The 66737-nt window shown below is 60.1% G+C and overlaps 5 protein-coding genes across 7 annotated transcripts in view; 2 read left to right on the top strand and 3 right to left on the bottom strand.

The window, feature by feature from the left end:
• The window catches only part of LOC111161063 (calmodulin binding transcription activator 2), a 14475-nt gene extending 14297 nt beyond the window's left edge, over positions 1–178 (bottom strand). The window contains exon 1 of the mRNA XM_022524527.1: positions 142–178. Coding sequence (XP_022380235.1) covers positions 142–178 — 37 coding nt within the window. The remainder of the gene's footprint in view (positions 1–141) is intronic.
• Positions 179–550: 372 nt separating this feature from the next.
• On the bottom strand, positions 551–5354 carry LOC111161180 (inhibitor of CDK, cyclin A1 interacting protein 1). Of its 2 annotated transcripts, none has more exons than XM_022524733.1 (6): positions 4731–5354; positions 2381–2494; positions 2129–2168; positions 1678–1871; positions 1100–1265; positions 551–904 (listed from the first exon to the last, which is right to left on the bottom strand). In XM_022524733.1, the coding sequence occupies exons 1-6, from the start codon at positions 4814–4816 to the stop codon at positions 758–760; spliced, it is 747 nt and encodes a 248-aa protein (XP_022380441.1). In that variant the 5' UTR covers positions 4817–5354; the 3' UTR covers positions 551–757. The 2 variants fall into 2 exon arrangements, with proteins under 2 accessions (XP_022380441.1, XP_022380442.1); XM_022524734.1 differs by having other exon boundaries at positions 1678–1829.
• A 779-nt stretch (positions 5355–6133) lies between these two features.
• Positions 6134–26507, top strand: LOC111161162 (kinesin family member 1C). Of its 2 annotated transcripts, XM_022524698.1 has the most exons (23): positions 6134–6213; positions 7783–7903; positions 8152–8284; positions 8717–8793; positions 9178–9357; positions 9916–9981; positions 10416–10594; positions 10681–10792; positions 10910–10987; positions 11115–11180; positions 11267–11342; positions 11742–11820; positions 12013–12158; positions 13022–13191; positions 13354–13433; positions 13548–13623; positions 17276–17355; positions 18117–18211; positions 20883–20966; positions 21297–21483; positions 21594–21666; positions 23045–23647; positions 25268–26507. In XM_022524698.1, the coding sequence occupies exons 3-23, from the start codon at positions 8179–8181 to the stop codon at positions 25955–25957; spliced, it is 3303 nt and encodes a 1100-aa protein (XP_022380406.1). In that variant the 5' UTR covers positions 6134–6213; positions 7783–7903; positions 8152–8178; the 3' UTR covers positions 25958–26507. The 2 variants fall into 2 exon arrangements, with proteins under 2 accessions (XP_022380406.1, XP_022380407.1); XM_022524699.1 differs by lacking the exon at positions 6134–6213 and having other exon boundaries at positions 6440–7903.
• A 3750-nt stretch (positions 26508–30257) lies between these two features.
• On the bottom strand, positions 30258–51502 carry LOC111161083 (basic proline-rich protein-like). Its single transcript, XM_022524566.1, has 6 exons — positions 51387–51502; positions 48118–48181; positions 43915–45299; positions 43260–43402; positions 30788–31021; positions 30258–30529 (listed from the first exon to the last, which is right to left on the bottom strand). Exons 1-6 carry the CDS (start codon positions 51500–51502, stop codon positions 30258–30260), a joined length of 2214 nt encoding a protein of 737 aa, XP_022380274.1.
• On the top strand, positions 48789–53179 carry LOC111161142 (ZFP3 zinc finger protein). The gene is made up of 2 exons (XM_022524660.1): positions 48789–48892; positions 51627–53179. Exon 2 carries the CDS (start codon positions 51635–51637, stop codon positions 53111–53113), a length of 1479 nt encoding a protein of 492 aa, XP_022380368.1. The 5' UTR covers positions 48789–48892; positions 51627–51634; the 3' UTR covers positions 53114–53179.
• Positions 53180–66737: the final 13558 nt, after the last annotated feature.

The following is a 66737-nucleotide window of genomic DNA, read 5'->3' as shown; positions in this document are numbered from 1 at the left end:
TGGGGGCGAGCCCCGAGGAGGGGCGTGGGGGCGAGCCCCGAGGAGGGGCGGGGGTCCTCGCGCCGCGCGCCCGCGGCCGAGCCCGGAGCGGCGCCCCCTGGCGCGGGGGCGGAGAGGCGGGCGAGAGGCCCCGGCTCTTACCTCCCGGGGTCCCGCGGGTGACGGCGGCAGCGGCCATTCTACCCCACACCGACCCCCCCCCGCGCGCCGGCTGACAGCAGCGTCCGACGTCACTGCGCACGGGGCGGGGCCTCCCCGTTAAGGGGATTGCGGGGGGGCGGGTGCAGCCGGGCAGCCCGGGGCGGCGGCCGCGTGGGGGGTGGGGGCGGGGCGGCGCGCCGGGGCAGGCTTCCGGGGTCCCGGGGTGTCAGGGACCCCGGGGCTCGGCGGGACCCAGCCCGACTTCACTTTAGCTGCGTCCTGGAGGAGCGGACGGCGGCCTCCCTCCCCGCGAGCCTCTCCATCACTGCTCCCCGGGCAGAGAGACACTCCGGGCTCGACTCGCTTGCTTTTTAATGCCAGAACAGAGGAGGCGGCACAGGGCCCGGGATCCGGCCTGGGGGCTGGGGGCGGGCAGTCGGCCCCGGGAAGACCCGCGAGGGGCGGGTCGACCAGAGAGGCCGAGGGGGCTGGGGGTGGGGGCAGCTGGGAGACGCTAAGGAGGGGGAACGCTTCGCTGTCACAAGTCGGGAGCTCCAGGGCCGCCAGCCAGCCTGGGGCCCGCGGGGCGGGGGCAGCGGGGGCACGGCGTCCGTCCTCACTCTTCAGACCGCACCTCCATCCCCCAGGGCTTGCAGAGGAGCGTCCTGCTAGCCCGGACAGCGCTGTAGGAGGCCAGGGAGCCCAGCCGCCTGGGGAGGCAAGACCCGCCCTGGGCCAGAGGGCTCCAGGGAGACCAGAGCAGCTGTAAGGTTGAGAATGGGAAAAGCTGTCTCTCCGGGTTTTCTAGCCCCCAAGCCCAGGCACCCCGGCCCCTCTGTGCTTTGTTCCTCTCCAGGCCAGCCACCTAGCCTGGGGCTCCTGGCTCCCGCTGTCCCTCCACGCAAGACCAGACAGCCCCCTCCCCCCTCCTCCACCCCACCAGGTCCCTCCACCAGACCTGGGGCTGGCCACTGGTGAGAGGGTGGCCGTCTTCCTGTGGATAGGCAGCCCTCTCCTCTTCTAGACCCCGGTATTGGGTGGCTCTGGGGACTCCACCACCGTCATGGGCAAGAGCCAGGGGCTCAGATGCAGCCCCAGAGCTGCCCCACTGGGCATTTTTCCGTCTGTGGGGACATGAGGCTTAGGAACGAGGTGCCTGGAGGCCAGGCTTCCTGTGTCTCTACTCTTCAGCCCTCTGCCCTAGAATACTTCCTGCTGGGACCCAGGGATGTTACCACTGGACATCCCCTCCTCCACCCCCAGCTTCCTGCTCCCCTCAGATGGGAGCACCCTGCGTCCAGGGCCTCACAGGTGACCTGCAGCTGCCCACTACCATCCAGTTACGTGGACGGCTTTCCTGTCTTTGGTGACCCATTTCCACTCCTTGGGGCTCCTGTGGCTTATCCTCCTCCCCCAGGTCCCTCCCTGTCTGTACAACTTCCAATTCCTTAAGGCTCTCAACTCCTTCCTCAGTTCAAACCCTCCTGCCCCCAAGCCCTGCTGGGCTCCCAGAGCCCCAGATGTCTCTCTCCTTACTCATTGATGAGTCTCTGTCGCCTCCTTAGATCCTCCAGGTGATAAGCGACTGCCCTCACCCGGGCTGGGATGCCCCCAGGTCCCTGCTGCATTCCTGCCAAAGGGGGCCTCCTTCTCTTTCTTCTGCAAAGCAGCTCCGGTGGTGGGAGTCCCTCAGGGGGGTACAGGCCAGGCTGGGAGCATCCAGTGGCTCTCTGTGCCCAAGAATGGGGGGAAAGGGGCTAGAGGGCAGAACTGGGCCTCTCAAGGGAGGGCTTGGACTGAAACAGGGAGTCAGGGTCTTGGGAAGCCCAGACTGTGGAAACGGGGACTAATGCAAAGAAAGGAAGGCGTGGTCCATGCACTGGTTGGGGGACAGCAGAGAGAAGAGGTGGTAAGGTCAGCTGAGGATAGGATGGCAGTGGGTACAATTTTAATCAAGGATTGTTTAAGGGCACGACGTTTGTCATACCTGCAGGGGTGGGGTGTACTGTTCTTCCATCCAGCTGGGGCTGAAAACCACAAAAGGGGAGCTATGTGCAGAGGACACCCCCATCTGTATTGTTTCTCTGACCGCTTTCCCAACCACGTGTCCACCTGGCAGTAGGAGCTACAGTGGCCATCGGCCAGTGGGCCAGTCGTCCCCAGACAAGGGCTCATTGCTGTAAGGCTTAGTGCAAAACTCTACAGCCTTACTTCCTCCTTTTCTTTTGTGTCTGCCCACCTGGGCTTTTGGCTAAGGTTCTCCCAGAAGAGGTCTCCGTATTGCTGGGGCATCAGTCTGGGGCTCTGGGAAGACAAGCCGGGGGGTGCTGATCGGCGGACCACCCTGGAACACCTGAAAGGAGGACAAGGGAGGCTCGGGGCTGGCTCAGCTCACCCCTCACAGCGTCCACTCACTCCGGGGATTCAGGGGTCCCGCCTTTCCATGGGGCCGCACGGCTGCCCGGGCCCCTCCGGCCACATGCTCTCCTAGCCACTGCAGCAGAGGAGGTGGTGAGATCTGATTTGCGAGACGAGACTGGCAGTCTTGGAGCCTGGATCTCGCCCGATCTCAAACATCTAAGCACCCCAACCAGAGAACACCACGTTTTGCTATTAAAGAGGAAGGCCCCATCCGCTCAGCGGACGTGACGGGGCAGGTTCCCTCCAGTAGAACCCTTGTTCACTTCTGCTTTGTGTCCCCTAACTCACAGAAACTGCTCTCCTTCTGGGTAGCAAGGGGTGTGAGAACAGGGGTCAGCACTTCTGAAGTCCCCAGACTGGATGCCAGCTGGTCTCCTGCTCCCCAGGGGAGTGTTCTAGGGCTTGGCCTGGACCCTCTGTCTTCTCATCTCCATCTCTCCTTATGGGACCTCACCCAGGCCCATGACTTTACGTACTACCGATGTGCTAACAATACCCCAAGTCCATGTCCTCCCCTGGACTCCAGACGTGCACGCACATCTCCCCCCAGCCTGCCCCACCTCCCGGGAAGGAACCCCAGATGGCCAGATGCTGGAGCCCACAAACCTGGTTTGCCTCACTTTCCCTCAGCTCCCATATTCAGTTCATCAGCAAGTCGTGTCAGTTCTACATCTAAAATGCACCCAGATTTTAATTAAAAATAAAAAAATTTAGGGCACCTGGGTGGCTTGGTCAGTGAAGCCTCTGCCTTCAGCCTGTGTCATGATCCCAGGGTCCCAGGACTGAGTCCCACATTGGGCTCCTTGTTCAGCAGGGAGCCTGCTTTTCTCCCTCTCCCTCCACCTGCCACTCCCCCTGCTTGTGCTCTCTGTCAAATAAATAAATAAAATCTTCAATAAAATAAAATAATTAAAAAGTAAAGTTTCATTTAAATAGAAAAAAGGAGGGGGAGCTCGGCTGGCTCAGTAGGTACAGCATGTGATGCATGATGTCAGGGTTGTGAGTTCAAGCCCCGTGTTGGGCGTGGAGCTACTCAAAGTAAAAAATAAATGAATAAATAAAAATTTAAAAAAGTCTCACTTAAATTTCAGAAAGATGAAATATACAATAAAGTAAAGTAAAATACATTCGATTTGAGCGCTCCTCGCCCGTTCCGCTTCCTCCACCGCTGTTCTGGCTCATCTGCTCCAGCCCGGACTATTAGGGCAAGGGGCTCCCCCTGCTCCCATCCTCACCCCGCAATCATGTCTGCTGCCCGTAGCAGTGTGAGTAACCCTTTAACCATGGTCGTGTGAAATGACGGACGGGTGGAGGTTTACTTCAAAGTAAGCCGAGTGGGAGGCGGCTAGATGGTGGCACAGATGAGCAGATCGTGCCCGGAACCGTGATGTCGGAAGCTCCCAGAACTTGGACGCTGGCTCCAGGATGAGTGTTTCTCTACTTTGCTTTTTGACATTTTTCACAACAAAGAAATCGGGGAGGAAGGAAAAAGCTCTGCTCCTGTCGCCTCTGTGCTGAGACCCTTCCACTGACTTCCACTGTCCTTAGGATGAAACCTGGACCTTTCCTGGTGGCCTGGGAGGTCCTGCAGACGCTGGCCCCGAATACCACGCTGTCTACTCTTCCCTGGGTCACCCAGTTTCAGTCTCGCTGGCGGGCTTCCCGGTCCTACAAGATCCCGCGCCTTTCTTTTTCGTGCCCCCCCCTTCCTTCTTCTCCCCTCGCCCCGGTCTGGGCTCTTGTCAGACCCGCTGATTCTCATCTTCAGATCCGAGTTCAGGCTCCGGTCACCAGAGCCACCTTCCACAGCCGCCCTGTCCAAGTGTCTGCAGAGCAACCCGGTTTCCAGCACAGGTCACTACTTCGTCTCTCCTGACACTCTAAGGGAAGTCACACTCGTGTTGGGACGTGCTGTCTCCTCCCCCCGAAGGCCAGCTCCGTCCGTCCGTCCGTCCGTCCCGCGTCTTTCTAATCCGGGGGCCGGGCTTGACGTCGCAGCCGGGACACCACCGTTCGGGATGGGACCCGTCGGCGGGACAGCCGAGCGCGTCGTGCGCCTGCGGAAACCAGGCTTCGAGCCCCGAGTCCCTCGTCGGGCACTGCCATCGGGGGGGACGCCGGGTGTGCACCTCCCTCCGTCCCCTCCCCACGGGGTGGGGACGACTCACTTGGCAAAGGGGATGAGCTTGTGTCCGTCGTCCCGCACGGCCGGACGCGTGGCCGGGTCAGGTCTCCTCGCCGGTGCCGGCAGCATCGCGGGAAACGAGTCGTCGCGCACAGCCCGGCGGGGCGGAGGCGGCCGTGAAGCCGTCGAGGGCGGGAGGAGGGTCTGCGGCAGGAGGAGAGGGGGAGGGTCCTGGGGCGTCTGGGGCGCCGCGCGCGATCGGAGGCAGAGCGTGCACGCGGCGCGGAGAGCGCGGAAGGGGTCGGACGCCCAGAGATGGCCGGGCCACGGGCTCTCCCGAGCGAGCGAGGTCCGGGGACGGCGGGGACGGACGGACGGACAGAAGGGGCCGGGCGTCGGCGCGGAACCGGCCGTGCGGCAGCGAGGCGACCTAGGGCGGCCGGCACGTCAGGTGCGAGGCTCGCGCCGCGGGGGACCGGGCAGAGTGGGGGCGAGCGCGCACCGGGAAGGGCGGGCAGGGGGGCGGCGCGCAGAAAGAGCAAAGCAGGGCGCCGCGGAGGGGTCCGAGCGGGCGTCCGCGCCCCAGCGGGAAGCTGAGCTCAGGGGTCTCAGCGGGCGCCGCCGCTCTCCGGGGCGCGTGCAGCCAAAGGGAGTGGGACAGCACCCAGCAGCGGGCCTGAGCGACCAGGGCGGGCCGGGGGAGGGGCGGGGTGGGAGGGGATGCGCGGCGGTGAGCGGACGCCCGGACTGTGGGGAGGGAGGCCCGGGCCCGAGACGGCACCCAGGCTGAGGCGGCGGCCGGCCTACCGGGCAGGGGACCGGGCAGTGGACCGGCCGGCGCCGCCGCCCGCTCTAGGCCCCGGCACCTGAGGCGGCGCCGCGGCCGGTTCTAGAACGCCCGGCGGGCGCTGAGGAGAGACGCGCCTACTGGAGCCGGGGGCGGAGCCGGCGCGCCGCGCACGCGGGGGCGGGGCCTGGGCGGGGACTCCCCTGGGCGGGGCGCGACGGGCGGCTCCGCCCCTGGGCGCGCCTCCGACGGCGGCGACGTGCGCGGGTCCGGGGCCTGGGTCCCCTCCAGGGCCCGCCCCCCGTCCCCCACCTCCTCCCACCCGGCCAGGTTCCTCGCGCGCCGTAACCCTCCCGCCAGCCAGCGTCCAGCGAGCTTTTCTGCGGCCGCACCCGAGGCTCCCCACAGTGCGAGGGCATTGCCCCTTTAACAGTTGTTCCCGGGGCGCTCCCGGGCCCCAGTCGGGACGGCGCGCGCCCGCCCCCCGCGTGCGCGTGCCCGCCGGTTCCCCGCCCCTCGCTCCCGCCCCAGCTCGCGCTGCCCGGGCGGGCGCCGGCCGCTGGCGCCGCTGCTGCTGCCGCCCCCGGCGCGCGAGTCCGCCGCCCGGGGACCCGGCGAGGGGCGGGGGCAGCCCCGAGCCCGCTCCCGATCGCCGGCCGCCGTCTCACGCCCCCCCCGCCCCGGGAAGGTCGCCCCCGTGCCCTCCGCCGAGCCGCCCGGGGAGCCCCGCCGCGACGAGGTGAGCGCTGGGCGGGGGAGAGCGGGGGAGGGAGGGGACGCCCGCCGAGGAATGTGCCGGGCTGGGGGGGCGGGGAGCCGGGGTCCCGGCCGGCCGCGGGAGCCGGGTCATGTGCTGTTTGTCCCGCGGAGGCGCAGAGAGGTGCCAGGCCCGGGGCGGCCGTCGGGCGGCCGGCCTGGAGGGAGCACCGCGTCCGCATGGCCGCCCGCGCAGGCCGGGACCGGGGTCGGCGCGGGGATCACCGGCGGGCTGGGGGCAGGTACCCCCGGCCGACTCTCGGCCGTGCCACCCTCTTCCCTGCCCCATGAGCCGCGACGGCCTGTCCACGCCGCGACCCCGTCGTCGTCCCTGCCCTGGGCAGGGTCTCGGGGGTCAGGGCTGCGCTTCCCGACACGGCCTCTGGGATCTGAGCTCCTCCCTTCCTGTCCTGGGACACACCAGCCCTGTCCCCCTTCCCGTGCCCTGCCCGGGAAGGCTGCCGAGGTGAGGCCCAGCGGCCGGGCGTTTAGTCCGTGGGGCCGCAGAAGGGGCCCCGGCATCCCCGTCTGTCTTGCCGGCCTCCACCCTCCTGCCCGTGGGCGTGGGCTGCTCAGCCTCTCCTCCCAGGGTGTGAGCACTGGAGCTCCCACATTCCTGGGCTCTTGCCTGGCACCTTCCCCAGGGCAGTGGAAGCCATAGGGCTGGCCTCAGGCTGGGGCTGGGACCTGCCTGCCTCCTTTTGGGGACACCGCAGTGCTTCCCCGTGCCCCAGTAAAGGCACAGGTGTTTTGCAGGGATCCCCCAACAGAGGAGCCCTGGGGGTTGGTGTGGATGCAGGATGTCCCCACCCTCCCCTGCCCATTGTCCAGGATCCTGAGGAGGAAGTGCTGGGGGCTGGGTGAGGGGTTTGGGGCCCACAGCCACGGTGGATCCCAGGCCTGGGCTGTACCTGCAGCCCTTGAACTTTGCCCACTGGCAGTTCCTCCCGGTGTGGAGGCTGTGGGTTCCCGGTGGGAGCTGGTTTCTACTTCTTGGCTGGCACTGTGGAGGAATTTCAGGGCAGATTTTATGTCTGGAGTTTCCTTTTATGTCTTTCCTGGGTTCCCACTTTGTGGTGTTGCCCCAGAGCTGCTCTTCCTGTCTAAGATTTCTGTCTTTGCCATTTTCTGGGGCTCTTTCCTTTTGTCCTTCTCTCGTTTTGTCTATAGTATTACCTGGATCTTGTTTCTTTCTGTCTTGTCTTCCTTTTTTGCTGTCTGTGATTTTCTGTTACTCTGCTTCCTTTGCCCCTCCTCCAGCCACTGCCAGTGTTTCTGCCTCGGCTTCCCTCTCTCTGGACTGCCCTCTGTCCAGCCTCTCTCTCTCCCCTCTCTCTGGGTGTCCAGTGCACTTGTGAGTGACGAGGAATAAAAATATCGCCGTCCCTGCCCTTGGGTTCACATTGCCTTCAGCCACTCGGGAGGGATCGCCGTCCTCCCCTTTCCTAACCTTGCCCCCTGTCCCTGCCCCTGCCCTTGCCCTCCAGCCCTGGAACCCCGACCCATATCTGGAGCCACAGGTGCCTCCTAACCACTCTTCCCCCACAACCAGGGTTTCCCCCACAGCCCCAGCTGGTGTGGCCAGGCCCCAAAGGTAGGATGGGGCTTCCCCTACAAGGGCCGGTGGCAGCCAGAGCTGATACAGCCCCCCTGGTCTGGGGCCAGGACGCCAGGTAACTGGGGGATGATGGCCCAGGTCCCGGAGAGCTGGGGTATGGCCGGGGAGAAAGGCGGGAACACCGTTGGGAGTCCCTGAGGAGAGTGACATTTGGGAGGAAGTCCAGAGGGCCAGGAGCTAGGTCCTGGAGGGGCCGGGGAGCCGGGGAAGGGGGTGGAGATGCCGGATCCCGGGAGAAGATGCGAGGCGATGTCTGGGTGCCCCCGGTGGGCTCTGACCACTTCTCCTGTCTCTGTCCTTCAGCTGAGGAGGGTGAGAGTCTCGGGAAGCATGGCTGGGGCCTCTGTGAAAGTGGCGGTGAGGGTTCGGCCCTTCAACGCCAGGGAGACCAGCCAGGACGCCAAGTGTGTGGTCAGCATGCAGGGCTGTACTACCTGTGAGCGAGTCCCCGGGGCCGGCTGGGCACGGGCGGGGCGGGTGGGCCCACCACGCTGGCTGGCTGGGCCAGACCGGGAGGAGGACTGCCCTGGGTGTGGAGCAGGTGCCAGTGCAGAGGGCGGGGGCAGGGCCGGGGCAGGGTCAGGGCAGGCTGGCCTTTCCATGCTGCCAGTCCCCGGCGGGGGGGATGTTGGCCTGGAGCCTTCCATTGCCCAATCAGGGGAGACAGCCCCGTGAGGGGCGGGTCCTGGGAGCCAAAATTAGCCTTGGTGGCTAGAGGGGGGCGGGGAGTATTAAAGGGGAGAGATGAACTAGCACAGAGGTGAGGGGCGGGATGCCTGGACTCCCACGACGGGAGGCAGGGGAAATGGGCGGAGGTCGGGAGTACCTGACCTTGGCATTCTTGCTTTTTCTTCTGCTGCCCCGTCAGCCATCACCAATCCCAAACAGAGCAAGGATGCCCCCAAAAGCTTCACCTTCGACTACTCGTACTGGTCACACACCTCGGTGAGGTTGCTGGGGTGAGAGGAGAGCTCCGCGGCGAGGAATGGGGGTTTAGGTCCCGGGGAGGGGGCCTTGCTGGGAGATAGGACCTCCGTGGGGTGCGTTGGCGGTGGGATGGGAGGACTGGAACCCTAGGGTGGCGGCGAGAAGGACCCTTAGGATGTGACTGGGACCAGGATGGGGCAGGAAGATCCCTCAGGGTGGTCAGGTCCGGCAGGAGGCTGCACAGGGTCCCGTTGTGGGCGATTGGAACCGTGCGTGGGGTTTGCTCGGGGCACATAGGACCTTTGGGTGGTCAGCAGCGATGGGGCCGAGACTCTCAGGAGCCAGACCCCGAGGACCGAGTCATGTAGGGCTACTGCTGAGTCTCTGCCCCCACCTCCCTAGGCCGAGGACCCCCAGTTTGCGTCTCAGCAGCAGGTGTACCGGGACATCGGAGAAGAGATGTTGCTTCACGCCTTCGAAGGCTACAACGTGTGCATCTTTGCATACGGGCAGACCGGGGCTGGGAAGTCGTACACTATGATGGGGCGGCAGGAACCGGGGCAGCAAGGGATTGTGCCCCAGGTACACACCCCTGGCCTGGCAGGGCGGTGGGGCTGGGCAGCTTCCCCTGCCCCCTCTGGACTGTGGAGCCGAGACCTGGGCCTCGGAGGCTGTTCCGATAGGGGGTGTGCTGGGGGCGAGGGGTGGGTGGCTATATGGACTTCCCGGCCCTTGGGGAGGGGTCTTTGCCCCCATCGGAAGCAGCAAAGCTTCCTGAGAAGAGCCCAGCCCTTGTTGCCAGAGAATCCTGGGTTTGGAGCCCGGTTTTGCCACTTGCGGCCGTTTTATGTCGTGTCAGACTTCTCTGTGAGCGCGGTCCTCCCGCAGACACGTGTACGATGTAGAAAAAGCAGATGTGGATAACTAACTGGGGGCTGACCATCATGCTCCCCGCCCCTGCAGCACAGCGGTCTTGCCGTCTGATGTTGGGGTGTGCTTTCTGCCTCACCACATAGTAGCTGGTGACTCTGGGCAGGCATGAACTCCTCTGAGATGGCTTTCCCACCTGTATGGTGGGAACACCTGCCCCCTCAGCGCCGTGGTGGGGTTAAACAGCAGCTTCTCTGTGTCCCCTTCCAGCTCTGCGAGGATCTCTTCTCTCGCGTTAATAAGAACGAAAGTGCTCAGCTCTCCTATTCTGTGGAGGTGAGCCGGGGTCTCGAAGGGGCCCCGGGCAGGGGAGGGGCAGCAGGGACAAGGCTCCCCACAGTCTGAGGACTCAGGCAGCCTTGGGACTCCCCCGGCCCTTCCTATCACTCATGGAGGCTTGGGCAGGTGATTTCGTCTCCCCTCTCCTGAATGTGTTCACCCCTGCAACCCACTCCTGCAATGACAGTGACCCCCCCCTGCAATGACAGTGACCCCCCACCCCCGCAATGATAGCGACAACCCCCCACCCCAACCTTGGGCTGTCGGGTCAGTGAGCCTGTGTGTGCCGAGTGCTTGGTACCGCGCCCGGGCGTGCGGAGTGCTGGTGTCCGCTAAACGCCAGCAGCCGCGTGCCGTCCCAGGAGCCGGGCGCGGGTGTCCTTCCCGCTTTGCTTACCAGCCCTGCCGCTCATTCGCCTCCCCTTGCTCAGGTGAGCTACATGGAGATCTACTGTGAGCGGGTGCGAGACCTCCTGAACCCCAAGAGTCGGGGCTCTCTGCGGGTCCGGGAGCACCCCATCCTGGGCCCCTACGTGCAGGACCTGTCCAAGCTGGCCGTGACCTCCTACGCGGACATTGCTGACCTCATGGACTGTGGAAACAAGGCTCGGTGAGGCCAGCGGCTGGAGCGTGGGGAGAGGGAGTCAGGCCAGGCAGGTGAGAGGCCGGGTGCAGTGACCACTCCCTTTCCCCCAGGACGGTGGCCGCCACCAACATGAACGAGACCAGCAGCCGCTCCCACGCCGTCTTCACCATCGTCTTCACGCAGCGCTGCCACGACCAGCTCACTGGGCTGGACTCTGAGAAGGTGGGGCTCCTCCAGCACAGGCTGCCTGCCCTATCCCCTTGCTGGGCATCCCCCTGATCTGCCCGCCCTGCCCACCGCCCACACCCTGTCACCTCCTGCCCTTCCCTCCACCCCCAGGTCAGCAAGATCAGCTTGGTGGACCTTGCTGGCAGCGAGCGGGCCGATTCCTCCGGGGCCCGGGGCATGCGCCTGAAGGTGAGGGGGCTTAGGAGGGACGGCTGATGTCAGTGCTGGGTGCTGCGGGTAGTGCTTCTGGCTGGGGGGAGGCAGAGCGGAACTGGGGAGGGGGCCTCCGTTGCCCACATTCCTCATTCCTCTCTAGGAAGGTGCAAACATCAATAAGTCCTTGACGACCCTCGGGAAGGTGATCTCGGCCCTGGCGGATCTGGTGAGAAGGCAGCTGGGCAGGGAGCGGCTCTGGGACGGGCGGGGGGTGCAGGTGGGTGGCTCATGCTGATGCCCCCCCCCCACCAGCAATCGAAGAAGCGGAAGTCGGATTTTATCCCCTACAGGGACTCTGTGCTCACCTGGCTGCTCAAGGAGAATCTGGGTGAGGAGCCCCTCGTCTCGCTCTTTACGTCCCCACCCCTCTCCCAGCTTTGATACGTCTGACAGGCCCTACACCACCCCTAGAATCTCAAATCCCACAGTCGTCCCCTGCGGGGGACATTCCTTGACAGATGTCCCAGTACTGAGGCAAGCCACGGTCCTCTCTGACCCCGTGCCCACCGCTGGCTTCATCCTCCTCCCCCTGATGTATCCCGAAGATGTTGGAGGTGTCCTTGACCTCACCCCTCCCCACATCTGACTGCCTGCGTCCGTGGGAAAGTTCCATGACTCCTAGCTTCACCCCATCTCGGATGGTGACCCCGTCAGACCCCTGACCCCAAGACCCAGCCCCCCTATCCTTAGGCCGGACCAGCCTGAACTTTCCGCGTCCCTCTTGCAGGTGGGAACTCACGCACGGCCATGATCGCGGCGCTCAGCCCCGCAGACATCAACTACGAGGAGACGCTCAGCACCCTCAGGTGGGGCTTGGGCGGGAGCGGGGTGGCCGGGAAGGGGCCCGGAGCTTGGAGGCCGGCAGCTCGGAACCCGGGCCAGGAGATAGGTTGGTCCTCAGCTGGACCCAGTGTTTACCAGTCTGGTAGAGGGAGGGAGATGGACCGCTGACCCAGGGGTGTCTGGGCCTCACCCAGCCTGCCCGCCTCTTTCCCCAGGTATGCCGATCGCACCAAGCAGATCCGCTGTAACGCGGTCATCAACGAGGACCCCAATGCACGGCTGATCCGAGAGCTGCAGGAGGAGGTGGCCCGGCTGCGGGAGCTGCTGCTGGCCCAGGGGCTGTCGGCCTCGGCTCTGGGAGGTAGGGGTCCGGGGAGGGCCACTCAGGGATGCCCTTGCGGGGGGCTCAGGCTGGAGAGGGCCCGCCGAGCCCGGGGCTCTTCGTACACCCAGCGGTGTGGGTGTGGATACGCAGAGGGGCCGTCGCAGGCCTTCAGCTGTTCCAGAGCCGGGGGGACGGACTCTCCTGGGGCCTCTAGGACTGCTGTGGTGACGAGTGGGGATAGATGGCAAGCCCTGTGTCTGTGGCTTAAGCAGTAAATCAGGCGAGGGAGGCCTTGGGGGCCCTGCCTGTACAGAGGGTCTTGTGGATCATCAGAGGTTCCGCCGGCTGTAAGCGTGACGACAGTCCGTGTCACGGACGCCGGGTGGTGTCCTGGTGAGGGAGTGCCTGACCCATGCCAGCCACGTCCCATGTGGACTCTGCATCCAGTCCCGGGGGCCTTCCCACCGCGGACAGTTGGCGCCAGAGGGGCATGGTGGGGCAGGGGGCGGTCTGCTCTTGGGAGGAGCAGGGTAAGGTAGATGTGACGTTTCCCTCCTGCACCTGGAGGGGATGCTTGCAGAAGGGAGGGCAGTAGAGTCTTTCTTAACCAGAAAGCACCTGTGACGCGGGCAGATCGCGGCTCCCTGCAGCCGAGAACATTCTGATGGTGGGAGTTGCCTTGCGGCCATGTTCAGTAATGAGCTCTTCGTGCCTGGAGGAGAACAAGCAGACACCGGGTGCCCGTGTGTCAAGGCCGCAGTAGTGGAGGGCCCCGCTTGGCTGGGGTTGACCAGATATCTTTCGGAGTCCATAGGGGCGGGGCCCCACGGACAGCTTCTGTGCGTCTCAGATGAGCTCCATGTCTTTTCTGCCTCCTCTGACTTGTTTCTTCCCGGCAGGCCTGAAGGCAGACGAGGGGGTTTCCGGAGGTGCCCTGCCGGCTGTATCGTCCCCTCCCGCCCCAGCTTCCCCCTCACATCCCCCTGTGCACAACGGCGAGCTGGAGCCATCGTTCTCCCCCAGTGCTGAGCCCCAGATTGGGCCCGAGGAGGCAATGGAGAGGCTGCAGGTGGGCGGGCGGGGCTGGCAAGGTGGGGAGCCGGGGGCTGCTGGGGTTCTCGTTCCCCGAGGCTAGAGTCGAGGAGGAAGGAGGAATCCCGGTGGCAGGATGGCCCCTGTGGCGGGTCCCTGTCCCCAACTGCCCCAAGCCCCATGCGTTGTGTGCCCCCAGGAGACGGAGAAGATCATCGCAGAGCTCAATGAGACGTGGGAGGAGAAGCTACGCAAGACTGAGGCCCTGAGGATGGAGAGGTGCGGGGGGTGGGCGGCTTGGGCTCTGGAGGGGGGCGCCGGGGAGCGGAGGTTGGGCCCTGCGGGGAAGGAGTTCACGGGCCCTCGTAAGACCATTTGTTTCTCTGCCTCCAGAGAAGCGTTACTGGCCGAGATGGGGGTGGCCGTCAGGGAGGACGGGGGAACCGTGGGCGTCTTCTCTCCGAAGAAGGTGAGTGAGGGTCTGCTGAGGCCCAGGAGACGCTGGAAGGGTTGGTACAGAGGCTCGGGGGGCATGGGGTGAGCCCCAGCACTGATCTCAGTGTTTGTCCCACACCCGCTACCTCCTGCGCATGGTCCGGCCTCCCCGCCGGCGACCCGGGGTCAGTCTTGTTAGGCCCCTGCGGCGGGAGCTCTAGGGACCGCGGACGGATGTTGGGACCGTGCCGTCCCTGCCCTACGGGGGCAGGGGTTCCAGAGCTGGTTAGAATTTGTGTTCATGGATCGATGTGCGCTCACGTGGAATTCATTTCTGATTCACAAGAAACGGGCTGTAGGGGTTACCCCAGGGGCAAGGGGAGGATGTGGGAAGCTAGGGCGTGGGCTGGGATGGCCGTGTGTGCGCTGCCACTCTGCTGTGTCACATTTTGTTCTCTGTGCGTGTGTCACGTGCTCCGATGTGCAGTCAGACATGTGCTCGTGAGAGGGTGACAGGAAGACGATGCTGTAAGGGGACAGGCAGGGACGCAGGCACTGAGCTCCAGGATGCGAGGGTCCATGCCGCTGGAGACATGTGGAAACTGGCATCTTGGGGACACAGTTTGGCACGTGGGCCCTGGGGGCCGCACAGGACGTGGGTGACAGGCAACCGCCGGGGTGAACATCACGGCCGTGTCAGCTGAGCAGGGCACCTCTGTCTCCAGCCTGCCGTGGGGTGGGTGCCCAGGGGAAGGAAGGAGGCAGGGTGGGCGCAGTCAGCCTCGCTGGAGGCAGGAGGGGCCCTTGGTCTTCACCGGCCAGCATGGCACAGGGATGGTCTGTAGACCCCCGGCTCAGCGGAGGGTGCCACGGAGCCCAGCGTGGAGGCCTGCTGGAGCAGAGCGGGAACGTCCAGTCCTTCCAGGGAGCCGGCCTCGCCCATCTGGTCCATGGCCCGAGGCTCGCGGGATCAGGCCATTACCCATTCCTGACGCGTTCATCCAGGGGTGGTCTGTGTACAGACAGGCGTGAGCCACACGTGTTCCCACATCCACGCATGCCTCCTCTCTCTGGACCGGCAGTGGGTCCCTCCCCGCCACACGCTTCTCTGAGGACAGGATGTTGGCGTCCTGTCTGTACTTTCTCTCCGCGTCTGAACACTGGAGTAGACGGGGGCCGCGTTCACCCAGCCTCCTCCCCATGGGCGGTCGGGTTGTCTCACGGTCTCGAACCCTGTAAGCCACGTGCTGGTGCGTGGCCTCATGGGTAGGTTCATCGTCTCGAGAACAAAGTCCCTGAAGTCGGGGTTTGGGGTCAAGCGGTCGCCGTGTAAATTTTGGTGTATTTTGTTAAAGTGCCCTCCAGAGATCATAACCGTGCCCCCTTCCTCTGCCCGGAGCACCGCAGGGGAGCCCACGCTTCCTCCCTGCGTTCGGAGTTCTGGGGTTCGCAGGCCACGCCGGTGCAGGAGGTGCGTTAGGGCAACTCACTGTCGCGCCACTCAGGTGGCAAGGCTGCACGCGTTTGCCCGTGAAGTGGCGTGCATACAGCAGGAGGGGAGCTGCTAGGCTCACCTTGGGGGGGGCCGGCTCCAGCCTGGAAGGCTCTGGCGGGGATTGGGTCTTGTGGGAAAAGCTAGTTTGTCTCCGAGAGAGTGGAAGGTCTTCCTGGGATTCCCACCGCTGGCCCCGAGGATCTGATTTTCCAACCTGGCTCGGGACCTCCTTCCTGGGGGCCGCGGGGGATGGACAGGGCCAGACTCTGGGTCCCCTGTCCCCAGCCGTGGCCCTGGCATCTCCCTGCTTATCTGCTTGACGTATTAGGCTCCCAGGTACGGTTTCATCTGAACAAAGGGTTCCAGGGCCGAGCAAAGATGGAAAAGCGCTGCCCTAAATCATGTCTCCTCTCCCAAGGGATAGATCGCTTTCTGCTTCCAGGGCCTGTCCGTGTCTGCTGTTCCCAGAGCAGGCCTGAGGATGTGGTGAGGACGTGAGCGTCTTCGAGCCGGGGGGAGGGTGGTGGTGACGGTGGGGTGCCTGGTTGGAGCAGGCGCATTGACACGCATCGTATCCACCATGGACAACGCCGGGGGCTTGCTGTTTGCGGCGCTCCTGGAGAGCCGTGGGCCAGGAGCCTGGCCATTTCCCTGCCATCCCAGCACGCTGTGCTCTCCTGCCTCAGGGCTGTTGTCCTGAGCCTGTCTTCCACTGTCTTCGTACCCTTTGTCCTCAAGGATGAGCTGCCACGCTGTCCTTACTGCTCTCTGCTGTGAGCACCGCCTCAGCACCCTGGGGACAGGGACGATGAATGAGGGAGCTGAGGGAGGGCGTGAAAAGGTCAGAAACTTCCACGGGGCGTCCATTTCCCATGTGTGTGGGTTCCACCCCACACTGACTCTGTTTCCCCGGCCGAGGGGCCAGCAGCATCGAGCTGGGGCTCGTGTGTGGGTCCCCAGCACCTCCTGGGGTCGGGCAGGTAGAAAGTCCGCAGCAAGTCCTCGCAGAGCACGGGCAGGGTGTCTTGTGTTGTGGTGGAAGGCTCTGGAAGCTCCGCGGAGGAAGTGGCGTGTCAACTTGAGACAGACCTGGGGGGACAGGTAGTGATGATTCTGACAGGTGGGGCCGTGACAGAGGCTGCTCCCTTCCAGGGAACCCGGGAGCAGCTCCCGGGGGCGCTCAGGGATGCAGGAGCCTGCTTCTGGAGCGGATATGCCACAGTCCGCAGGGCAGGAGCACAGAAGGCGAGGGGCGCCCTGGGACGGGGCTGCGATGCGTGGGCTGGGGCCCTGACTTGGGGGCTCTGGCCTGGAGGCCAGGGGTACTGCATCCAAAGCAGGCTCGAGTCAGGTGGCCAGGGGTGCCCCTGGAGCCAATGGAGGGGTAGACAAGGACCCCACTCGGTTGTGGTGTGTGCAGGCAAGGGGCCGGCCCAGGGCGGGGAGGGCTGAAGGAGGCCGTGGGCGCGAGGGGAGGGAGGGAGACTTCCCGGGGCTGGGTGGTCAGGGCCGTGGGGGTTGTGGAGGGACGAGGCTGGCTGTCTGGGCTGCCCTGAGTGCGTGCCTGGGGAGGACGGGGGTGTCGGCAGAGAGACTGTGGTTGGGAAAGGTGCTTCTGGGGAGAGGGCACGGGCTGGGTGTTGGTGCAGGACAGCGTCCTGCTCGGGCAGCCGGGAGTGCGGGATGGGTCAGGCAGGGAGGCCCTGGGTGAGGCAGCCTGGGCTGGCAGTGGCCGGGGGAGCGGGGACTCTGCTGTGGGCTGCGGGCCCGATGGTCTCACTTGTTCTTGCATCAAACTGGTACTTAGTGCTCTTTGGTCGTAAGAGTCGTCTGTGTGCGTAAGAAACTCGACTGGGGAAGCATGGTTCCCTTACCCAGCGCGCACTTGCACTCTCCATGAGGGGCGAGAGGCTGAAGGGGACCAAGGTGGGGTGGGAGGGGATGGGGAGAGCAGAGGCGAGGGCTGGGGGGTCTTGAGGTCTCTGATGGGGGCGCAGGTGGGTTGGCCTGTGCGGAGGACTGGGAGCTGTTGGGGGGCCGGACGGGTGGGGCGGGTCTGTGGACCCTGTGTGTGTGTGTGTGTGTGTGTGTGTGTGTGGAGGGTGGTGTTTTGTGGGGGTCAGAGGGTGGGAGAGCCCCCAGGGTGGGGTGCAGCAGGCAAGCAGGGCCTGACCCTTTCCTCCATCCTCAGACCCCCCACCTGGTGAACCTGAACGAGGACCCTCTCATGTCTGAGTGTCTGCTCTACCACATCAAAGACGGCATCACCAGGTAGCGCGTCCCCCTGTCACACCCACGTCAGTGACTCCCTTTTCCGATGACCTTCCCGGAGACACTCCAGAGCTCAGGACGGCCGCCCGCCAGGCCCAGCTCGCCCTCCAGGCTTCCCGAGAAGTTGTGAGCCCGGCTGCACAGTGGCCATCCCCTCCGTCGTCACTTTGGGATGGCTGAGCCACTCCCGGGGCCTGGCTTGGAGGGCGCGCTCCCTGATTTATGGGGTGGGAGAGTGGGCGGGAAACTCAGACCACCACGTTCTTGGCCCTTGGCCTCCCTTGGTACAATGAAACCCCAGTTTCACGGTGGGGAGCCAGTGCCTGCAGGGCAGGGGGCTTTGGTGGCAAAGGCCAACGATCCCCTGGGGCCCGGGGCCTCTGAGGTCACGTTCCGGAGCCAAAGGGGTGGGGGTGCCCCTTCTCCCACCAGAAGCATGACAGCTGTCCTGGGTGATGACCCTGGACAGGGAGTGAGCCCTCAGAGTGGTCAGCCCTCGGGATAGGGGGGGACCCCATGCGCTCCAGGCTCCCTCTCCCCTCGTGTAAGACGGTGAGTCGGACACGGGCTCCCGAGTTGGGCAGGTTGGGGGTCGGACCCCAGCGTCACTGCTGCAGGGCTGTGTGACCTTGGGCCTCTGCTTCCCGATCTGTGAAGCGGGAACGCCGGCATGGCCGACGGAGTTGGGTGAACTCGCGTTCTGAAGGGGCATGGTGAACGTCTGGCCTGTGGTCAGGAAACGTCGGCCGTTGCTTCCCCAGGGTCGGCCAGGTGGACGTGGACATCAAGCTGACCGGGCAGTTCATCCGGGAGCAGCACTGTGTGTTCCAGAGCAGCCCTCAGCCGGACGGAGAAGGTAATGTTGGTGCAGGGAGAGTGGCGTGGCCGCCACACGCGGTCCTGTCCTACACTGGATACAGACTCCGGGGAAGGTCCGCAACCTGGGAGTGTGGCCGTGTGACAGGGGCCTTGTGCCTGTCCTCAGAGGGGCTTCAAGCTCGGGTGAAGCTCTGGCTGTGGGCACCGGCCCCGGGAAGGTGGTCTGCACGGGGGCCGGGGGGCGGCGGTGTCCCCGAGGCTGACCCAGAGCTCCGTGCCATGTGTGGGGGAGAGTTTTGGTGAGGAGGACCTCCTGGCCTCTTCTAGTTTTTTTAGCCTCAAATAGTGCTCTGGTTACCTCCCAGGAAAAGTTGTATTTGTTTCCGTGGGAATCTGAGTTGATCTGTGCAAAAGCCTCTTCTGTCCAGGCCACAGAGCCTCTGGCCTGCATATCCCTCTGGCCCTAAGACTCGAGATTTCTAGCCCTAACCTGGTCGTAGCAGTGAAGGCGTTTAGGAATCATGAGACCTACGGGTGAAGGCAGTGACGATACTCGTGCAGTTTCGAGTGATTTTTGGTTTTTCTGTTTAACGGTTTAGTTTTGAGAGAGTGTGCGTCTGCACACGTGCGTGACTGGGGGAGGGGCAGAGGGCGAGGGCCTCAAGCAGGCTTCGCACCGAGCGTGGGGGCCGACGTGGGGCTCGAGCCCGTGACCCTGAGATCCTGACCTGAGCAGAAATCAAGAGTCCCGCGCTCAGCCAACTACTCCACCTGGCAGCCCGGGCTGTGTGCTGAGGTCACTGTCTTGTCCTGGTTCAGTGACTGTTTTAAGAAATGGAACGATTTGGGTTTACTCTGGCCCCTGTAGACTCGAGCTCCAGGAAGCGCTCAGGGCAGGGAGGCAGGACGCCCAACAGGGGAGCACTCCCTTGGCTAAGCCTTGGTGGGGGCCCCTGAGGCTGAAGGAGGGGACGAGGAGATGGGGCACCCGTGGTCGGTGCACTCCTGAGATCAGGAAGGGCTCCGTGTGGGGCTGGTAGCTGAGGCGGGACCCGTGCCCATCGGGCCTTGGCAGGGCTCGGAGGCGGCAGCTGAACGCAGCGGGCTGTGAGCTCACATCAGGACGGCCCCAAGGGCTTCTGCCGAGTTCCTGTTCTGGGGTCACCTCAAGCCACGTGCTAGGTGATAGTCCAGACCACACAGGGCATGTGGAGTGAGCACAGAGCGTGTCTGGGGAGACAGGAGGTGGGCCTGGCCTGGTGGCTCATCTGCGAGTACAGCTGCTGATTTGGGGGTCCAGGGGGTGCAAGGAGTGTCAAGGTTTGGTCGCATGCAATGGATCAGAGACGGGATCCAGGCAGAGTGGACTGGGCGGCCCAGTGGGGTGGTGGCCAGGGAAGAATAGTGACCATTCGGCTCGTGTTGCTGCCCCCGGCTGGGGGGACCCAGGCTCGTGGGGGGTGGGGCACTCGCCAGAGTGCCACCAGAACTGGATCGCACGTGCCGTGGCCAGCTCGGGGGCACAGGCGGCTGTGGGCTCATGGACGTGGATGGTGCCTCCCTGTGCCGCCAGACTGTCTGCTGGTGGATTTGCTCTCTGTCTGACCAGCTGAGGGAGCCCTGTGAGCTCCGGGTACTTCCTGGGTATTTCTAGGACCTAAACTAGCACTTGGCACATGGTGGGGGGCAAAGCGCTTGCAGAGTGAGTGAATGAATTGGGGGTGTGACGGGACAGACCGGTACCTCCATGGCCACTCCTGCCCTGTCCTCTGCCACCACCTTCCTCCTCGAGGTGACAAGGTGACAGATGTGGGTCTGCTTCCGAGCTTGTGCCCCGAGATTGCCCCATCCTGACAGCAGCCCTCCTCTGCCCAGAGCTGCGTGCTCTGCTCGCTTTCCTCTCCCCCCGGCCTTGAGGTACAGTCATCCAGCTTGCTTTACTGCCCGCCTAGGAACTCGGGCTCATGTGGCACTTGCTTTGCGCCTTTCAGGCACCCTGTAGGGAAGGACTTGCTCGTCCCGGCTGATAGACGCCTCACAGGTCGGTCAGCCTGCCCGTGGGCCTCTGCTCAGGCTGTGGAGGCTCTAAGGTGGGGCGACGCGCCTGGAGGACGGGGAGCTACCCGGTCTCTGCGTCCCAGCGAGCAGCAGGCTCCGGGGCGGGTGCAGCCCGAGGCACACCTCCATAGACGTCTGAACCGGCTTGGCTCTGTCTTGTCTGTGGACACGGTGCTCTGCTGGCTGCCGCTTGGGGAGGGCAGGCAGGGGGCCGTCCGGAAGGTGCGGCAGACAGTAGTGGGCTGGGGGCTGCGGCAGGAGCCTGGGCTGGGCCAGGGAGAGCGTTTGTGGGAAAGGAAGGAGTGTGCATCTTGGGGGACAGAAGTCATAGGCTTCCAGCTGCTGGACACGGAAGACCCAGCCCTCGGGGAGTGACTGCTTTGTGGAGCCCCTGCTGGGGAGGATGGGTGGGGGGCACCAGGGATCCCCTGCACAGGCTTCTGGAATTGTAGCTGGGGCTCTAACCCTCCTTCTGCTCTTCCTTTCCTGTGCTGCCTGCCACCAGAGGGGCCGTGGCACCCCTGCCAGGTACTGGGGGTGGGCCTGGGGGTGCATGCCTGTGTTTTGAGGGTCCTGCAAGATGGGCATCTGTAACCATCACCCCTCTTCTCCAGGGTTTAATGGCCCCCTTTCCTCTCTCCCTCTGGCAGTGGTGGTCACCCTGGAGCCTTGTGAAGGAGCTGAGACCTATGTCAATGGGAGACTGGTGACCGAGCCCCTGGTGCTGAAGTCAGGTAGAGGAAGGGGCGCCAGACCCAGAAACAAGCAGGAGACAGCAGAGGGATGGGAAGGAGGAAAGGGCCAAGAAGTACGGGGGAGGGACCCCGCTCTCGTTACCTCTTGTGGCTCTGGAGAAGCAGGAAGAGGGTGCCAGGGTCCCCCGATTCCCTTTGGCCATCAGGGACGAGAATCAGCAGGGGACTGACTGCCCTCCGACTTGGGGTTGTGGGAGAGATGGCGTCAGGGCTCCTGGGCTTGTGGGCAGGGCCCTGGACCCTGTGGGCATCGGGATGGGTTTGCTGCTGTGGGGGAGCGAGACCACCTTTCTCTGCTCCCCTCTGCAGGGAATAGGATTGTGATGGGCAAGAACCACGTTTTCCGCTTCAATCACCCGGAGCAGGCACGGCTGGAGCGGGAGCGAGGGGTGCCCCCGCCCCCCGGGCCGCCCTCCGAGCCCGTGGACTGGAACTTCGCCCAGAAGGAACTGTTGGAGCAGCAGGGCATTGACATCAAGCTGGAGATGGAGAAGAGGTACGGGGAGAGCGTGGTCTCTGAGCCATGCCCTGAGCCCGCGTCGCTGGCCTCCCTACTGCGGCTGCGCCAGAGCCCCAAGCAGCTCCTCCTTCTCTGCCCAAACGCAGGCTGCAGGACCTGGAGAACCAGTACCGGAAGGAGAAGGAGGAGGCGGATCTTCTGCTGGAGCAGCAGCGACTGGTGAGGGCTGGGCAGGGCATAGGGGGTGGGGGGTGGGGGCGGGGGCGCATGCACAGAGGGGTAAGGGCAAGGGGCGCAGGAAGGGTAGGGGGCGCATGCGCAGCGGGACCGGAAGGGGGTGCGTGTGCAAGGGGGGACAGGAGTGGGGGGCAAAGGGGGCGGGGCACATGTGCAGAGGGACGGGCTTGGGGGGCGGGGCATGGGAAGACACAGAGGGTGGGGGGCATGCAGTGGCGTGGTGAGGACAGTGGGGCACAGGGGGCGCACACAGGGCGCGGGGCCTGTAGAGGCAGGAGATGGGCCGGCGGTGCTTCAGCCCGACTCTGCTTCTCATTCATGCTGTCTGAGCCAGAGTAGGGAGCGGGCATGGCGTGGAGGGGTGGCCGAGGTGTTCAGGAGGACACAGGACAGGACGGTGACTGGGTGTAGGGAGTCCCCCCACTGGAGTAGGGCTTCCTGGACTAGATCTGTCTGATTTTTACTGAATCCAAGTACCGCCTGTGCCGTCATTGACAAGATAGTGGTTTCAGTGGGCTCACCCTTGAATGCGTGGTCTGGTCATGAGCGCTGATCGCCACCGGCCTCGCAGACTCGGTGTAACCCCCGCTCCCGCTTGCGGATGGCGCTGTGCCAGCTGCTGTCCACATGTCTGGTGTCCTTAAATCCTCAAGGAGTGTCTTCCAGGGAGGCTTGTTCCTTTCCTCATGTAGCCGAGCAGGGAGGAAGCACGTGGTGCAGCAGAGCAGGGGCCAAGTGTGGTACACCTGAGCATCAGCCAAGCAGGGGTGAACCGTGGGGTACAGCCGGGCAGGGGTGAAGCGGGGGAGGGGGTGAAGCAGGAGGTGCAGCGGAGCAGGGGAGAAGCGTGGTGCAGTGGAGCAGGGGTGAAGCGGGGGGTGAAGCAGGCGGTGCAGTGGAGCAGGGGTCAAGCGCGGTGCACCTGAGCATCAGTGAAGCAGGGGTCAAGCGTGGGGTACAGCTGAGCAGGGGTGAAGCGTGCAGTGGTGGAGCAGGGGAGAAGCGCGGTGCAGTGGAGCAGGGGTGAGGTGGGGGCTGAAGCAGGCGGTGCCGCGGAGCAGGGGTGAAGCGGGGGCTGAAGCAGGCAGTGCAACGGAGCAGGGGAGAAGCACATGGTGCAGGGGTGAAGTGGGGGGTAAAGCAGGCCGTGCAGCGAAAGGGGTGAAGCGGGGGTCGAAGCTGAGCAGGGGTGAAGCGCGCGGTGCGGTGGAGCAGGGGAGAAGCGTGGTTCAGCGGAACAGGGGTGAAGCCGGGGCCGAAGCAAGCGAGCGGGGGAGAAGCGGGGGGTGCGGCCGGCGTAGCTGTGGCTCCCCGGGCCGCCCTCCGCGCCCACCCTCACCGCCCCGTCCCTCCCGCGCAGTACGCGGACTCGGACAGCGGCGATGACTCGGACAAGCGCTCGTGCGAGGAGAGCTGGCGGCTCATCTCCTCGCTGCGGGAGCAGCTGCCCCCAACCACCGTGCAGACCATCGTCAAGCGCTGCGGCCTGCCCAGCAGCGGCAAGCGCCGGGCCCCGCGCCGGGTCTACCAGATCCCGCAGCGGCGGCGGCTGCAGGGCAAGGACCCGCGCTGGGCCACCATGGCCGACCTGAAGATGCAGGCGGTGAAGGAGATCTGCTACGAGGTGGCCCTGGCCGACTTCCGCCACGGGCGCGCCGAGATCGAGGCCCTGGCGGCGCTCAAGATGCGGGAGCTGTGCCGCACCTACGGCAAGCCCGAGGGCCCCGGGGAGGCCTGGAGGGCCGTGGCCCGCGACGTCTGGGACACGGTGGGCGAGGAGGAGGCCGGCGGCGGCGGCGAGGAGGGCGCACGCGGGGCGGAGGTGGAGGACCTGCGCGCGCACATTGACAAGCTCACAGGCATCCTGCAGGAGGTGAAGCTGCAGAACAGCAGCAAGGACCGCGAGCTGCAGGCACTGCGGGACCGCATGCTGCGCATGGAGCGCGTCATCCCGCTGACCCAGGTGCGAGGCCCGGCCGCGCGCGCCTCCCCACCCTCCTTCCGCGCTTCCCCTGCTTCCAGGGAGGGCTTTGCGTCCGGCCCCGGGGCGCGCATCCGAGATACGGATCCCCGAGCTGCACCCACCCTCACCTCCTCATTCCACGCTTTTGGGGACGATTCTGCATCTGTAATGGGTTCCCGGGGGGCTCGGAGGTACCCGAGCTTGAGAAGCTCCGTAGGAAGCGCACAGTCCTTAAGTTGCGCATGTGCCCCAGGGACCCGCCCCTCTCCCGCGGGGCCCCGATGGCAGGTGGCTGCGGGAGCTGTCGCCCTCCCGCACTCCTCCTCTAACCCCGGACAACAGCCCTCGAGGGGCGCCTGGTCGCCCAGCCCTGGCGTGCGTGGAGTCACTGAACAAGTGTCCGGGGAGCGCGGGGCTGGCGGGGTGGGGGGGGGCTGCTTGGTGCGGTGTTCCCGCGTGCCCTCCGGGACGCATGACCCGCAGCCACTCACCGGCTCGGGGTCACTGAGGCTTACTTGCTCCTGCCAATGCTTCCTTGCTGAACCTGGATCTCTCTGGGTACCTGCCACCCGCAGGCCTTCGAGAGCCTAGAGTGCTTTCCCCTCACTTCCCCCAGGTGTTTGCTGAGATGACAGCCTCCCACTGGCCCCCGGTGGCAGTCACCTTCACCCTGGCTCCTGTCCCCTTCCCTGCTCTGCTCTTCACCTGAATGTACACTTGTACACTTTTTCCCTTTAAGATTATTTATTTAAAGATTTTATTTATTTGACAGAGCAAGAGAGGGAACACAAGCAGGGGGAGTGGGAGAGGTAGAAGCAGGCTTCCCTCTAAGCATGGAGATTGATGGGGGCTCGGTTTCAGGACCCTGGGATCATGACCAGAGCTGAAGGCAGATGTTTAAGGACTGGGCCACCCAGGCGCCCCTGAGATTATTTGAGAGAGAGCACGAGTGCCGGGAGGAGCAGAGGGAGAGGGAGAAGCAGAAACCTCCCTCTACTCCCTCAATGAGCAGGGAGCCTGATGCGGGCTCAATCCCAGGATCTTGAGATGACCTGAGCCGAACGCAGACGCTTAACTGAGCCACCCAGGTGCCCCCAAATGTACACGTTTCTACAAAGCACGTGGGGTCCTACATTACAGATGCTCTTGGGAAACGTGGATAACATATGTTAAGAGCATGGGTATGCCATTCTGTTGACCTTTTCACGGAAGCGGGGTATATGATCGCACTGTGGAGCTTTCTCATTCACTGGTCCGTTGCGTCTCTCCCCTTCAGTGCTGCCCGCTCCGTCTCTGGGGCATGGCACTTACTCGGCAGGATTTCCAGGGCACCTGCTCTGCAGGGGACCCCGAGCTACATGCTTTATGGGGTTAGCAGTTAATCCTTCCCCCAGCCCTGTGCAGCACGTCCTGTGCCCTGGCACACGAGGATCGAGGACGGGGGCACGGGAGGTTACTGGCCAGGGCGAAGACCACAGCGACAAGAAGTGGTCGCCAGGATCAGCTGAGACCACTGTCCCAGCGCCCTTGTCTCCAAGCCCCTCTGCGACCCCCTGCCCTTGGCGGCTCAGCACTCGGCTCTCCTCACGGCCCTTCTCTGTTGCCCTCTCCCCCTCGCAGGATAACGACGATGAGAACGAAGATGCCCGGGAAGCCCCCTGGGCTGCGTCCCCGGGGACAGAGGCGGCAGAGGAGGAAGCCCCCGGCGAGCGCGCGTCCCCGGCCCCAGCGCGGCCCCCGTCGCCGCCTCTGTCCAGTTGGGAGAGGGTGTCGCGGCTCATGGAGGAGGACCCGGCCTTCCGCCGGGGTCGCCTGCGCTGGCTCAAGCAGGAGCAGTTGCGGCTGCAGGGACTGCAGGGCGCGGGGGGCCGGGGCGGGGGGCTGCGCCGGCCCCCCGCCCGCTTCGTGCCCCCTCACGACTGCAAGCTGCGCTTTCCCTTCAAGAGCAACCCCCAGCACCGGGAGTCGTGGCCGGGGGCGGCGGTCGGGGAGGCCCCCGCGCCGCCCCAACCCCCTGAGGAGGTCGCGCCCCCTCAGGCCGCCCCCGCGCGCCGGCCCCCGAGTCCCCGGAGGTCCCACCGGCCCCGCAGGAACTCCCTGGACGGAGGCGGCCGGTCCCGGGGAGGCGGGTCCGCGCAGACCGAACCGCAGCACTTCCAGCCCAAAAAGCACAACTATTACCCCCAGCAGCCCCAACCGTACCCGGCGCAGCGGCCCCCGGGGCCCCGCTACCCTCCCTACACCACCCCCCCGCGCATGAGGCGCCAGCGCTCAGCCCCCGACCTCAAGGAGAGCAGTGCGGCCGTGTGAGCCCGGCCCAGCTGGGCCGAGGGAGTAGGGGGGAGCCGAGCGGGGGTGGGGCTTGAGGAGCCGCCGCCGCCCCAGGAGCCCAGCGCAGGGAGGCGACAGGTGGGCGAGAAGGTCCGAGTAGGTGCTGGACGGCGTGGGAGAAGCTGGGCGGGAGGCTGGAGAAAGGAAGCGTGCACGGAGTTGCCAGGAGCAAACCAAAGTGAAGGACGAGGATGGGAGCTGCCTCGGAGCGCCACTCGCGTGTGTGGGGGGACGGTCCCACAAATGCTGCTGGGGGGGGGGGGGGCTGGGTGCTGCATAGCCAGGGTTTTGACTTTCTTTTTAAGCGGGGCAAAGGGAAGAGGACCTAGGGTGAGGCATGTCCTCTTCCGGGCCCCTGTCTGTCTGTCTTGTCTGTGGTGGGCTTCTGTTTCCAGGGAGGTGGGGCGTGGATGGCAAGTCATTCCCGTCCCCTTCCAGGCCTCCTGCTATATTTGGGGGATCTGTCTGGGTTCTGGTTTGGCTGGGGTCCCTGGAGGATGTGGGGCGTTCAATAAAGGTAGCAAATGCAGGGAGCTCGTTGCTGGTGGTGGTTCGGGTTGGGTTTTCACGGAGGTGTAGAGGGTCTAAGTGAAATGCACAGGTCCTAAGTGTGTGGTCCAGTGAGTTTTTACACAGGTGTGCACCCTCACTGTCACCACCCAGATCAAGATTCAACACCGCTGTGTCTTGGTCTCGAATGTTGCCCGTTATTTCCCTTGGTTTCAGCTTACCCAGCGCTCTGCCTCTGCCCCGAGCACTGCCCTCGGTCCTGGACAGAGGAGAGAGGGAGGGATGAGGGGAAGCAGCGGGAGACCCATGCGACCACGCCCCCCCGGCTGTTCCAGCAGTGCGTGGAGGATCTGGGGTTCACGTGGGGTCCAAGTCCACACGGTCAGCTCGCTGCCCAGACGGTCTCCCAGCAGCTGGGATTCTGATGGCTCTTGAACGAGTTGGTCAAGTTTCCTGCACCTGATTATTTGCATCCTGTTCGTGTCCCTGCTTTTCAGCTGGGTGTGTTCAGCCTTCCAGATAGTATATTGTCTTAATACTGTCCAGGAAGGATGCTTCTGGCCTGCTTTAAGGATCTGACTTGGGGGGGAAATGAGAGCACAGCATGGGAAAGGCTTTGGAGGTTACATTGTATCCGTGCCCTGCAGGCACCTTGCAGAATTCTGGAATCCCCATGCACCTTGCAGAATTCTGGAATCCCCATGCGTTGGTCCTGTTCTCAGGGAAACACTTCCACCCTGTGAAAAAGTGAGCTGTTTGCCCACAGCAGCCAAAACCACAGAAATATCCCAACTGCAGACCAACCACCGCTCTGGGCGAGGGCATGATATGTTTACTCTTGGTTTCCACACCCCAACCCTGGCTACCTTTCTTCTGGCAGCTGTGACTGCCAGGTCTTCAGGGACCCATTGGCAGTGACCCACAACCTGGAATGTAATGGATAGGTTGGCGACACTGTTTACTTGAGCAGTTTATCATCCGGCCCGGGAGATGGAATGTGAGCAGGAAAATGATGGAATACAGGCTCTAGGCGGGTTGGAGCAAGCCGCCGGGTGGTACGGACACATGCAGCCGTGCCTGGCATGGGAGGGCTCACTACTCTTTTTTTTTAATTTGCTTATTTGTTTTAGGGGGGAGGGAGAGCACTGGCAGAGGGAGAGAGAGAATCTTAAGCTGACTTCCCGCTGAGCGCAGAGCTGAAGGTGGGGCTGTCTCGTGGCCTGAGATCATGACCTGAGCTGGAATCAAGAGTCGGCCACAAAACCGACTGAACCACCCAGGCACCCTGACAGCTCATTATTTTATTTATTATATATTTTTAAAGATTTTATTTATTAGAGAAGGGAGAGTGCGAGTATGATCTGGGGAGGGGAGGAGGGACAAGCAGGCTCCCCGCTGAATGGAGCCCGCCGACTGGGGTCTCAAACCCAGGACCTGAGCCGAAGGCAGATGCTTAACCCAGTGAGCCACCCAGGCGCCCTGAGCTCACTACTTTAAAAATACAGTTGGGTTGTTTTCCCCAGGAAGACTGCCCTATGTAAATGTGTTTTATCCACTTCGTCCTTCCAGATTAGTGTTTTTTTTGTTTTGTTTTGTTTTTTAATGATTGCTGTTTTTTTTTTTAATTTTTTTTTTTTTTATTTATTTGACAGATCATGAGTAGGCAGAGAGGCAGGCAGAGAGAGAGGAGGAGGCAGGCTCCCTGCTGAGCAGAGAGCCTGATGCGGGACTCGATCCCAGGACCCTGAGATCATGACCTGAGCTGAAGGCAGAGGCTTTAACCACTGAGCCACCCAGGCGCCCCCAGATTAGTGTTTTAAAATGTGCTGAACTTTAGGCTTAGAGAAGGGCCCACGGGTCCTACCTGGTGCACGTGCCTCCACTCCATGTACCCGCGCTCCACGTGCATGCCGTCCTTAAGACAACCCTATAAAGTTGATCTGTTTCATGTCCATTTTTCATATGGGAAGGCTGAGGTCTGAATAGGTTAATGGGTTGCCTGAGGTCCTACAATTCTTTTTTTTTTTTTTTTAAGATTTTGTTTATTTATTTGACAGACAAAAATCACAAGTAGGCAGAGAGGCAGGCAGAGAGAGAGGAGGAAGCAGGCTCCCTGCCGAGCAGAGAGCCCGATGCGGGGCTCGATCCCAGAACCCCGAGATCACGACCTGAGCCGAAGGCAGAGGCCTTAACCCACTGAGCCACCCAGGCGCCCCGAGGTCCTACAGTTCTTAAGGGGCAAAGTTAGGGCTTCAACCCTGATGACTTGACTCCACGCCTCCTGGACGTCACATGTCACCTTTCTTTCCAGAAGCCACCATGACCTCCCACTTCAGGAGTCTCACGTATTTCCTGAGACTGCCTCCCCGTTCTGGCCTCCGCCAAAGCTGCTTCTGAAGACATGGGAACCGCTATCTGTGGGCCTACCCTGGGATCACGGGCAGAGGCCGCCCAGTCTGCCAGCTTTCTTGCCCACTCAGTTTGGACATTTCTTCACTTTCACCCTTGGTTTCCTTGGAAATGCCATTTACTTGTCTCTGTGTTCCTCCTTGGAGGGACCTCCTTCCTTCCCTTAGTTGTTCGTCAGGACTTTTTTTTTTTCCCCCACCTGGAGTGTGGGGATCTTGAAAACACTTGGGGATCCCAAAACTTTCTTTGAAAAACAGTCTTTTCCAAAGCTTTTCTATACTTTCTAGCTTCTACTTTGATTTCGTTTGAAATCATTCTTTTCCCTTTTAAAGATTTAATGTGAGCAGCTGCCTGATGGCGTGTGGGTTCGGGTGGATGTTGGGCGGCTCCTACTCGCCATCCCCTGAGACTGCCCCCCCCCCAGCCGAATCACCATCTGGGTTTGCACCATTGCGCTCTTCATGTGGCGTCTGAGACCCTGGGGGTGCCAGGTCCTGCTTCCTGTGCCAATAGTGTTTTAGGGGATGCTACCCAAGGGAGGCTGGCTTTATTAAGCTTTCCACCTAACCTAACTTGGCTCGCAGGTTCTCCCTATGGCCCCGATACTCTATGGCCCTTCGTCAATGTATCCAGCCACCCCTTAAAGGTGACTCAGTGTTTGCCTCCCTCCAGGCCCAAGGTCAGCAGCGTCTGCCTCACCGCACATGTTCCCACGTCTGTCTCTCTTGGAAGGCAAGAGGGGACTGGCATCTGGGTAGGATGTCTCCTCTAAAGGTCTCGTCACCAGATGGGGGTTGTAGCAGCTGCTTCTCTCATCCTGAAACAAGCTCACAGCTTAGGAGCTGCCGTTAACCTGCAGTGTCCCTGGCGGGCTCATCAGCGGGCATGTCCCCTCAGCTCCCCCCACCATCCCTGGAATCCCCGGAGAAGAAACATGTTTCCAGATACCTGGGAAGGTCTTGCCCTGAGCTCCTGTGGCTCCAAGCTGGTGCCCCACGCCCATGGACTAGCCTAAAAAATGTTCTCTCTCCCTCCCTCCCTTCCCTCCTTTTCTTTCTTTCTTACGATTTTATTTGTCAGAGAGAGACAGCACAAGCAGGGGGAGTGGCAGGCGGAGGGAGAGGCTGAGCAGGGAGTCTGGGAGGGGGCCTCATCCCACGACCCTGGGGTCACGCCCGAGCGGAGGGCAGAGCCCGAACCGACGGCGCCCCCGGGCATCCAGAGCCTGGAAGGTTCTCCTCGTAACCAGCTTCTCTGGACACGAGCGTGGGACCCTGCGCTCTTGGCGCTGGAGAAGCAGCTCGCCTTAGGCCAGGCTCTGGGTCCGCAGCAGGGAGGGCGCACGGCCCTGGGGCGCGCATTAGCCGCCGCTTCCCCGCCGGCCCGGGCCCGACCTCCGTGACGCCGCCGGGAAGATCCGTGAGGTAAAGCACGGAGGGCCAGTACCTGCGGGGGGCCCGCGGCGGGCGCCTTCCGGTTCCCTTGTTCTGAGCAGGGAGAGGAGGGGGCGCCGCACAGCGAGGTCGGCCCCGAGGGGCCCGACGGCAAAGCGCTTCTTCAGCTCGGCGGTCCGCACCGCCCGCACCTGCGCCCGCCGGAACCGCTCCCTGCAGCCCTCCTGTTGTTCCCCTGCTGTCCGTCAGGGGGTGACAAGGCGCAGGCTCCCCCTCCCCCGGGGGCGGCTTGCGCTTGCGCGTTCACAGAGCCTCGAGCGCGCGCGGCCGTGCGGGACCCCGTGGCCGAGCGCGCCCGCGAGACAGGCCCGGGGCGGGGCGCGCACGCGCAGAAGGCTGCGCCTCCCGCGTGGCCTGACCGGGTCGGCGTGAGGCCGGGGCCCCGCGGCTCCGAAGCCGACCGTGCGGGGATCGCTTCATCCGGGGCCAGCCCTACGCGGGGACTTGCGGAAGGCGCGGGCAGACCCGGGTCTGAGTTTCCTTCCCGTCGGAACCTGCGCGGTTGCTCGGCGCCCCGGCGCCCCCGCAGCGAGCGCCCCCTGGGAGCCGGCGTCCTGGGGAGCGGTCTCCGGGCGGGGCGGGAGCGGGGGGCCCGCGGCTGCTCTCACGCTGAGGCCTGCGAGGACGGACGGACGCCCGCGCCCCTCCTCCTGCCGGTCCCGGGGTCGGGCTGCGGGCGGTGGGCGGTGTCCGCGTGTGCAGGCCCTGACTGTTCACGTCCTCCGCCCCGTGGGTGCCCCGAGCCTCGACGGCTGCCAGCAGCCCTGCCTGCAGGTCCCGCGAGGCCGCCCGAAGTGTCCCTCAGCTCCTCCCGCTGTGCCCAGGGGAGGCCCGCCCCGGTTCGGATACGTCTTCTCTCTTCCCCGCCGGCCTTCTGCGCCCGCAGCAGCCCCGCCTGCCCTGCGCCTGCGGAGCTCCGGCCTCCCACGGCAGAGGCGGGCGAGCCCTGTCAGCCTGATCTTTTCCTCGCTTGTCTTACGCCTCTGCTCCAGCCCGGCCCGTCGGGTCCAGAGCCCCATCCCGCAGGCGTTTGTAGGGGCCGCAGCCTCCCCGCCCCCAGTCTGGGATCCAGGCCATTGAGAGCTCACTGAGGAGCAGGAAAGGCCAGCCAAACCGGACATTGTACCTTCAAGGTGAGGGCGAGCTGACGCCCTCTCCCCCAGAGGGATACTGCTGGGCTGCTGACTTCCTAGAAGATAAGCCCATGGATGAGGTTTGACACTTGCTTCCCCATTAGAAACTCACACTGTGTAAGGGCGCCTGGGCCGCTCGGTCGTTGAGCATCCGACTCTTGGTTTCGGCTCAGGTTGTGAACTTGGGATCATGGGATCGAGCCCTGGGGGGGGGGGTCTCTCCGCTCAGCACCGTGTCTGCTTGTTCTTCTCCATCTGCCCCTCTCCCTGCGTGCTCTCTCTCTCTCTCTCTCTAAAACAAAATAATAATAATAATAAGAGAAACTCACGGTATTTAGAACTCAGGCCTCATAGAGGCCTGGAGAGCTGCTGGTTTGCAAGGACAGAGGAACTTCAGAGAGCTCCTAACCCATCCCTCCGCTGTACTTCTGTAGAAATATACTTAGGGGGGGGCCACCTGCATGGGACATGTTCTGCTGTGCGCTTCAGACAATGCCAAGACGTTAATATCCACGTAAAATCCTGCAGCGCTTGGCCCTGTCCTTGATCTCCCGTCTTCCTTCCGGCCCCCCGGGCCTCCCACCAAATCGCTCACGGTTGTTTGCGGACATCACCCTGTTTCCCGCCCTGTGCCTTCCCTCCTCCAGCCTCACTGATCCTTTGACGGGCTGCCTCCGGCTTGCCTCCTGTGAGTCTCAGCCCAGCTGCTGTGTGTTGGGAAACCTTGGCCCCCCAGTCTGGGTCAGGAGCTGTCCTCTTCCGGAGGTTCCCCGGGGACACACGTCTGTGACTACGCTTACCATGTGACCATGCAATTATGAATTTCGGGGCTGGTCATCCCCCCCCCCCAATCCCCGCTGCCACCACCGACTCTGGGCTCTTTGAAATTCCAGGTTGAGCTTCCTTCAGCCCCAGAATCAGACCCAGATTCTCCTGTGGGCAGCAGGAGAGAGAAGCCATCCTGAGGCCTCCAGCAAGGTGGGTGTGATCAAAACGGTGAGAGTAGTACAGATGGGACCCTGAGGCTGTTCCTTGAGCAGATCACTCTTCCAGGCAGCAGGCCAGAGCGAGAGGCATCTCCTGCTGACGGAGGTAGCCGGCCAGGAGGCTGAGACCCAACCAGCCTTCATTCTCAGCGCCAAAGCCCTCGAATGTCCAGGAGGTTATACAATGATCCGGAGGAGCCCAGGTCACAAATGTGAATATTCTTTTTTTTCTAAAGGATTTTATTTATTTATTTGATAGAAGACACAGCGAGAGAGGGAACATAAGCAGGGGGAGTGGGAGAGGGAGAAGCAGGCTTCCCGCGGAGCAGAGAGCCCGATGCAGGACACGATCCCAGCACCCCGGGATCATGACCTGAGCTGAAGGCAGAGGCTTTAACCCACTGAGCCACCCAGGTGCCCCCAAAATAGAAAAAAAATCTTTAAAAAAATCCCAGGTCTTAGAATTAGTAAAACAGCCCTTCCAACGTTAACGAGAAGGTCTTCGGTACTTCTAGAAAGCGGAAACAAGTAGAAAACCCATTTTCACAGCACGAGATCTGACGTACAGATTTCCCTTATGTTATATGGCCACGAGTATGTGAGTGTTTCTTTGCTTTATTTCTGATCCTTCGCTAAAGCCTAGGCTCCTGGGGAGAGCTCTCGCTCTGCAAGCATCGCCTCCTGTGTCCCAGGGACTCGGTCTAGAGGAGCCCCTCCCACAGGCCGATGCGTTCGAGAACCCTATTAAGGTGCTGAACAGAGGAGGCCAGTGGCAGAGGACAGACATGCTGGCTGGATTCTGAGTCCTGCCCTGAACTGTGGCCGAGCCGAGTGGCCGGTCGCGCACGCCTGGTCCCACCCCGCGCGTGGAGAATTGCTCTCCTAGAAGCTTTCCTTACTGGGGGTCCTGGGTCGGAGTTGCATGGGCGCTGGAGGGAGTGTGCAGGCACGGGGAAGCTCCCCCAGCCCTGCTTTCTTTCAAGGAGGGGACAGACCCCAGACCCCGGTCTTGGGAGTCTTCCCAGGCGAGGACCCGAGTTTCCCTCCTGTCTTGGAAACGGGAGATTGGAGACCGGAGCGGGGTGGGAGGAAGCCGGCCCGGTAGCGCCGTCCTCCCGACCCTCCCCGTTCGGCGGTTCCTCTCCTTTTAAGGGCATTGCTTTTGTTTCTGTTCTAAAAAACAGATAAGGTTTTCCATGCGGAGGCCTGGAGCATCCCCGGAGCTGGGAGGCAGGAGATCTGCTCCTGGTTTCTGTGCAGCCTTGTAAGGGGGACGGGGAGGAGAAGGAAAAGGGTGGCTGGGGAGACTGGGTTGGTGCATCCCCGAGCTGGCCCATATTTCCCTTACATGAAGGTGGCTGGTTACCTCCGTGGGCAGGAGGGCCACCTACAGCTTGAGGAGTGCAGAACAGGGACCGTCGGGGCTCAGGTAGGGGTACCCCTCGTCCTCATGTGAACACTGCGGGAGGAGGGACAGAGGGCTGACTTCCTTTGAGCGTCTGACGTTTGACTAAATCAGAGGTGTTGGGTTTAGGAAAGTCCTAAGGAAGCATTCCCAGCATCAGGTGTAGTCCCATTTATATGGAATGTTTGCAACCGGCAAATTCCTAGAGCAGACAAGTGGTGGCCTGGGGCTGCGGTGGCTGGTGATGGCAGGCGAGTGACTGCTAATGGGTACAGATGTTCTGAAATTAGGTCACTGTGGTAAAACCATTGAATTGTACTTTTTTTTTTTTCCTAAAGATTTTATTTGTTTGAGAGAGGGAGGGAGAGAGAGTGCCTGAGCAGGGGGAGGGGCAGGTAGAGGGAGAGGGAGAAGCAGGCTCCCTGCTGAGCAGGGAGCCTGACACGGGGCTCGGTCCCAGGACCCCGAGATCATGACCCGAGCCAAAGCCAGATGCTTGACTCAGGCTCCCCTGAATTGTACATTTTAAGGGGTGAAATTTATGGTATGTGGATTATAGCTCAATAAAGTTATTAAAGGAAAGTTCCCCCATGCCGCCAAGAAAAGCAGGTATCAGTGTTGCGGTCTTCTGGGGCGAAACACTCCCCAGTGGGTTTGGGTTATCAGTGAAACAAGGTCAGGCATGAGCTGATGGTCTCCGGATGGGGGCGATGAATATGGGGGGGTCCCTTGTATTGGCCTCTCGACTTCAGAGTGTGTTTGAAAATTCGAATAATAGCGTGTTAAATGAATTTTGAAAACACCCAAACCATCTGAAAACGCTGTGGGATGTGAAAAGACAGAATGGTGTGGTGGGAGAAGCTGGGTTATCGCACGCGTTGCGGAAGGTGACAAGGGACTGGAACCTGGCCCGCCCCCACAGGGGAGTCTGGACTGGCCACAGCGGGTCCTCGGTGTCCACGCTGATTTTCCGGTTCTTCGTTCGGGTCTTTTGTTGTTGGATTGTTCAGATGGGGAGGAGTGTGGCGAGGTGAGAATGAGCTCTGTCCAGTCAGTGAAGAGATTAAATGAGGGGAAATAAAGAGACCGAAACAAGTGTTCTGAGAAGCACACGGTAAAACATCGCCCTGTGTGAGGGGCGTGTGCACGCAGTGAAAGTGGGGCTCCCTGCTGCGGTGGCGCCCAAGTCTTGTCTCCCGGAGACCGTCACCGTCAAGACCAACAGCTCTTATGCAGGCAGAATCTATGCGTGTGTACCTGTGTGTGCTCATATACACACTCATCTGTTTTCTTTACACACACACCTGTACACACCCCCCATATACCCGAATGCATGCACACACACCCATATGCACACACACGTATACCCATATGTACGCACACACACACATATACCCGTGTACACACACACCCATATACCTGTATACACACACGCCCCCATATACCAATATGCATGCACACACACATACACACACATATACCCGTGTACACACACACACACCCATGTACAAAGGCACACACCCATGTACCTACATAAACACACATCTGTATATACACATGCACACACACACATATACCCATTTACATACAAAATATCTTTTTTATATACACACGTGTATGCACACATAAATATGAAACACTCTTGCTTTGCTTTTTTCCCCAATTATTTTATTTTAAAGGGAATTTATTTATTTAGAAAGAGAGCGAAAAAAAAAAGAGAGAGAGAGAAAGAGCATGTAAGCACTGGGGTGGGGGTGGGGAGAGACAGAGGGAGAGAGAGAGAATCTTAAGCAGATTGATTCCACACCCAGCATGGGGCCCCATGCGGGGCTGGATCTCATGACCCTGAGATCATGACCTGAGCCAAAATTGAGACTGCTTGCTTAACTGAGCCCTCCAGGCACCCCTCTTTTTTGTTTTAAAGATTTTTCTTTTAAATGATCTCCACACCCCACATGGGGCTCAGACCCATGACCCCGAGAGATCAAGAGTCTCGCTCTACTGACTGAGCCAGACTGTTGCCTCTTAAAGGGAATATCAAGGTCTGTTTTTAAATATCACAAAAACACCCCCCCCCCCGCCTGGACCAATCAGAAGGTGGTTTTCAGTGACCAAAGGGAAGCCTCAGCCTTAGTGAAAATAACAGCTTGTAGTCGGGCGAAGGGGGCTGTCTCCTTGCCCCTGTAAGGAAAAAGTCAGTCCCCAATCAGACCTAACCACCCAGAAGATTGCAGGCCTCCCCACACATGTGTGCTCCAACTCCTGGGAAAAGTACACCATTTCTGAACGTGTAGGCCCTGTTTCTTCTCTGTCTCATTGCAGGAGCCGTCAAACACCGCTGGCACACTTTGTCCCCATGCCAAGGGAAACTGTCGCCTGCATGGCCCGGGCGACGAGTGTGCACGCGTGTGAGGTCGCCTTTGTTGGGAAGGATTTTCCTTCATGCTGCCATGATTCCCTCCTTCCTCCCCTCCCCCCTCCTTCCTTCTTTCCAGTAAAATGTTGACAGGTTCCCACCCCAAAGTCTTTATCTGACAAAATTAAAAGACCACAATTTTTTTTAAAGATTTTATTTATTTATTTGACAGACAGAGATCACAAGTAGGCAGAGCAGCAGGAAGAGAGAGAGGGGGAAGCAGGCTCCCTGCTGAGCAGAGAGCCCGATGTGGGGCTCGATCCCAGGACCCTGAGATCATGACCTGAGCCAAAGGCAGAGGCTTACCCCACTGAGCCACCCAGGTGCCCCAAAAGACCACAAATATTTTGAAATAATTTTTTAAAATATTTTATTTATTTATTTGACAGAGAGAGAGATCACAAGTAGACAGAGAGGCAGGCAGAGAGAGAAAGAGGGAAGCAGGCTCCCTGCTGAGCAGAGAGCCCTATGCGGGACTCTATCCCAGGACCCTGAGATCATGACCTGAGCCGAAGGCAGCGGCTTAACCCACTGAGCCACCCAGGCAGGCGCCCCTATTTTGAAATAATTTAAAATGAAAATTTCGAGAAAATAAACCTTGTGGGGCACCTGGGTGGCTCAGTGGGTTAAGCCTCTGCCTTTGGCTCAGGCATGGCCCTTAATCCACTCTGTCTTCGGGGCTCAGAGGCCTCGAGGTGCTCTTCCAGCCTCCCTTTCAGTCTAACCTGTCGAGGATTTCTAGCCTCCAGAACCATGAGAAGACACACGTCTGATATGTAAGCCGCCGGGTCGTCTTCTGGAAGCCCTGGCCGGCTCCCGTACACAGACATCAGATTGTTGTTAGCTCTGCAGGTAATTCTAAGAGGTGCCTGGGCGAGCATCAGGACACAGTGAAACGGTGCCACCACCTCTGGTGGTAAGTCTGGGACCAAATCCAGAGAGATAAGGGCACCTTGGATGCTGGGGTGAGAGCGGGCTAACCAAGCCTTAGGACACGTAATAGAATTCCAGTGGTCCTGTCAGTAATTCTGCCTGCTTCTCATTCTGTCTTCTTTTCATTTTACTCACACAACGTCAGCACTCCAAGTAAATATTTCTTATTTATTTCCTCTTTGCTCGATTTACTCATTTCCTTATTTATTTATGAATTCCGGTATAATTAACACACAGCGTTGTCTGAGTTTCAGGTGTACAGTGGAGTGATTCGTCAGGGAATGCGGACTCTTCGTTGCCCACCCAGCTCCTTTCTGGATGCAATCAGTGTGTTCTCTGTATTTAAGAGCCCGTTTTTTATTTTTAAATCTTTGTTCTTTGCTTGTTTTGTTTCTTAAATTCCACATGTGAGTGAAATCACATGGCTGTTTGTCTGTCTCTGACTGACTTATTTCACTTAGCATTAAACTCTCTAGCTCCGGGAATGTTGTTGAAAACGGCAAGCGGTCATTCTTTTTCACGGCCGAGTAATATTCCATTGTAGCTTTACCGTTTCCCTGTTATCCATTCATCAGTGGATGGACACTTCTGCTTCCATAGTTGGGCTGTTTTAATTACTGCGGCTATAAACACGGGTGCATATCCTTTTCCAAATTACTGTTTTGTATTCTTTGGATAAATACCCAGTAGTGGGATTATTGGATCATAGGGTAATTCTATTGTTAAATTTTTTGGAGGGGGAAACATCTACTGTTTTCCAGAGCGGCTGCACCAGTTTGCACTCCTACAACTGTACACGAGGGTTCCTTTTTTCTCCACATCCTCACCAGCACCTGGTGTTTCTTCTGTTTTTGATTTTAGCCGTTCTGACAGGTGGGAGACCGAATCTCGTGGTGGTTTTGATTGGCGTTTCCCCGATGGTGAGGTGCTGCTTGCCAGCTGTATGTGTTTGCAGATGTCTCTTCCTGTCTTCTACCCTTTTTTAACTGGATTGTTTACTTTTTGGCATTGAGTTTTGTCAGTTCTTTGTGTATTTTGGATAGTAACCCCTTACTGGGTCTGTCATTTGCAAATATCTTCTCCCGTCCCTTTGTTTTGTTTTATGACTGCTCTGGCCACAGCATCATTTTATATTCCTTGTCGCAAGGGGAAGTTATCTCAACTTGTGTTACTGGATAAGTACATTTTTGTGGGTTATTAGAACATATCAATATTCACAACAATAGGGGTGCCTGGGTGGCTCAGTGGGTTAAAGCCTCTGCCTTCGGGTCCTGGGATCGAGCCCCGCATCGGGCTCTCTGCTCAGCAGGGAGCCTGCTTCCCCCTCTCCCTCTGCCTGCCTCTCTGCCTACTTGTGATCTCTCTCTGTCAAATAAATACATAAAATCTTTTAAAAAATTAAAAAAAAAAGATTTTATGTATTTATTTGACAGAGAGGGAGACCCAGCGAGAGAGGGAACACAAGGTGGGGGTGGGAGAGGGAGAAGCAGGCTTCCCGAGGAGCAGGGAGCCTGATGCAGGGCTCAATCCCAGAACCCTGGGATCATGACCTGAGTCAAAGGCAGAGGCTTCCCCGACTGAGCCACCCAGGCGCCCCTCAGTAATTAATTTAAAAACCTCTGCATGGAGGTTTAGGGATGTCCCTCTACTGTGTCTTGGCACACGTTCACTGAAACAGTCATCATTACGTCTCTCGCACGTGAATTTTGGCATCCTTTCCCGTGTGCTCTGTGGGTACTGACTTCGAACTGACAGGCTTTTCCCCAGGGTGGAGGTGATGTGTGCATTTAATGGTGCCCTGATGCATCAGAATGATCTGGGGGTTTGCCATGTGAAAGCTGGAGAAGGACGCTGCGTCGTTCATGCTAATACCCGGTTAGCGGGCGCACACATGCTGACATCTTGTGTGAGTGTTGTGGGAACTTGGGAGTTGTTTTGTTGTTTTGATTTGCTTCTGCACGTCCTGCGGTGATGTGCTGGGTTGTGCTGTTATTTTTAAATGTACGGTTATGTCACAGACAAGGAGAGCCAAAGGAACATGCCTACCAAATGAAACGTGGTGCCCGGATGGGATCCCAGGTCAGAAGAGGACATCCGTGAAGACCAGCGAGAGCTGAGTGAGTTGTGGGCTTCAGCTGGTAAGAGTGTGTGATAATAACAGTGTATGAGCCACTAATCATAGCACATGTATCAGACTTATGTCGGATGCTGATGGGAGCAAACGGGGGTCGGGATGTGGCACTCTCTGTATTGCCTTTGTAACTTTTCTATAAATTCAAAACCGTTCTAAAATTAAAAGCTTACTTGGGAGTGCCCGGCTGGCTCGGTCAGAAGAGCATGGGGCTCTTGATCTTGGGATCGTGAATTTGAACCCCATGTTGGGTGTAGAGATTACTTGAAATGAAATCTTAAATAATTACAAAGATGGCAAAAATGTACTATTATAATTTTAAATGTTCTTATAATGTTTTCTTTTTTTGAAAAAGATTTTATTTATTTATTTGAGAGAGGGAGAGAGAGAGAGAGCACAGCAGGGGGAGCAACAGAGAGAGAGGGAGAAGCAGACCCCCCGCTGAGCAGGAAGCCCGACTCGGGGCTCGATCCCAGGACCCTGGGAACATGACCTGAGCTGAAGGCAGACGCTTCACCGACTGAGCCACCCAGGTGTCCCCCTTATTCTTTTTTTAAACTGAAATATAATTAACATTTGATGTTATGTTAGCTTTAGGTGCAGAGCACTTATTTGGCAATTCTCTACACTCCCCGATACCCAGCACAATTCGTGCCGTCTTTTGGTTTTTAAGTTCTGGTTCTCAAAGCCACTGTGAACTTCCTGGTTACTCGTGGCAGACTTCCCCGGGAGCCCGTCTCCGTCAGCTGCACACACGCTGTGGTCAGTGCTGAGTGACAGGCACGGTCACAGGGGGCAGGCGGGGCTCTTGCCACCTGGCGGGGAGATGGAAAATGTTCTTATGGGAGAGCACAAGCCCCAACGCCCAGGGTCAGGATGGGCAGCGCTTCGCGTCGCAACCGGAGGGGAGGAATCAGAGGCGGCTGGGGGGGTGGGGTGTGACGTTCTCTGAGTCAGATGCCGGGAGGAGGGGAGCCAGAGAGGTGACCCAGACTCCAGCGTTGTGCAGGGATTTATTTTGGTCGATGGAAGAAGCTCTGCACGTGTCAGGGAAGTGAGATCTTGTGAAAGCTGGATTTGATATGTCCTCCCTGGAGCTGACTCATGCAGAAAAGAGGGACAAAACAGGGCACGCTTTGGGGCCCCTGTAAGGGTTGGAGGCAGGTTGCGTGGGACTCCGGGAAGGCAGTCAGATTGGAGTGACAAGAGTCTGGGGAGGAGGACGAAGGTGTGGGTGCTCATCCTGGCCTTGCGGTGTCTGACCTGATGACCCTTGGACGAGTCTCTGATCCGGCCCCCTCATCCGGGAGAGCCTCGTCTACACCTGTGGTAGACAGTCTAAGCTTCGGGACACTCTTCCCGTGGCCAGACTAGGCGAGGGGCCTTTGCAAACTGTGTGAGATACTTGTACGGATCAGATTTGTTGTTCTGTGGCCTCTAGACCCATATTTTGCCGCCTGGGTAATATGTATGCCTCGTGATTTCTTCTGCGGAATTAACACTGTAGCCCTATCCGTGGTCATGGGGTGACTCACTGCAGGGAGGGGACAGCCAGGAGCCCAGGATGAGTCTGGAGAGAGTCGTGGGTGTTGGCAGCAAAACGAAGCCTCAGAAACAAAGGGACCCTTTTACTCGAGAGGGGCCGTGAGGATTTCGGCGGTGGTGGGGACGAGGACGGTGTTGTGGGCAGGCGTGTGGCGTCTGGGAGAACACGGTTTGGAGAGCGAGTTAATGGTGTGGGAGTTGGCAAATGGATCACGTCAGCCTGAGGAGAAAGTTGGTATCACAGAGAAGGGATGTTTTTTGGAGGAATAGTTCGTCCAACATTTTTTTTTAAAAACATTTCAAGTAATCCCTACACCCCATTTGGGGCTCGAACTCATGACCCCAAGATCAGAGTCGCACACTGCACCCACTGAGCCAGCTGCGAGCCCCAGCCAAGACTCCTTGATGGGCCGCGGCCTGAGCACAGGAGTAGAATTAGATGCCTTCCGGGCTCCTCAGGGATAACGACGAGGTGCTTCGTCATCGCTGGAGGACGGAGGGAAACACGGAAGACTTAACTGAGTCTTGACTCAACTTTTGCTGTTGCTTCAGTGCGTGGAGGTGAGACTTGAGTGTTTTAGCTTGGCCAGTTTCTACCGAACATGGGCTGGGCACGGCCAGCGTCTCCCGAGACGTGTAATGCAGTGTGGACTCTCAAGGAACACCGTCTATACCAGGGAAAGGCACGTTCCTGGGAAACAGTGGAATCATTTGTGCCCAGTTACATCTGTGCCATGCTGCGTGAGACTCTGGGCGTCCCCGATATACTGTGAGGTTGGCCTGGTTGAAAGAGGGGCAGAAAGGCAGGTTTGATGAGGGAGGGGACAGGTCACACAAGACATGGATGTAGGGAGCTGAGAAGTGGGGAGGTTTCCAGGGAGAGAAGGCCATGCAAGCCAGCGTCTTGTGTTGGAGCCTGTCCTGGCTGGCTTACATGTCTGGGGCGGGGGGTGAGCAGTTTGGAGGGACCCGAAGGTGCACAAGGTGGTGTTCGCAGTCCTGTATCTCTAGGAGCCCCACCATGGCTGATACGGTGCTGCCAAAGTGTGGGCGGACATCCAATGCTGTTCCTAATGGTTTGGTGATAGTTTGGAATGTGGTCTGCAGACAATTAAAACATAATCATGATGAGCCGTAGATCTGAAACAGAGTCGTAAGCTTCATCTGAGATGATGTGATCGTGAAGTCTAACAAAGGGCTGTGGCCCGTGCTGGGAGCTCTCCTCACGTTCTCCACGGATGGGAGAGAAGGGGACATTGGAGAACACGACCGGGATGTCTTTTATTTTCCACGTGTCTGTCCCTGCATGAATTCAAGAGGGTGACCGAGATTCCTACCTAGCAGAGAAACTGCTTCCCCTCATCTGTAAAAAGATCCTGTGCAAGTCCTAAGCCTGTAGGGAGACCATGAAACACCAGCTGTATACATCCTCATGCCCACTGGAAATGGGGATGGTATTGGCGGACCACTTGCTTCGGTCTCCTTCCCTCATGAATTTCCAAATTTCCAAATTCAGGGGCTCCAGATGCCCCTGAATTTGCTAGTTTAATAAAGCAGAGGGTGGGCCGGGAGGAGCTGGGAAGATGCAGCTTATCTTTTTTTTTCCTCTCCGACCCATGTTCAAGGGCTGATTAAAGTCAGTGCAGCTGATGTCTGGGCCCTGACAGGGAAACGTTAGTGGGCATCAGACCCCCCGAAGGGCCCATGAAAACTGACTGCCAAACCCTAACGCCTGAGTTTCTGATGCAGAAGATGTGTGAATGGGGCCCAAGGATTTGCATTTCCATCAAGTTTCCAGGAGATGCGAGTCACTGACTGGGGCTGCTGGTTTTCAACTTTGTTAGCTGCACGTTCAAATCACTCAGAAAGCTGAAAATCACAAAGCACGTGAGTGTGTGTATGCATGTGTGTGTGTGCACGTACACACACACCCACCACACGCACACTACCCCCCCTCGCCTGGAACCTGTGGGGTTAGCACCAGACATCAGTAGTTGTAAAATCCATCCACCTCCCCATTCCAACGGGCAGCCATGGTTGAGTCCCTCGTCTGGGTTCTTTTCTTTCTTTCCTTCCTTTCTTTCAAGATTTTACTTATTTATTTGACAGAGAGGGAGCATGAGCCAAGGGAGAGGGAGAGGGAAAAGCAGGGCCCCGCCTGAGCAGGGAGCCCGATATCGGCTCGATCCGGGGACTCTGGGATTGTGACCGCAGCCGAAAGCAGACACTTCACCGACAGAGCCACCCGGGTGCCCCTCATCTGGGTTCTCGAGGCGGATGCCCGCTAATGCAGGTGACCTGGATAAAGTCAGTCATCGGGGCCAAACGTCCCCCAGCCTTTGGTCCTGGGGCAGGGTACCTGCGTGGCCGGGCATCCTTCCTTGGGATGCCTGGTGCGCGCAGTGGCTACCGCCGCGGCCCATGGGCTGGGTGCAGGCAGCGCAGGTTGCAGCGGGGGTCGTGCGAAGTGCCGGCGAGCCGCTGGGGAAGCCGACGCGACGTCTGGAAGCGGGGAAAGGCCTGCGGGAGGGAGAAACGACACCGGGTCTTGGGGCTCTTCTGGAAATGTCTTTCCCAGGGGCTGTGCGCAGCCTAGGCGAGGAAGACGGGCATCTCGGCCGGCCCACGGTCCACGCTTCTCGGCCGCCGCCGGTGGGAGGGCAGAGGGGCTGAGGGTGCTGGGGTGGGGGCAGGAGCGCGGACCCCGGGGTCTCGGGCCGAATTCCAACGAGCGGCTCAAGGGAAAGCTCCCCGCTCTGCCGCGCACCGGCTGCAAACACCGCGGCCTCCCCCGAGGGCAGCCGCTCCTCCGACCCCGCAAGACGGCGTTGAGGCCAGCGCGGAAGCCGCCGCGGCCGGGCTGACCCTCCCACCGCCGCCGATGCACGGACGCGGACGGGGCCCGTCACGGCGCTCCCCCGAGGAGCGGCGTTTGCGAGCAGCGCCGCCGGCCGGGCCCTCCGCCCCGCCCCCTGGGAGCCGAGGCCCGCGCACAGAAGGCCCGAGGACCGCACGGGAGCTCAGAGGCCGAGGCCCGGGGCTGGGGCGAGCCGGGCCGGCGGAGGATGCGGAATGCACGGTGCCCGGCGGAGGATAAGTGCGGCCGGCGGTGGCCCGCACGCTGACCCCAGGGCGCTCCCGCGAGCAGGCCCTCCGAGCGGGCTCCCTGCTCGCCGCGCTCCGGGATGCAGGGGTCCGCGCCCGCCAGGCCCTCGGCGCTCCGGAAAGGGGCCTGACGGGCTGAGGGCCGCGGGGATGGGGCGCCCAGGGCGAAGCGGCCGCCGCCCGCTCGGGCGCAGGTGGACGCGGGGGCAGCGACTGGGGCGCGCAGAGCGGCCGGCCCCGCGGCGGAAGTGCGTCCCCGGGGCCGTTCTAGGCCGGTCGGAGGACCCTGCTCGTCGGTGGTTCCGCGGGGTGCGGGGGACGCGGGCGCTGGGGGTACCTCTCCGGTGAGCAGACTCCGCGGGGGGCGGCGAGGCGGCGCTGGGGGGTTCCGGGGCGGTCCGGGGGGATCCCGGGGAGGGCGCGGGGGGGCGGGTCGGGCCGCCCACCTGCTCCTCAGCCGCCGGCGGCGCGCGCTGATTGGCCGAGCGCGCCGGAAGTGGAAGCGCCGGCCTCCGCCGCCCGGGACGCGGAGAGCTCGGCGGCGGGGAGCGCGGCGCGGGGCGAGCGCGGAGCGAGCGGCCGCGGTGAGACCTCCCCCCGGCGCGGCGCGGCGGGGCGGGGGCCGGGCCCCGAGGCTGCTGCGGCCCGCGGGCCGGGCGGACGCGTTGAGCCGGCCTGTGACCTTGGGCCGGCCGAGCGCCCCGCTCAACCCGCCTCCATTTCCCCACCTGCTCCGCGAGGGCCGTCCCCGCGCGCGCCCTGCCCCGGGCCTCCCGACCCCGCGACCCCGAGCGCGGCCGGGACGGTCACCCCGCCGGACACTGGCTGCCGGGTAGGGGTGGGGGCCGGACGGGAGCGGCTCTGAGCGCGGGGGTTCGGGAGCTGTCCTGGCGGGGGGACCGTGGGGGGACCCGGGAGAGCCGGGAGACGGCGCTCGACAGACCGGGCGACGCGCCTCCGCGGCCTGCCCGGCACCGGTCTGGGCCCCTGGGGTCCGAAAGGGAATGAAATACCCACTTAGTCCTCGAGGGCGCCGCAGCCCCGCGGTGTAGATAGCGCGCTTAGATGCTCGTGAGGCGGTTCCGTCCGCTGCCCGGGACGCTCCAGGCGCTGGGTGTTGGGTGCGCGTAGACAGACGGTACAGCGGCGTGACTGCCAGCAGACGGAGGGGCGTCGGGGTCAGGGAAGAGTGGGACTGCGTGTGGCCGAGCCCAGGCCCGTGCATGCTGGTGAAGCGCACAGTGGGCGGTGGTATTCCGGGAAGTGGGAACACCTGTTCCCAAAGGCCACGACGCTGGAAAGAGGAGCCGGTGTTTGGCCCGCAGGACCCTCCCAGCAGCTTCCCGGTCCTGCGCCTGAGCGAACACCCCGGGGAGGAGGAGATCCTTGTACGGGATGCTGGACATTTGGTAGGATTGGGCGTTTCAGAAGTTAGGGGAAAGGATATCCCTTAAAGGATATCCCTTAAGATGCTTTTTGTCTGTAAGTAACATAATGAAGCTCACGTTGGCTTCGGCCTGTGCGGGTGTGTAAGCTTGCACAGTTGGAGCCATGCAGGAAAGTGCTTCCCGGACGGACTGAACCTAGTGGCTCCACGGTTCCTCGATTTTTATGAGCTCTCCCTGACGTCATCCACAAGCTGGGCAGGATGGTAGGAACTATTCCCGGAGGCTCCCAGCAAGCCTGCTCAGAACATCATTGACTCAGAAGAAGGCATGTGTCCATCCCCAGATCCGTCCCTGCTATTCTGAACAGTCCCTTGCAAGGGAGGTGGTCTTGCTGTCTGGGTTAGCTCGGTGGGGGCTCATTCCCAGAGCTCAGATCTCCTGCAGAGCCTGCAAGACCACTGCCCACTTCTTTGCTCAAATGCTCTGTAAAAGGATTGGAGAAGCGTTGCGTCCCCATACCTACGCAGAAGTCAACTTCTGAAATGTTTCATCATAAATTTGAATAGTTGCAAAGGATATTCTGAGTGTATCATGAATTTTGGCATTTAAAATTAAACCTTGGGCCACGTGCCAGGATCCTTGCCCTGTGATTCTGTGTGCTTATCACATTCCCCGCCTCTCTGAAACCTCCATCTGGGCACACGCTACGCCTCCCTCCCTTCCCCCACTCCATCCGCCTCCCTGTCCCGCTCTCCCTTCTCCACTGTGTCCTGGCTGACATCCTCAAGTCCCTCATTCTTCCACCACCATGTCCCCAGATTCCCAGCTGCTTTGGGGCTGGAGAGGGTGGGGAAATGATGTCGATCGGCTCCTCCTCCTCACACCGGCATGCTTATCTCCTGGGGAGGCTGTGAGGGTTTCCCAGGGTAACATCTGTGCGTCACTTTGCTCCCAGCACACAGTAAGCGCTCCCGGTCCCTCTCCGCATCAGAATGCCAGCACTCTCACTGACTCTGGGCCTCCTTGTCAGTCCACATGCTACGCCGAGGCCACAATGCTCCCTCTGTTCCTTTTCTCTTTACTCTGGTTCTCGCCTCGCGCTCTGCCTGGGTGCTGTGTGTAGTTCTGTGGGGATGGGGGTGGGATGCGCAGACACCATCTGTAACCTCTGTGAGCCTGGGGACCACTGTCTGGAAGCCCGTTTGCACCCCTGCCCTATGTGCGTCTGCCCGGCAGCGGACCCCGTGGACCCCTGGCTCGCAGCTTTCCCTTCCTGCTCCTTCAGCTTGCTCTCGTCCTGTTACCAAAGGGAGACCTGTCTCTCACCATGCCCTCCCTACAGTTCCCGCTGCATGTCCCTCTGGGCTGGAACAGCCTCTGCGTGCAACCCTGTGGAGTCTGTTGGAGACCGGAGTGATTCTTGGGCCTTTTGTAGCTCTTTCAGAAATCTTTGCTTTCAACAGACATTTTAAAAAGACCTAAGCAGAGTGTCAGCGGCCAGATTAGTCAGTGTTTATCATAAATCACATCATGATTTTGGGCAGTTGAGTTCAAAGGATTGAGTGATGTCGCTATCCCTGGAGATTGGTGTGAACTCGGATTTAGGCAGCTGGAGGCAAACTCTGCTCCTGTCCCAGCAGCTAAGGCCTGATGGGTGCACAAGTGTGGTTTCCCTCCATGGAGAGCCTCCAGCGTGCGGGACTGGATCTGCCCTGTCTGCTCTGTGAAGCGGAGGGGAGGGGAGGGGAGGGGAGGGGAGGGGAGGGTAGCCCAGCCCAGCCCAGCGGGAGGGTCAGAAAGGAGAAAAGAAGTCGGAGCATTAGCCAGCCGTGTCCACGCATTCCTGCTGCTTCACGCATGTGGCGGGCGCAGTGGGCCAGGCCTTGGGTAGAGCTGAGCGCCCGGACTGAGTTTGGGGCAGCTCCCACCCCTGCTGGGGCATCAGGATCCCCCAGGGCACTTGTTAGACACCCAGTGCCCTGGGCCTGCCCCGGGGATTCTCGGAGGCCTGAGGTGGGACCTGGAATTCGTCATTTCGAATTTCCTAGTTTCTGCACATTTCCCAGTGGACTATCGCGCATCCTGCCTCATTCCAGGCTGAGGATTGTTGTTTAAGAATCAAACAGTCTTCCCGCTCTAATTGCAAGCTGTGACGCGGTTCTCAGGGTTTCGGTGGCAGCGTGGTCCTTTCAGAGTCGAAGGTCTTGTTAGTGGCTACATGGGTATCTGGTGGGTGCATCGGGACTCTGTGGGTGAGGCTTTGCAGAGCTGTAGACCCTGTACTGAGCTGTGGTGAGCTGGGAGAGGTCTGCGTGTCCCCCCCAGAGCGAGGACCAGGAGCCGTCCCCCTCCTGCTCAGGTGACACCGCCATCCTCTCTCTCTCTCCAGAAGCAGCCAGTTTCAGGGTTAGGAGAATGAGGACATGAGAGACAAAGTTAGGAAATTCCGGCCGGAAGTTTGAATCTAGGCTGGAGGAGGGGAGTGTTTCTGCGTGAGCGTGAGGCCTGCCTGCCGCGTGCCCTCGGCTCTGACGCACACATGAGAAACTGCCAGAAAGGCATACAGCAGTGCGACCCGCCAGGGACGCTAGTACCATGTCGCTGGCAGAAGGCAGAGGGGAGGAAAGGTCAGGGGGTCACGTTCCGTTGGGGGAGATGTTCTGGATTTGACTTTTGAACCAGATCTTGAAATTGGGGGCAGATAGAACGCTTGTCCTGTTGTACCGCGGACAAGTGCTTTTCCGTGCGGTTCTGAGAATTCCGACCTTGCGAGGCGCTGGACGGTGGACTGTAGGAGAGACGTGGGTGACAAGGGGACAGGAGAGGGGTGGGGCGTTGACGGGGACCGAAAAGTAGCAGCTTGTGGGACTGGACCGCGGCTGCATGTCAGACATCTCTCTAAGGGTGTGCTTCCCAGCCCACGTGCGCCACGAACGAGGGCGCAGTTGAGTCCCAGCGCCGTGGACCCTTACTCAACCGCAGTTTGCAGAAATTTCAACAAAAAGGAGAAGTCCAGCTTTTGGGGGCTGCCCTTGCTCTGTGGGAAGGGCAGAGCCCGTGTTGAGGGCAGAGCTGAAGATTGCGGGTCCTCTCGGGGGAGCCCAGAGATTCCAGGTCTCAGGGACCCCACGAGGAGGTCAGGCTCCTTCCGGGTGTCCTGGGCTGGGTGGCGCCACGCCTTTTGTACCAACATGTGTGGGGCGTGTGCGGGGCACTCCCGTTGGGAGGTCCTTGGTCCTTTCATCCAGACTCTTGGAAAAAGCAACAGACCGTTCCATCCGTCTGCCGCCACTGGACTTGACTTCTCCAGCGAGTCTGCTCCCACAGGCCCCTGTGACCGCCGGACTGTCCCCATAGGCACTTTCCAGGTGGCCCTGTGTCATTCACTCGGTCACTCACCATCCCTTCTCTTGTTGGCAGGCTTCCCTTCGTCCTCCCACTCTCTGCCCCGAGGGTCCAGACGGGAAGCTGCTCATTCAGATTAGGATCATTGAGGGAGGTTAGTTATAAATGATCCAGGTGTGGATCCGGGAGCCGGGCCTGGGGGTACCAGAGGCTGGGGAGGCTGCTGGCTCCGGGGCTGTGAGATGATTGGGTCGGACAGACTCCCCAAGAGGAAGAACGGCCTTTGGTGAATGGGGGGACACCGCCAGTCCAAGGCGGCTTCACAGGAGGGAACCAAGGAAACAAATGCCCTGACCTGAGTCCTCCCTCCCTCTGGTCTCCGTGGGGCCTCCCCACGGCTGCAGCTGGACGCCAGGGGCTGTGAATGTCCATGCTGAGTGTAGCCTCCTGGGGCGGAGAAAGGCGGGAAGCCCCGGAGGGAAGGATGGTGGGTGACGGCAGAGCCTGCACGCTAGCTTTGGCTTCTGGGTGTCTGTGCCCTGTCTGCAGTGGCCATCACACGGTGCTGCCACCAGCGATGCTCAGTCTGGTCCGGGCTGTGTCTCTGATCTTGGCCAGGGTATCTTCAGACCGGGACATTTTAGCTGACTCCTTGGTACTCTGTATGGATGCCTTGAAACGTGTCTTGTGCAAAACAGCGTTGATGGGTCCTCTTGCCGCCCGAATGAGGTGCTGCCTCCGGACCCCTGGCCATTGGCACTGCTGGTCATCTGATGACGGGCAGGGAGGTCTGGGCATCGTCCGTGACTGTGCTCCCCTCCTTACCCTGTGTCCAGCCCCGGCAGCTCCCAGCCGAGCCTTACGGAGTTTGACCCTGGGTTCTTTCAGCAGCTGTCTCCTCTTCGTTCCCTCTGCTGCTGTTGCCCTGGTCAGCTCACGCCCCCCACCCTGATGCGTGCCTCCGCCTTCTCATAGGCCCTACGTCCTGGCCTGCTGCTTTCTGGCTACGAAGTGGTCGTTAGTGTGCCTTGGCCTGAAATGCTCATCTGGCCGTGGTCTGTGTCACTCCCTGGCTTAGAAACCATTCCGCGACTCTGCGGTGTAGGGTGAGGGCCCTCAGCTGCCTGTCCCCCCTTGAGATTCAGCTGCCACAACTTCACGGGCGGAGAATCCTATTCCTCTGATTGGCCACGGTGCCCGTGTGCCCTGCCCCAGGCTGCTTTCTCCCTGGACAGAGGCCAAGCCCGTTCTGGCATTGACTCCGCTTCTGTGTCCAGGATAGCTCAACCCCCAGGGCCATGGTGCCAGTTAGGAGAAGGTCTGGCTTCCTAAAAACAAAACAAAAAAACCACAACGGCTTAAGCAAGGCAAAGGCGTATTTCTCTCTCAGATGGAAAAGTTCTGGGGGTGCCTGGATGGCTCGGTCGTTAAGTGTCTGCCTTTGGCTCAGGTCCTGGGGTCCTGGGATTGAGTCCCACATGCTCCTTGCTCTCTGCCCTGCTCATGTCTCTCTCTCAAATAAATAAATAAAAATCTAAAAAAAAAAAAAATAGTCCAGAGGCAGGCATTCCAGGGCTGGGTTGGCAGCTCCGTGGAGCCGCTAGGGACCCGGTTCCTTCCAGCTCTGCCCTGTCCTAGGGTATGGGGGGGACGCTGCAGTGCTCACGGCCCAGATGGCACCCGTCTGCCACCTGTCTCCCCAGGCACAGTGAGGAGAAGAGTGAAGAAAGACAGTCCCCTCAGGAGACTTCCCAGACATCCCATGCATTTTCGTCTGCTTTTTCCTGTCTCACCGACCAGAGTGCGGTCGTGTGGCCACACCCGTCCGCAGAGAAGGCTGAGGGATGTCTGTCTTCAGCCAGGTTTCATGCTGCAGTAAATACGTTCGTTATTCTGTTGGTGATGACCTGTGGAAGAAGGCATAGTGGGTAACAAGTAAAACTTTTGCGGTAGCCTTTTAGAAGTTTAAAAAAGTGTAGGTTTAGATCTAAAATAGTGTTAAAAAAAACTCTCTGAAGAGGCTGTTTTATAAACAGTCTGTAGAAGTTGACATAGCTATGCATAAAAAGAATTAACTCATTTGAAAATAGAAGAAAACTCACAAAAAGGAAAGAGATGTGTTGGACCTAAAAACATCAGGATATGTTTGGACATTTCACAAAACAAACTTATTTGGAGAAAGGTGAGCGTTGACAGGAAGCATTTGAAAAAGACGGAGCGCGAAGCTCTCTCACTTAGTGAAGACTTCAGGGAGCTGCAGTGAGCCGGAGCTTTGGTCCTGGGGCAGGGACGGGTCTGCGGAACTGAAGGGAGCCCAGAGCTGGAGCCTGACTCAGCGCCAGACTGTGGTGTGGGCTGCGTTTCCATGGGGGGGGCGGCCAGGGTGGCCACCTGGAGAAGACGAAGACAGGGCAACCTTGCCCAAATGGAAGGGAGGCAAGAGGACTGACTTCTGTTGTGGTTCTGGCCCTGGCCCAGCCCTGGGACCCTCTGGACAGTCAGCCCTGCCAAGCCGGCGGCAGACCTGTGTCCTGATGAGCGCCATGGGTCAGCGCCAGGGAGGGGCCCTGTCTCTGGTGAGAAGTGTGTCGTCTCTGCCGCTTCGCCCAGCCTTTCCGCAGTAGACCCTCTGTTCCCACTTTCCTTACCACGCCCAGGTCCCTGGCCGCCTTTCGGGAGCATCCCTCTCCTTACATCTCTCCCTCAGACGATCCGCGTCACGCTTCTCAGGCAGGGCCCAGCCTCCGTTTGGCGTGCCCGCCATCGCCCCTGGTCCCATCCTGTCCCCCGACCCCCAGGCCGCCTTGGCATGCGGTCCACCGCACCAGCTCTCGCGGGGGGTCCTGTGCACTGCAGCCACTTCACGTGCCTGCCCTCTGTCATTTCAGATTGTGAGATGGGGACTGAGCACGTGGAGGTAATCCCCAAGGAGGAGGCTTCTGAAGACCCCGAGCCACGCGCGGCCACGTCGGAGAAATTTCCCCAGGTGGTTTGCCAGGGCCGGGAGTTGGGAGCCGCCCAGGCGGAGGACACAGTGGCGAGGCGTTCGGGAGCGTCCGCGGACGGGAGCGCGCAGCGGGCGTCCGCTCGCGGGAAGGGCCTCGCGTCGGGGCCGGCCGTCTGTAAGAGGTCCCCGTTGGGCGAGGAGTCCGGGGACGGCGACAAGAGCGAGCGTGTCCGGGGTCCTGGCCCGCACCCACTGGTGCCCCGGACCGTGCCCCGCACCAGCCCCGCGGAGAGGGCTGCGGCACCCGGGGCACAGAGAAGCCCGGTGGGAGGAAAGCCTCACGCGTGCAAAGAGTGTGGGAAGGCCTTCAACCAGAACTCGCACCTCCTGCAGCACCTGCGCGTGCACAGTGGGGAGAAGCCGTTCGGCTGCGAGGAGTGCGGGAAGGCGTTCGGGACCAACTCGAGCCTGCGGCGGCACCTGCGCATCCACGCGGGCGAGAAGCCGTTCGCCTGTGGCGAGTGCGGCAAGGCCTTCATCCAGAGCTCGCACCTCGTGCACCACCACCGCGTCCACACCGGCGAGCGGCCCTACAAGTGCGGCGAGTGCGGCAAGGCCTTCAGCCAGAACTCGGCGCTCGCCCTGCACCAGCGCATCCACACGGGCGAGAAGCCGTACGCTTGCGGCGAGTGCGGCAAGACCTTCCGCGTCAGCTCGCAGCTCATCCAGCACCAGCGCATCCACACGGACGAGCGCTACCACGAGTGCGGCGAGTGTGGCAAGGCCTTCAAGCACAGCTCGGGCCTCATCCGCCACCAGAAGATCCACACCGGCGAGAAGCCCTACCTGTGCGGCCAGTGCGGCAAGGGCTTCGGCCAGAGCTCCGAGCTCATCCGCCACCAGAGGATCCACACGGGGGACAAGCCGTACGAGTGCCGCGAGTGCGGCAAGACCTTCGGCCAGAACTCGGAGATTGTCCGGCACGTCCGCATCCACACGGGCGAGAAGCCGTACGTGTGCGCGCAGTGCGGGAAGGCCTTCCGGGGCAACTCGGAGTTGCTGCGGCACGAAAGGATCCACACGGGCGAGAAGCCCTACGAGTGCTTCGAGTGCGGGAAGGCCTTCCGGCGCACCTCCCACCTCGCGGCGCACCAGCGGGTCCACGCCGGGGAGAAGCCCCACCAGTGCAGCGAGTGCGCGAGGACCTTCTGGGACAGCTCGGAGCTGCTCCTCCACCAGAAGACCCACGGCGGCGGGAAGCCGTACGTGTGCGGCGAGTGCCAGAGGACCTTCGGCCAGCACTCCCAGCTCATGCTGCACCAGCGGGTCCACACTGGCGAGAAGCCGTACGCGTGCGGCGAGTGCCAGAAGGCCTTTGGCAGGAGCTCCCACCTGCTCCGGCACCAGAGCGTGCACGGCGCCGACTGAGCGCGCCGAATGGGGGTCCCTGCTGTGCCCGGCCCGCATGACCGGCGGGAGGACGGCCCTGCCGCCCGCCAGCCCACGCAGCGGTTGGATAGGAGAGGCTTTTAGGTACTGTTCCCGGAGAGGCTTTAGGATCTCGAGTTCCACCATAAAAGCTGTTTCAGGCCTCAGTGTTTCCTCTGTCTGCCTTCGCAACCCCTCCCTGCACCCCCGAGGGGATGCCATCGCCTCTGGGTCTGTACAGGCCACATAGCGTGGATTATTACTAATCAGGAACTGTGGGGGCCCACAGTCCCGCCACCTCCCAAGAGAGTTGTGGATGATTTTCCTCTGTGGTGTTAAGACAGTCGAGCGGAGGCACCCTCCCTGTCCTCCCGCCCGCTGCGGAGCCCTGGGACCCTCGATGGAGTTTCTTGCAGCTTTGACATCTTGCAGACGTGTGCCGAGGAGCCTTAGACGATCGCGGAGGCGGGAAGCTTGGGGACTCCCCACCCGTGGGGCCTCCTTGTTCCTCTGCAGAGCGTGCAGGATGGAGGAGGTGACGGCCACCTCCAGGATGGCGAGCGAGGCCCTGAGCATCCTGAGGGGCTGGTGGGTGATGCCGGGGGCAGGGGGAGGGCAGCGAGCCTGGGCCGCCCAGCAGGGCAGGAACAGCCTGTGGGCAGCTGTGCCCTACGTGGGGGCTACGCGGATGGACAGCCGGCCAGATGGCTGGCCTGCTGTGTCCCGTGCCAGGACGTCGCACAGGGACTACGCAGCCTTGCTGTCAGCAGGCACCAGCCCCCACGCTGGGCCAGTTCTCCTGCCCAACCTGGGCCTCAGCCTGGAGCTGTCCGCTGTGTGCAGCCCCCTTGTTCCCTCCACGCGAGTGTCCTTTGTCCTCCTCGGGTGCGTGCAGGTCCGAGCGTCAGAGGCACCAGGAGGCAGCAGGCCGCGCGCAGCCGGCCTCCAGCAGGTAGAGACGGCTCTGACCTTGAGACGAGGGGACATGAACTCTGCGAACTCCAGGGTCCAGCCGGCCCCGCGGTTCTGGACTTCTTACATCTAACGAGACACGTCCTCAGTGCTCTGTTTAATCTCTTTGTCACACGTTACTGACCCCTAGTGTTTCCCAAGTGTTCGCTGTGCCAGGCCCAGTGCCAGACGCCTTCCGTTCTTCCTTTCACGGCATCTCTTTTTTTTTTTTTTAATCTTTTTTTTTTTATTTGATAGAGATTACAAGTAGAGAGGCAGGCAGAGAGAGAGAGAGAGAGAGAGAGAGAGAGGAGGAAGCAGGCTCCCTGCTGAGCAGAGAGCCCGATGCAGGGCTCGATCCCAGGACCCTGAGATCATGACCTGAGCCGAAGGCAGAGGCTTTAACCCACTGAGCCACCCAGGCGCCCCATTTCTTTCACGGCATCTCTGATGTGGGTCCCCTGTAAGCGGCTGAGTGGGTTCCATGTTCGGACCATAAAATCCACCTGGTTTCCATGTTTGTCGAAGGACTTTTAATTCACAGAGTTGTGCAGCCGTCGGCCAACAGGGTGGCTGTGGGTGCTCCTGCCGGATGTCGAAGACCAGGAGGGTGGGAGGGATGTCAGGTGACTTGTCTGTGCTCCCAAGCCCCGGGCTGTGCCACGGACGGGCGGATTCGACTGCCGTGTGTGTGCAGGCCGTGCACATCGATGTTTGTACTACGTGGTTTGAATATCGGAGATTTAAGTCAACATCTTTGGAAACGTAACTGCTCACAGCCAAAACCCATTTAGTGGGTTTACGCTGAGCCCCATTGTGCTCCCCCAGGTTCAGACCCTTCCCTTGAGAAAAGGGCCACCCGAGGCAACAGCAGGCCACACGGCCCCCATCTTCTGTCCCACCTCTGGTCTGGCGGTCGGGCCCAAGCGGGAGGGATTCTCTGAATTCCCTCATCCCTACTGGGATGACAAGCGCAGTGTGCTCTCTTACTTGCTGCTCAAGTTCAAGCTGAAAAATGCTACCGGACTGTGTCTCTGTCACATGAAACCTGGAGGTTCCTGTCCCTCCAACTCCTGGTCCTGTGTTTGTGGGGTTTTTTCCCCCCAAAGATTTTATTTATTTATTTGACAGAGAGATCACAAGTAGGCAGAGGCAGGCAGAGAGAGAGGGGGAAGCAGGCTCCCTGCTGAGCAGAGAGCCCGATGTGGGACTCGGTCCCAGGACCCTGAGATCATGACCTGAGCTGAAGGCAGAGGCTTAACCCACTGAGCCACCCAGGTGCCCCCTGTGTTCTCGTGTTTGATGTCCACACTCATCACTGGCCAGCCCTGGCCGAGAACTTGACCCCGATTTAACCTCACCCCCCGAGAGTCCACTGCCACTGACGCGTCCACGGGCAGGTGGAGAAGGCACTCACATTGTACATCCTCAAATGCCCCTTGTTGACCAAACCACTGCTGGTTTTTCCCTCTCTCCCCAAACCCCCCACCCCGGGGCTTAGCACCTCACAACACCCAGCTCCTCCCTGCGGCCCCGCCCCAGCTGTGCCCCAGCTCAGAAAAGGAAAAGGCCCTCAATCCGCAGTCTGCTTCCCAGAGCGTGAGAGGGCAGCATGGCTTCCCTCTTTCTCGTTACTCTGGAGCATGTGGGTAAAGTGGGGGAGGTCTCCCCCATCCCAAGGAGAGTCCTTGTTTCCCAGGGGGAATTCTGGTGAACGAGTCTCTCCACCTCGACCACACACTGTGTGCACAGCTGGTACCCTCTCTCCCTGGCCGTATCTGCCTTGCCCCCCTTATCTCAGGGAGCCCCGGACCTTCCCCTTCTGTCGGCCTCCCCTCCTGTCTGTGGACCTGGGAGTCAAAATCTGCCCGTTATTATGGGCGATAGTCATGCGCTCACGCAAGCAGGAGTCCATCGAGGAAAAGAAACACGAATTTTCTTAGTTTTAGAGCTGTGAACGCTGGGCCTCGTAATCCCAGAGACCTCCCTAAATGCCCAGAGATAAGCATTGAGGACTTTTGCAGCCCGGCCGGTGTACATTCTCACCCTTCCCGTTTCCCTGGTGGTAAATAAAGTGTGTCCTTACAGGTTCACTCACTTGATGCCTTCCTGATGTTTATTATCCCAGGGTACGTCGTTCTGCTGTCATCATGTGACCTCCTAGGCCACTGTCATCCCCGTCCCGTGCAGGGTGCTCTCTCCCTCGGGCCACCGCACCTGCTCTGTGCCCCTCCTGCGGCAGAAACTTGACCCTGTTCTCCGCTCTCCGCTTGGCCTCGTGAGGTCTTTATTGTTCACAGCGGGCCGTGTTACCGGTTTTGTGCATCGAGCGTAAATGGTCTGTACGTGTAGTCCATGTTTTTCCTGGCTAACGAGGTAATGTTCTGGATCATCTGGACGGTCCAGCTTTTTTTGAAGGTCACCTTCCCGCTGAGATTTCAGGGCTGGCGTTCATAGTTGTTACCACTAAGATTCACGGCGTGTCCTCCAAGGTAACCGCCGATCCGAGGCAGGTCCCTGTGCTTGTGAGGTCAGGGATCTTTGAGACTCCGGAAGGCTCTGCCTAGAGAAATGTGCGCAGGACCTCAGGGGACTCACGGGCCACCTGAAGCCCATGCTTGGACCCTGCCTGTAGTCCTTTACCTCGCTCCGGAAAGCCAACTTTGACCTTCGAAAAACGTTAACCTAGAAGGCTTCAGTCGCCGCTCCCTCATCGTGGGTCTCAGCTTTGGGGATGAAACTCTGTGTAAACAACCTGCCTCGGGGCGCCTCTGAGATGGAGGGAGCCAGAGCCTCTGGTGCTGACCCCAGGGAGGAGCCCCAGGAGAGCGGGGGTGGGGGGGTGCACAGTCACCCAGCACTTGGTAGCGCCGTGAATGTGTTACCACCTGTGTGCTGACCCTGGCCCCCCCCACCCGGGACAGATGGGGCCGGTCTGAGCACTGGGAGACTGGTGGGGACTGGAGGTCTGAGCACTAGGAGGCTGGTGGGGACTAGAACAGTCCAGTGGCAGGCAGTGCCCCCAGAGATTCCTGGAGCTCTGAGATGGGAGGAGGGCTGGGGGCTGCCAGCGGGCAGGTGAAGCCCCTCCATGAAGCCTGGGCTCCTCCTGCATCCTCGTGTCCAGCCTCCCCGCAGGTGTGCAGACTGAATGCTCACCTGTCCTTGTTTGTAACACACTTTGCAGGCCAGTGTGGACCAGACTCGCCCCTGGCACCCGCCCCATCTCCAAAAAGCCACCTTCTGTACCCGGCTGCCACCTTGCCTCTGGGACCACGAGGTAGGATCCCCACTGAGTGAGGCCCCGGCCCGAGGGGCTCCTGGACCTCCAGGGGCGCCATGTCCCTGGGGAGCAGTGGGGTCGGGGTACCGGGCACTCAGCTGACTCACATCCGGAGGCTCAGGTGTCTGTTGTCCGCATCCCGGGGTGGGTGTCATTCGCGGGTTCTCCGGTACTCCCACTGCCATCCAGGCCCCTTCAGATAGTTACATTTAACAGCCATTAGATTCCGTCTCGGTTGCGGTGGGAGCGGCTAGACTGAGGTGGGGAAGGCAGAGCTGCTTTAGGAGGAAGGCGCTGTCCTGGGCTGCGGGGCGGGAAGGCCAGTGTGGACGTGTGAGGGCCCATGTGGGGACTGACTGCTAGAGGTCTTTTGTGCAGAAGGTTGGTTGTCCACCGGACGGGTCGGGTCGGGGCTGGCTCCTGGGCCAGAGACCCCAGCGATCACCGGGAAGGGAGCAGGGCGCATCTACACCCTTGGTCTGCTGGTTTTGTGGGGCGCTCTTTCAACTGGACTGCGGGGGGCATAGGGGGGAGGCCCATGACCACGTTCTGGTCCAGTCCCCACGTCAGGGAGCCCCTGGGCCACAGTGCATGTGAGGAAGACCTTGGAGGTCTTGAGTGGAGCCTGGAGATGCGGCACATGGGAGATGGTCACACTGGGAGGCCCCTTGAATACCAATGAGGAGAACCTTCTGGTTTCGGCTCCTTTAGCGTCACGGAACACTGTGCACAGCCATCTGCGGCTGGACGGACGGCAGGATGCACGCGTTCCGAGCCAAAGCCCGTTCTCCCTCCTCCTCCCTGGGGTCAGTAGACAGCACATACCCCTATGGCGGCTGCTGGGTCTTGTTCCTCGTGGACAGGCTAGAGAGGGGAGTATGCCGCGTCTGCCCAGGGGGGCCAGCCCGATGTGAAGACACGAGTGGCTCCCACGAACTAGAGGCCACAGAGGCGAACCGGACGTGTCCACTGCCAGGGGCCGACGGGAGCGTCGTGATGGCTTGGCCGCCCTTCCTCTTCCCAGGCAGATCCTTTATCCCCAGGCCATGCCGGTGGCGTTGGTGTGAGAGTGCCATGTCGCCCATGGCAACCTGGCAACCCGTTATGTGGGGTGGGGGGGACAGGGAGGCGGTTGCCTGCGCAAACTGCAGGCTTTCTGGGGCCGCAGGGGCTGGTCCACGACACCGTTTTCCCGAGTTCGAGTGGCCCCGGGTGCCCGAGCAGCTCAGATCTCACTGTGCCGGTCTGAGTCCCTTCTGTCACAGCCGTCGCTGCTCTCCTTCCTTCCTGGTTTTGCACGTTCCTCCCGTCTTGGACACACCGTTGCCGCACGCAAGCTGGCCCCGATGTGTCCGCTGGGACTCCTACCCTCCTGGGTGCGGCTTCCTCGTGTCACGGGCTTGTGCTCTCACATGCGTTCCTCCGCCCAGGACAGCCCACAGCATGGCTCTGAGATGGCTTGTTCTCGACTAGAACAGATGGCGAGACGCACCGTGTCTGTCCTCTGGATGTGGTGCGGACCCCCATCCCTGCCCCTTCCCTCTCGCTCTTGCCAGGTTGGCTGGGCGCCTGTGAATGCATGTCCTTTTCTCCTTTACCCCGTCTCCTCTGACTACCCTCCGTTCGGGGCACCTTCTCGCCAGCAGCAGGGCGCGAGGACAGTGCTGACAGCACCTTCGCCTCCGCACCGATCGTTATGGGCACCTCATGCCCTCTGCATTAGAGCTGCTGGCAGCCCCTGGGAGCGGATATGGGGACTGACGCCCCTTCCCACGCTGTGTGTATGTCTGGTCTCCCCAGTGGGCTTCCCGGCGGGCCGTGAAGGCAAGGTGTTCGGAGGTCTGTCCGGGAAGGTTCTTCCCTCACGGATCCTGCCGTGCAGGTGCTCTGTTCTCGGGGTTCCCGGAGAGCCGGCGCTCCCTTCTATGCACCGGCGGCGTCCTCGTCCCTGCCACGGATTCAGCGCCGCAGCTGGCCCCGCCGCCCGCGTGCTCACTGGTGCTTTCCGCCATTCTGATCGCGGGAGGCCATTGGGGTGTGCGTCTCTGTGCCTGCCGCCCCGTGTTCGTCCGCGCCCTTCCCTCTGGGGGCTGATTCTTAACGTCGGATTTAGAAGCCATCACCCCCAATGGCCTGAAGGACTTTCCTGCTTTCCTCTTCTTCCCCCGGGACTCTAACCGCGTGTATCCTTGGGTGACTGACAATGTCCCATGGCTCCCTGGTGTGCTGTTCTTCATGTTTTTTTTTTTTTTTCAGGTATTTTGGTAGTTTCTATCCCCATTTTTCACCTCAGACATTATAATTTATTTATTTATTTTTGAAGATCTTATTTATTTGATAGAGACACAGCGAGAGAGGGAACAGAAGCAGGGGGAGTGGGAGAGGGAGAAGCAGACTCCCCGTGAACAGGGAGCCCGATGCGAGGCTTGATCCCAGGACCCCGGGATCATGACCTGAGCCGAAGGCAGACGCTTAGTGACTGAGTCACCCAGGCGCCCCTCAAACATAGTAATTTAAATTCTAGAATTCAGTTTATGTCTTTTTTTTAAGGGATTTTATTTATTCAAGAGAGAGCAAATGAGAGAGTGAGTGGGGAGAGGGGCAGAGGGAGAAGCAGACTGCCCGCAGAGCACTGAGCCAGCCTGAGTCAGGACTCGATCCCAGGACCCCGAGATCATAACCTGAGCCACTTAACCAACTAAGCCCCCTGGGCACCGCTTTTTATTTTTATTTTTCGTTTTTTAAAAGATTTTATTTATTTATTTGACAGATGGATAGAGAGAAAGTACGGGTAGGCAGAGCAGCAGGCAGAGGGAGAGGGAGACACAGGCTCCCCATTGAGCAGGGAGCCCGATGCGGGGCTTGATCCCAGGACCCTGGGATCATGACCTAAGCCGAAGGCAGATGCTTAACTGACTGAGCCACCCCGGCACCCCTATTTTTATTTTTTAAAGAGTTTTTATTTTTAAGTCATCTCTGTACACAGCATAGGGCTCAAACCCATCACCCTGAGATCAAGACTCGCAGCCTTTCCCAACTGAGCCAGCCAGGCACCCCAGTTTATGTCTTTCTGTGTCTCTCTCTCTGTGCTCATGTTTCCTTTCCCTTCTGGGGCATGCATATGGAGCACAATAGCTGTGTTTAGTGTCCCGTCTCATAGCTATCATCTGTGCCATTTTTGGATCTGTTTCTATTGGTAATTTCTCTATCATTACAGTTCATATTTTCTTCTGTTTCTTGGTCTGCTTTGAGTTTTTGACTGTGTCCCAGACCTTGTAAATTTGATATCGTTGGTGGTGTGTTTTTTTCCTTTAGATTTTATTTATTTATTTGAGAGAGAGTGAGAGAGAGAATGCACAGTGTGGGGGGGCAGGGGGAGAGGCAGGAGAAGCAGGCTCCCGCTGAGTAAGGAGGCCGACACGGGACTCGATCCCAGGACTCTGGGATCATGACCTGAGCCGAAGGCAGATGCTTAACCCACTGAGCCATTCGGGCGCCCCCACCCCCACCACCTTTTTCTCAATTTCTTTCCATATTTTGAGCTTTGGACTAGGATGCAGGTAAGTTACTTGGTAACAGTTTGGTTCTTTTGAGGCTCGACTTCCTGCGTGGCTGGGGGGGACCAAGCAGCCTTGGGGCCCAGGGCTAATATGCCGATGCCCGCAGTCAGACCCTTGCATGGCCCTGCGGAGTGTGTGCCCACGCAAGGGTTCTCCTCTCCAGCCATTCCCAGACATGTGTGAGCCCCAGGAACACCGCCCGTGCCTCCCACGGATTCTGTCCCTGGGTCCAGGCGGGGGACATGGTTCCAGCACATGTGTTCGAGGTCTGGGGGCAGCTAGCTCTCCCCTCTGCGACTCTCAGCTCCGTCCCTTCAGCTGGGCCGATCTGCGACTTGCCTCCCCTGTCCCCTTCTCTTGGGGCTCTCTGTCCGGCACCTCTTGTGGTCCATTGTCCTGTCTGGCTTCTTAGTTGGGTAAGGGGGGCCGTGGATGGTAAATCCAGTCCTCGTGACTCCTTCATGGCCAGAAGCAGACGTCCTGTCTGTGTATGGATATGCGTGTGTCTGCTCCGTAAGACTCTTCTTTTTGCTGGTTTTGTGGGTGACAGAAGTGTTTCCAGGTTTGAAAGAAAAGCCATCACTTCTCATGTTCTGTTCTGCAGTCTGGGGACAGAGTGAATATAATTCCGTGTGGCTCCCTGGGGCAGCAGGGGCAGGCGGGTCTCTGGGACCAAGAACCCACCTATCTGTGATCAGAACGAGGAGGCTGGTTCTCCCTGCCCCACACTTCAAGTCATAAATGTGAAAAGCCGCCTTCCTCCTTCTCCTTGTGGCTCTGTTGAGCCAACCGGGAGCCGTGTGAGCGCCTTAGATGTCATACTTAGGCTCAGATCTTGGCTCGGCCACTGAGGCATCCTTGATCTTGTGCAAAATACTGAACCTCTTAGTCTTTTTCTTCATCCTTAGTGTAGAAATGTAAACCCTATTTCTTTTTTTTTTCTTTCAAGATTTATTTATTTTAGAGCGCACATGCGGTGGGAGGAGCAGAGGGGAAGAGAGAACCTCCAGCAGACTCCCCACTGAGCACAGAGCCCGACACAGGGCTCGATCCCATGACCCTGAGATTCTGACCTGAACCGAAATCAAAAGTTGGACTTTCCACCGACTGAACCACCCAGGCGCCCTATAAGGCCTATTTCTTAAGGTTAGAAGTGACCGTGGAAGACAGCTTCATTAACTTGGAGGTGTCCGGGGGAAGAGAACAGGGCTCCTGGACTGACGGGGTCCCTCAGCCCCAAGCCAGCCCCCTGCCAAACCCTACCTGTGAACAGACCCCGTCCACACAGAAACAGGGACAAATGCCGATCATACAAGGACGGCCCCGCTGACCCCCAGAACCCCTCGAGTGTAAGGAACAGTTCCTCTAACAGAATCAAAGGAAGCACACAGAGCCTCCGTTCTTTTGTGCCAACATGTCAAAAGAGACGTTCTCAGGTCAATATTTTGCTTACGAAGGATGTCTCCGGTTTCAGCTCTTCTCAGAGTCCCCACGACGAGGCACCACAGCTGGAGTGGTGGCCGTTTCTGGAGTGGCCACCGAGCCCAGCGCTCTCCTCCACCCCCCTGGGCTCTGGCCCACATCCTCTGCCACCTGGTCCCGCTCCACTCTCGTTCTGGAGCCAGGGCTCCCCCGGTCAGGTGGCAGCACCTCGATGCAGAAGCGTTAGCTGTCCCTGGGGGCGGAGTGCCAGAGTAAGACTTCTAACTGGGCAAGTGGCCACTCCGTGAGAGGTGTTTGCAGCCTCCCTGGAAGACAGATGTGGCCGTGTAGTTAAGTGTCCACAAAGCGGGGAGGGGGGGCTTCCCTGACCCTTGCCGAGAAGGAACCTGTCTGTCCCTTGGACTGCAGCTCTGCTTTCCATGAGCTGCAGCAGACCTGGGAGGGGGGTTGAGCTTCAACATGCAGAGTAACGGTGTAGCCCACGGGATGCAGGAGCAAGAGGGAGCATGTGGGTTCCTGGGGTGTCGGTGGGACAACACTGAGCTGCCCCTTGGCCCAGGCCTTGGCAGGTCTCTCCTGTAAGGGCCGGAGAGTGAGTAGTTACCTACATGGGCCTCATACGTGCCTGTCACCTGCTCTTCCTGCCTTTCGGAGCACTTAGACACTGCAAAACCCTTTCTTAGCTCGTGGGCTCCAAAAACAGGCCACAAGCTAGTTGTGCATCCAGTCTGCAGGCCGTCGTGTGCTGACCACCTGTCTGGTCACTTCCAGCCACTGGACACTTCCAGTCAGCCCAGAGCTGTGAACTCCCGTTTCCCAGCTGGGCTGATCCGCCCTTCTGTAGGTGGTCTGCTGGTTCCCCGCTCTCGGGAGGCCACTGTACTGATGGACACCTGATCACCCGGACACCTGGGCTCACGTAGTCCTCTCGCCTCCCGTGGTCCTCAGGCTCCTGAGGTGCGTGAGCCGCTGCGCCCGCCCAGCTAGCTGTGGACATTTGTGTGAGCAGGGATAACCCAGTATCCTAGCGGGAGGGGAGGCTTCTCAGAAGAGAGGACATTGGAGCAGAGATCTCAAGCAAGCGTGACACATGTTCCAATCTGGGCAAAGAGCGTGTCATCTCCGAGTCAGAAGACAGACTTTATGCCCGAGCTCTGCTCCCTGGTTACACTCGGGTTTCCCATCCGGTGCAACACTCCGATGTCTTCCTGCCTCCAGATGCTTTCCAACAATAAACAGCTCCATGGTGCAGTAAGAATGGTCTCCCTTAGGTTCTGTCTCCTCTGAGTCTTGTCTGCAGGCTCTCGCCAGCCCCCTCGCTTCTCCCCGGGTACAGCCTCTGGTGTTTAAGGAAGACCATGCACCCCCTGAAGGCCTTCCCACAGGTGCCACATTCAAACGGCCTCTCTCCAGTGTGGATCCTCTAGTGAGTGACAGGTGGGAGTTCTGACCGAAGGCCTTCCCACACTTGGGGCAATCATGGGGTTTCCCTTCCGTGTGCACACAGTGGTGTTTATGAGGTCAGAGCTGCCCCTGAAGGACTTCCCGCATTTAGCACAGGGGTAAGGCTTCTTCCCGCTGTGGGCGCTACGGTGCCTCGTGAGGTCCAAGCTCTGCTGCAAGGATTTCCCACACTCTGCACATGCCTGGGGCTTTTCTCCATCGTGAGCCACCGGAGGTCGCATGAGGTCCAAGCTGCCCTGGATGGTTCTAGCACGCTGACCACGCCAATGTGCTCTCACCTCCCTGCGAGTTCCCTGCTTGTCCCCAGGCACCTGGTCCTGGCTCGGCGTCCTCCCACGTCCCTGGGGTTTCTCTGCAGTGTGAAGCCTCTGGTGTTTGAGGAAGGCTGTGCACCAGATGAAGGGCTTCCCGCAGGTCCCGCACTTGTAGGGCTTCTCCCTGGTGTGAACTCTGTGGTGCTGGATGAGGAGCGAGCACTGCTGGAAGGCTTTCCCGCACTCGCCACACGGATAAGACTTCTCCCAGTGTGGATTTTCTGATGCGTCAGCAGGTTTGACCTCTGGCTGAAGGTCTGGCCACACGTGTGGCACTCGTACGGGTTCTCTCCAGTGTGCACTCTATGGTGGATGTCCGGGTCTGAGCTCTGGCTGAAGGCCTTGCTGCGCTCCTGACATGCGTAGGGGTTCTTGCCACTGCGGATCCGCCAGTGCCTGGCCAGGTTGGAGCTCTGGTGTAAGTCCTTCCCACATTCGCACACAAGTAAGTTTTCTTCCCCGTATGAATTATCTCGTGGATGATCAGGTTTGAACGTTTCCCCACATTCCTTACATTGATAGGTTTTCTTCATTTTCCCCGTTTTCTGGTGCTGGGTGACTTCTGACTTCTGCTGGAAGTTCCTGCCCCAGATCTCATGGCTGCGGGATCTTTCTCCTTCAGAAAGTGTTCTTTCTCTCCCATTATATCTGCGGCCTCTCCCTCCTGCGATGGCTTTCTTGGGAATGAGATCTGGTTCCCTGCTAGCTCTCCCTTGGGCAGGAGGGAGCACCCCTGCATCCTCTGAGGGGCTCACCTGACGCCTCAATGACCGGGCTGCAGGGTCACCAGTTTCAGCCAACCCATGCTCTTGACACATCTGTCTCTGGTGTCCTTTGGATACAAACTTTGCTGCATCTTTGTCTCCAGGAAGGTCCAACTTCAACTTCCGGCCCTTTATGTTGTTCCTGGTCTCTGGATCTGAAATGATAAGTAGACCATGCTGGCATTCCTAAATACCAACATCTCCATCTCCTTTTGGAGACTGTGGTCACCACTGGAACACCCTTGCCTGTGCTCACTCTAATAAATATATACAATTTTTTTAAAGTAATTAACTTTTTAAAGTTTTTTAAAAAAATTATTTGACAGAGAGAGACAAAGAGAGGGAACAGAAGCAGGGGGGTGGGAGAGGGAGAAGCAGGCTTCCCACTGGGCAGGGAGCCTGACGTGGTGCTCAATTCCAGGACCCTGGAATCATGATATGAGCTGAAGACAGACGCTTAACAAGTGAGCCACCCAGACGCCCCTTCTAAAGATACACAGTTTTTAAAAGAAAAAAATAATGACGCCGCACACCAGCACCGGGAGGAGAACTCCTTTCCTTTTCCTGTGGCCTTGCACTGTCCCTCCAGCACTGTCCATGGACAAAATCTAAACCTCGTGCCCGCTGGCCAAGGAGAAAGTTACAGACCCAGTAACACAAGCAGGACAGAGAAGGGTGGAGGAGGAGGTGGGAGCCCAGTCCTTCCAGAACACCAGGGCAAACCTGGAACTGTGCCCACCCCCCCCCCACCAGATGGGGCTGGACGCCCTTTGGCCCAGACCACAAGCACCCTCTGCCGCCAGGTGTCAAAGCCACTGGGAATCCTGGATGCTTGGATGCCAATGGTCCCTTTATGGACTCTCCTTGTCTGTATGTTTCAGTGCTCTCCTGGTGGGATGAGCTGGGCCTCCTCCGGCATCTCCTCTCCACAGACCTTCCATGGGGCACAGGCCTGCGGCCCAGCATCCCAGCATCCCCCCGTGACTCACGGCCACATCCTGCAGCATCCTGAATTCCTGAAACAGAAGGTCCTGGTCAAGGACCACCCAGGAGAGCAGCAGACACGTGTGCCTTCCCTTCTCTCCTTGGAGCTCTGCTAGGTCACACATGACCCTGGCTCTCCACGGCCAATCCTGTCCCCACTTTAGAAAGGTGTGAGACCACGTTGAAACCCCCACATTACCCTGTCTTGTCGGCAACTCCTCACCTTTGCTGGATTTCCGTCTGCCGCTCCCCAGGGCTGATCTGCCCCCTGAGCCTTGCTGTGGGCCTTGCACTGCACTAGGTGGGAAGTAATGAGGACAAGGCAGGACAATACTGAGGACAGTCCCTCTCCTTGAGGAGCCCTTGCTGGGCTGGGGGCTCAGGAAGGCTGTGCATGGGGTGCCATGGGACCTCACTGGAAGGGCACATCCTTGAGGGGGAAGAGGCAAGGAAACTTCTGGAAGGATGAAGCTTCTAAGCCGAGGCCTCAGAGACCATGTGAGACAACCAGACTTTCCATGAGGCTGCAGCACATGCACAGGTGGGACATGAGAGGAGCCGTGGGCGTCCCACACGTCCCATGCGACCGAACCCGGGGTGTGCGACAGCAGAAGTCAGAGCTGGGAAGGTCTGGTCAACTCAAGGAGGACCAAGAAGTTTGGGCTTTCTCCCCAGGGCCACAGGGAGCCCCTGAAGGGATTAACGCGGGAGAATAGTGTCAGCAGATTTATGGTCTTAGGAGCCTGTTCTGATCGTTTTCCGGAGGACGGATGGTAGGTCAAGGCTGCAAGTGGGGTATCAGGCAGGCGACCCCAGCAGTGACCTGCCTTGGAGCCAGGAAGCGCCCCAGGGAGCTCCAGG

Source organism: Enhydra lutris, unplaced genomic scaffold, assembly GCF_002288905.1.
Source record: "Enhydra lutris kenyoni isolate GAN:26980312 unplaced genomic scaffold, ASM228890v2 scaffoldscaffold82, whole genome shotgun sequence".
NCBI classification, from domain to species: domain Eukaryota; kingdom Metazoa; phylum Chordata; class Mammalia; order Carnivora; family Mustelidae; genus Enhydra; species Enhydra lutris.
This window is presented reverse-complemented; position numbering and strand designations above follow the sequence as displayed.

Bases quoted from the DNA above. Each gene is read 5' to 3' on its own strand.
- LOC111161180 (XM_022524733.1), bottom strand. From the start codon at position 4,816: ATGCTGCCGGCACCGGCGAGGAGACCTGACCCGGCCACGCGTCCGGCC. The intron at 2,169-2,380 runs GTGGGCAGACAC...TGTGGTTTTCAG, and splicing joins AACCTTAGCCAAAAGCCCAG to CCCCAGCTGGATGGAAGAAC. The intron at 1,872-2,128 runs GTATGACAAACG...TCTTGGGCACAG, and splicing joins AGTACACCCCACCCCTGCAG to AGAGCCACTGGATGCTCCCA.
- LOC111161162 (XM_022524698.1), top strand. From the start codon at position 8,179: ATGGCTGGGGCCTCTGTGAAAGTGGCGGTGAGGGTTCGGCCCTTCAAC. The intron at 9,358-9,915 runs GTACACACCCCT...GTCCCCTTCCAG, and splicing joins AGCAAGGGATTGTGCCCCAG to CTCTGCGAGGATCTCTTCTC. The intron at 10,793-10,909 runs GTGGGGCTCCTC...CTCCACCCCCAG, and splicing joins CTGGGCTGGACTCTGAGAAG to GTCAGCAAGATCAGCTTGGT.
- LOC111161083 (XM_022524566.1), bottom strand. From the start codon at position 51,502: ATGGCGGGCACGCCAAACGGAGGCTGGGCCCTGCCTGAGAAGCGTGAC. The intron at 45,300-48,117 runs GTACAACAGGAC...TCCTCTTTCCAG, and splicing joins CGGAAAAGCACTTGTCCGCG to CGTCGTGGCCTTTGGGAACA. The intron at 43,403-43,914 runs GTGCGGTCCTCG...CCCCGCTTCCAG, and splicing joins GCCTCGGCCTCTGAGCTCCC to ACGTCGCGTCGGCTTCCCCA.
- LOC111161142 (XM_022524660.1), top strand. From the start codon at position 51,635: ATGGGGACTGAGCACGTGGAGGTAATCCCCAAGGAGGAGGCTTCTGAA.